Below are 72089 nucleotides of genomic sequence, written 5' to 3'. Positions count from 1 at the left end.
AACATGAGAAGTAAGGTGGAACCCAAGATTGCCTAACAACATTTATTTACCCAAAAACTGGAAATTGGTTTTGCTTTTGGTTAGAACAGATTACGCAACACTCACGTTCTATCCAAGAACAGTTTCTCTTTGTCAGAAGGTAAGTTTACTCCGGAGTGTGAGGATGTCCTAACTTTATTAAACTGCATTGCAATAAGAATTTGCATAAAAAATTATAAAATAAATCAATAACGTGTTGGAAATGTATCAATTGGTTGGGAGAATGTAAACATATGACCGTATGATGCACTCTATAACAAAATAAAAGAAAACATGGAGTTCTACTTCCTTTTATTAAAGAGTTGACATATAAATCAAATAAAAAATGGTGCAAAAACATTTTCAATGTTTGAAATTCTTGTTTCTGTTTTATCTAAAAGTTACTTTGTTCTTTTCATGCAATTAGTTTTTATTTGTATGTCTATACGCTTACATATTAATTTTTGTGGTGATCAAAGATGTATATGTGGGTCACTGCGTGTCTGGATGTTGATCTTTTATTTCACATGTACTTACACTTAAACTTCACCGGTCCAAGACCTGAAAGAATTTAACGGGGAGGACTGCAGCCATTAAATAGGTAATCGGACTAGATGGGTAACTCATAAAGTGAGGAAGAACCCGTAAGGTTGGGCTGGTGACCCCAAAAGGGTTCCGATTCTCACGGATCAGCCCATCTGGAGAGTACTAAAAAATAAAAAAAATAAAAATTTTGGTTTTCAGTGACGCATAGCCCGCATCATCAAAATAACTAACAGAACGTACCAGTATTAGTTCACAGAGTATCATATCGAATGGTCAAGTTATGGCTCTGAACGTCCAAAGCTATCACTCAAACCCCAGCCATGGCCTCCAGACGAACTTGAACTACGCACCCGTCTAGACAACAAGGAACACCGTTCATAACGTATTACCGAGACAAAAAACCCATCGACGAAGCATAACCCAGGCCAGGACTTGGCACAGCCACTGAGGCTCAAAACTTGCCCGGCCACATCTAACCCACGGTCATGCCCGTCCGTCCAACACAAGTTCCCTGACGGATAATTACTCATGCCTGTCCGCGCATATGTTGAAATAATATATTTGGAAACTTTTTTTTTCAAGTTGAAATTTTTCCCTTGTTTTCTTTCCCCAGCCATGGAAGAAAGAAGCTCCCCAAAGAGCGCATATGAACCGACAAGCAGCATTCTACATCCCTACAGTTACAGAACCTCCATAAAGAACATCAAGCGAGCTGCCAGACATGGTCGACAGCAACCCTGGCAGAGGCAGCTGGAATTCATCTAGCACCTCCATCGATGTCAGCGCAATGGCACAGCTAGACGGGAATATCCTTGATATGTTATCTTACCAAGCGTAAAGCTTAATACTCATTAAAAGCAGAAAAACCTATCAAGCCGTTAACCTTTGTTGGAGGAAAAGGGCAACAGAGATCCCAATCAAAGTTGATTAAATGCAAAAACAGAAAAAATTCCAGGCAACTAAACATCATCCTGAAGCAATCGAGTGCACATTACATGATTGCGTCTTAACTTTGACAGGTAGAGAAACAAATAAAGAGCTACTCTGGATTTCAGATGTTTAATACTACTAATATCGTTGAACTGCATCTACCATGTCCCAACAGCACCTTTTGATGGATTCTCGAATGCAGAAAAGCCCCAAAACGTCTTCAAAGCATACGGTTGGAAGATATTGAAGCCTGCTTCTGTGACTTGGGAAATCTGAAAGAAAACAACTAGTTACACCATAACCTTAAGGATAAAACATGCCTTGCATGCTACATAGGTAGAAATAGGAAAAAAAATCAGCTAACAAAGAATAACCACCTGAATCTTGTTGATAGCTGATCGATCACGGTATAGAAGAACAAGCATGCATTTCTCAAGAAGCTTAACAGCTTCCTCAAAACTCATATCCTCACGCCACTCGTCACGCAGAATAGGCCTGGCAAGATGGTTTCCAAATCCAGTTGCAACATGATTGTCCTCAAAATGTACCCCAATCATGCTAACCTGGAAAATGAAAATTGTGGGAAACCACAGAATTCATACCCAAATTGATGCATACTTTAACGATGCAACTTAAATAAAAAGAAAACCACTTTTTTTTACCATCCCAAGATATTTCTGGCCATTTTTCACCCCTCCAAGAACAAGTGAATTCCACAAGGGATTAAATTTGTTGCGTCTACTGTACATCACACGATTAAGATAGCTGTGTACTTCTTTAGGACCCAATGAATTCCCATCATCCCACATGTTATCATACAAGCTGCAGATATATTAACCATTAACGAGAGTAGAGAAAATATGCATAAACAAGTGCTAACTTTACAAGACTCACTACTTGAATGTATCTACTCCTATCAAGGACTGAGACATTCCTCAGAATGAATACATACATCAGCTCATCAAGATATCTCAAGATCTCCTGAAAATCACTTATTTCACCGCTTGCACCCAAAACCGAATGTTTACCAATTGCTTTCATTCTTTCAACACTCTTATAGCGCAAGGTAGATCCATAAGAACCTGTCAACAATTCATAGATATGAAATCATAAGAAAACCTATCCAACTGGAAGATGGTGATAGAATTCATATCCAAATTTACAATGCATCCAAAAATCTTCCATTTATCTTTTAGAGGGAAAATATCTTAGGCCCCTTGTATACCAAAAAAGTTTCTTTTCCATCTTAATTATTATACCCTGTTGGGACTAACAAAATCCAATAAATCAATGGTTTACAATTCGAGTAAACGTGGTCCCAAAGAATAAGACTCGAGTACAATACCAAACTTGTTTAAGTAACCAAAAACATAAGCAATATGGATGTCATCTTCTGATGGTTTTTGTATCAAATATGACTAAGCACAAGTAAGAAATAAACAAGTTCAGAAGTCATCATCAACCATTGAACACTAAGCATTGTCTAAAGTGCAGCTATTGTCTTCCACTGTATAAGAAGATGAAACAGCACTCAAGTCAAACTTCAGAAATTTATTTTAATGTTAACATGTTCAAAAACTGACCTCCTGTATCAGCAGCCATGAGAATTCCATCTTTGTATTTGACAGCAACAACGGATGTACCAGTGACATATGGATACCTGAAAGTCAGAATTTCAGAAAGAAATAGAGAATATTTCAGCAAGATAAGCCACTTATCTTACTAGTCAATAACATTACAAACAACGTGGAAGATGCTGCACATTATAATCCCAACAAGTACCAGATCCATTTGTAAGGTAGATGAAAAAATGTGAATCATGAAATTTATGTTTTAGCTGTAAAAACATCTTTCCTGTCTAACAAGCAATGATATCATCAAAATCATAAATTGTGGCACAAACATGATAATGACATCTGATCAGGCCTCAATCAAATTGAATAACCAAGAGACTCCTAAAACAACGAATATAATTCCAAGTCCAAGTTCTCAGTTAAGACAAAAAGTGCATAATTCACACTTATGCTAGTCTGATCTGGCAGCAATTCATCATTCCAGAGCTAAATACATTGCTCAATATGAGGTTTTGTATAGAATAATCTGGTGATGATTGAATTAAGCTTACTGTTTAAACGAAAAAAATTATTTGAGATTAGGATTGAAATGTAAGAACAGAACCTTTAAGAAGAAAATTAGGGGGAAAATAATGCATTATGTTACCATAACTCATAAGCATACTGGAAAAAAAAAAGAAAGAAAACAAGTAAATGAAAGGTGTTAACATATCATGTGTAGGGAACCGGGTCTGGATCCAGACCCGGTCCCATGGGCACGGGTACCGAGAGTGGCTCGGTACCCTAGGCGTTTTTCCCTCTTATTTAATCTCACTTATAGTGTAATTGTTGATTAAGTGATATAAGATTTTCTCTCTCCTAGGGTTGCGGTTGGGCACCTAGGTTAGAGCTTCTCCGTGGTTTTTCACCTCTCTTTGAGGTTTTCCACGTATATTGTGTGTTCCTTCTCTTTCTCTCCATCTTGGTGTGTGTTTCTACATGGTATCAGAGCCAACGCGTGAGAGATCGTTGGTGTGATAGTCGTGTTTCCGCCGTTTTTTTCCTCTGCCAGCTGCGCCGCCACCGTCCCGTGCCGCCGTCGCCCACTTCAGCGCCGCCGTCGCCCACTTCAGCGCCGCCGCCGTCCCGCGCCACTGCTGCCCACCGCCGTCGCTCTCTCCCGCACCGCCGCCGTTCAGCGCCGCTGCCTCTTGTTTGTCGTCTCTGGTGCTGGGTATTCTTTCTCCTTGGTGGTTGTGATGGCCGAGGAGATGTCCCTCAAGCTCGATGATGCCCTAGACTCGGGCAGCAATACCAAGAGCGAGATCTTGCCTGTTCAAGTCACCTCCATCCGGCTGAACAAGGATAACTATCTCTCTTGGTCGGCTGCCCTAGAAATTGGGATAACCAGTCGTGGTCGCCTGCCCTACATCACTGGGGAGAAGCCTGCACCTTCAAAAACCGATCCGCGATGGGCTACTTGGACGTTGGAAGATAGTCAGGTTAAAGTATGGATTATTAGTTCTGTTTCTGCAGATATTCAGCCTTTGATCTTGCGTAAATCGACTGCCTACGACATGTGGACTGTGCTTGCACGGATGTATGGCCGTAAGAAGAGAGTATTGCGTACGTACCAAATCAAACGTAGCATATACTCTCTTAAACAGGGTGACTTGTCTGTAGCCGCTTTCTTTGCAGCCCTAAAGACTAAGTGGGAGGAACTTGACTACCATGTGAATGATGACTGGCACTGTGGGTCTGATCATGCCTTGTACTGGGACAAAGAGTGGATGGATCGGACGTTTCTTTTCCTCGGAGGCTTACGCGATGAATTTGAATCCATTAGGAGCCAAATTCTCAATTGTGACGAGGTCCCCGGAATTGAAGAGGTGTATGCCCGTGTGGAATCTGAGGAACAGCGTCGACAGGTGATGCATATTGACACCAGTCAGGGGAGTTCTCCTTCAGCCTTTGTTAGTCGTGCTTCTGGGATTGGACAGCGTCCTGTTCGGCGGTGTAGCCATTGCAACAAATCAGGACATTCTGTTGATTTTTGTTGGGATCTTCATCCTGAGAGGCGGCTTGTCCGGGGTCGTCCTCCTTCTAGCCGCCGGAGTCCTTTTGTGCCTGAGCCTAGTCAGAGTAGTCCTTCAAATGTTGCCAAATCTAAGCTTTCCTCCGATCAAATCAAAGAACTGCAAGCGTATATCAGCCGGCTGTCTACTACTCAGGAGGATACTTCCACGTCTGAGGGGGCTAAGTTAGCCCAAGCTCTCGTGGCCACTAGTGACCAAGGTAATTCCTCACATGGTGATTGGATTGTTGACAGTGGTGCTACGCATCATATGACAGGGGACCCTAAGATGTTCCAAGAATACAAATTGTCTTCGGGGCAGCAACGTGTATCTATGGCTGATGGTTCTTCTATCTCTGTGGCTGGAAAAGGGAGTTTGTCCTTGCTAAATAAATACTGTCTTCATAATGCTCTTCATGTTCCCAATATTCCTGTGAATTTGTTATCTGTCAGCAGTATTACTAAAGAGCTCAACTGTAATCTGATCTTTTCTGCTGATCGGTGTTTTCTGCAGGACTTGGTGACGGGGCAGAAGATTGGGATTGGTTCGGCTATTGATGGACTCTACAGACTGCCTGTGCAGGTTGCGTCCGCTCTTATTTCAGCCACTAGTGGACAGTTGTCAGGCATGGGAGACAGATCTACTATTATGCGATGGCACGAGCGGCTTGGTCATCTTCCGTTTCCATTGATTAAGAAGTTGTTTCCTAGTTTGTTTCATTCTGTTTCCATGGACTCCTTCACCTGTGAAGTGTGTCAGTTAGCTAAACATGTTAGGGCCTCGTACCCTATTTCATTCAATAAAACCACTCGTCCATTTGCTTTGGTTCATTCTGATGTTTGGGGTCCTTCGGGAGTACCCACTTGTCGTGGTTTTCATTACTTTATGACCCTTATTGATGATTACTCCCGTTGTACGTTCGTGTATCTGTTGAAAGAACGTAGTGAAGTTCCTGTTATTGTCAAAAATTTTGTGGCCTTTGTTGAGACTCAGTTTCAGACGTCTGTCCAAGTTTTTCGCACCGATAATGCTCGAGAGTATGTCTCTCAATCCCTAGATGATTTCTTGAAGAGCAAGGGTATTGTCCATGAAACGTCATGTAGTTACACACCTCCCCAAAATGGCGTGGCTGAACGAAAGAATCGCCATTTGCTTGATGTTACCCGGGCTCTTCTGTTCCATCGTCAGGTTCCCAAGCGCTACTGGGGTGATGCGCTTCTCACTAGTACCCACCTTATCAACCGTATGCCTACCCGTGTGTTGCAGGGCCATTCCCCGTACTCTATGCTTTGGCCTTCTCAGAATCCCTGGCCTCTTACTCCTCGGGTGTTCGGGTGTGTCTGTTTTGTTCATGACCATAGTCCCACCCTCAAGAAACTTGATCATCGGTCTGTCAAGGCTGTCTTCCTGGGGTATTCCTCCACTCAGAAGGGATACAAATGTGTTGATCCTACCACCTCTAAAGTCTATGTTTCCCGGGACGTCACCTTCCATGAACATGAGGCATACTTTCATGTGAATCCTCTTCAGGGGGAGTATCTAGGACACAGTAGTGAAGAGTATTCCTCAAATCAGTTGATTCAGTTTACGGATTTCTTGGATTACAAGGCCAGTGAAAGTGTGGCAGACACAGTCAGAGATGATAGAGACCGTCACATGGACGAGGGTCTTGATGATAATCAGCCTACAGCCCGTGATCATTTGTTTGGCCAGGTGTACAGAAGGAAGAAGACAGATGTGATTGAAAATGTTGATGTAACCAATCCCAATCCTGTGAGCTCCCCGGATGACCCAAGTCTAATCAATGAAGAGCTTCCTATAGCCCTGCGCAAGGGCATCAGGTCTTGCACTTCTCATCCTATTCAGAGATTTGTCTCTTATGCGAAATTGAGTAAGGATTACAAATGCTTTATAACATCCTTGTCTAAGTCTGTTATTCCCAGGTGTGTGGAAGATGCTAGAGAGGATCCTAAATGGCTACAGGCCATGACAGAGGAGATGAATGCCTTGGCAAAGAATGACACTTGGGAAGTTGTGGATATTCCCAAAGGGACTCATTTAGTTGGTTCAAAGTGGGTGTTCAATGTGAAGTACAAACCAGATGGTACTGTGGAAAGGTATAAGGCTCGGCTTGTTGCAAAGGGGTTTAGCCAGAAATATGGTATTGATTATCTTGAAACCTTTGCCCCTGTTGCCAAACTGAAAACTGTGAGGGTCATATTAGCACTTGCCGTGAAAAAGGGGTGGAGCATGGATCAACTTGATGTTAAGAACGCATTCTTAAATGGCAATCTAGAAGAAGAGGTCTATATGAGTATGCCTCCTGGATATGTTCAAAGCGGAAAATGCTGTCATCTTAAGAAAGCTTTGTATGGATTAAAGCAGTCTCCTAGAGCATGGTTTGAAAGACTGAGGATAGTGATGAAGACAAATGGATACAAACAGGGAAATGGTGATCACACCCTATTCATTAAGCAGAGAGATGGCCTGGTGAGTCTTCTTCTTGTGTATGTTGATGATATGATAGTCACAGGTGACGATGAAGAAGAGAAAAAGAAGATGAAGGAGAAGTTAGCTGCTGAATTTGATCTTAAAGATTTGGGTAAACTAAGATACTTTCTGGGGATAGAGATTGCACGGTCAGAGACAGGGCTGGTTATGAGCCAAAGGAAATACACTCTGGATCTTCTAAAGGAAACAGGCAAACTTGGATGCAGACCCTTTCAAACTCCAATGGAGTCTGGTACAAAGATAAGCATCAAAACTGGCAACATCCTAGATGAAGAAGGAAAAGGGCGGTATCAGAGGCTGGTTGGTAAGCTCATCTATCTTACTCTTACTCGCCCTGATATTACTTATGCTGTGAATGTGTTGAGTCAGTTTATGCATGCTCCTACTGATTGTCACTGGAGGAGTGCAGAAAGAGTGTTGGGGTACCTAAAGAATAACCCAGGAAAAGGATTACTCTATACTCAGCAAGACCAACTTAATATTGAAGGATACTCTGACGCAGATTGGGCCGGATGTACTGATACTAGGAGGTCTACCACAGGGTACTGCATCTTTCTGGGAGGTAACCTTGTTGTATGGAGAAGTAAGAGGCAGGAAGTTTGCTCTAGATCCAGTGCTGAGGCTGAATACAGGGCTGTGGCTATGGGAGTTACAGAAATGTTATGGTTAAAGATTCTCCTAGCAGATATTGGTGTTGAAACAGAAGAGAAGATGAGGATGTACTGCGACAACAAGTCTGCAATTAATCTTGCGAATAATCCCGTTTTGCATGACAGAACTAAACATGTGGAGATTGATCGCCACTTCATACGGGAACGCATAGATTCAAAGGAGTTGATCCTACCTTATATGAAGTCTGAAGATCAAATTGCAGATGTTCTAACCAAAGCCTTATGTACATCTCAATTCGAGAAAAATGTAAGCAAGCTAGGCATGTTTGACATGTATGCCAAGCTTGAGGGGGAGTGTTAACATATCATGTGTAGGGAACCGGGTCTGGATCCAGACCCGGTCCCATGGGCACGGGTACCGAGAGTGGCTCGGTACCCTAGGCGTTTTTCCCTCTTATTTAATCTCACTTATAGTGTAATTGTTGATTAAGTGATATAAGATTTTCTCTCTCCTAGGGTTGCGGTTGGGCACCTAGGTTAGAGCTTCTTCGTGGTTTTTCACCTCTTTGAGGTTTTCCACGTATATTGTGTGTTCCTTCTCTTTCTCTCCATCTTGGTGTGTGTTTCTACAAAAGGCAAAAGTGGCTCCTCATGTTTTCGTTTAGCATTTTGGAGTCAATTGTCTGAAGAAAATTTGAAATTGTCTTCCAATAAATTTTCATAATAAATAACTGTCCAAAGAGCGCATAAAAAATTTCTTGAACCACATTATCTTCCAGGAAAAGGGTGTTAAGCAGAGAGCATGCTCGATGAAGTCTTATAGACTTTATGAATCTAAGAAAGGTGCTAGATATTTTCCTTTGGTCCTCTGATTCAAGTGATAACAAGCTGCTGGGTATCGGACAGAAGATCTGTAATCATTTCAAATAAGTGGAACATTCATTCTCTCAGTTTAAGCTCATATCAGCATTGGAATACCCCTCTACATATGGGGTTCCCAAAGATTGCACAAGCAAACAAATATCAAAAAACCAAGGCAAAATTTTTTCATTTCCCTTTCTTCATCAACATTTAGCAAAAATATGGAATTCATCAACCGTTAGATCAAACAATATCTTAAACGATATTAGAAAGAAAATGTACATCCACCCAATGAGAATGTTTCAACAAGACAGCAATATCTGTTCAAATGAAAAGCGTTAATACAATTCAGAGATTGTAAAGAGCGGAAAATCAGCAAAGCTGAGATGGATTGATAAAAAAAACTTTCTGCAAAAACTGTATCTCCTAATTCTATGATGTTTTACAAAACTAATTTGGTCAATAACTGATTGCATTATCATCCTAAATTCCTAATACATCATGTATTATAATTGCCATTCATATTATCGACTACAAAAATAAGAAACACACACAAACGAGCCACCTTTTTTCAATGTAAGCAATATAACATCTCTCGGATGTGCACCATCTGAGTCAACTATTTATGTTGGCATAATCAAACACTTTTACAAATTTTACCACCCTCACACGTTCAAACCATCTTAGACCTAAGAAGTGCATGAAAACTCTAATGTATGTTTCCTCGACGATCAAGATACAGTGTACAACCAAGTATTTGGCTTCTCTACATATCCATATTTCCTTAACCCAAGAAACAAAAACTAACGTTCTGAGAGAGAAATTGAATGGAATATAGGAAACTCAATCGAGAAAAAGGACGGTGTGCAGGTAGATGTAAAACACTGATCCAGAAGTTAGTAGAAATACTATGACAACTAAAAGTTCTCTTGAAACTGCAAAGCGTTTTATAAAGTTATGAAATACATAGTGCTACTTTTGACCTCTCTAATTTAAAAGCAAAATAAACATCGTGATGCTATTATACTAAATGCGAGTTGTCAATTATGAAAATATAAGCTATCACGTGAAATTTTACTTCTCATGCTAAAAAACCAATAATCCTAAAAATGTACTTCTGTAACTCGCGAACATATTTTTCGAAGCACTGAATATTCCACTCTCAAGCGGCTTCCTAAAATAGGTAAGACCTCGGAAAGACAATTATCTAAACAGTAGCATTTCCCTATGCCAACAACACCACAAATGTCGCATAGGATTTCCATCCTGAAAGTAAAACAATACATTCTGGCTCAACAAGGAAAATCTCAACCTTCCTTTGCAATCATAACTAGAACAAATGAACGATGAAGCGGATCTCGAATTAAGACCCCAAAGTAGAAATAGGGATTTCATGGCATCGCGGTATCATCGAAGTGTTAACATCTATATCCAAGAAGTTTCCCTAGACGAACGGAAAATAACAAGCACAAACTAGAGACACCAAAGATCATGAACGTATCAGGAATCTATTGCATCTCGATACATGACCGTTAACGCACAAAAAGAAAACGAAGGAGAGGGAACCTTACAGTGTTCTTTCAGAATCGGCGGCAGATTTCGAATCGCATTCGCCTGAAGGGTTTACGAACATGTTCTGAAACAAAACAGCAGATTTTAGACGAAAAGGGACAGAAGGCTACAAAAGGGGAGAGGGAGAGGGAGAGGGAGAGGGAGAGGGAGAGGGAGAGAGACCTCCATTTTCTTCCTCTAGCTCAGCGGTCCGAAAAGCGGAGCAAAAGAAATTAGAATTAACTCCGACTCTAACAATCGTCTTTCTTTCTGGACAAGAAAGATCCCTCTGATTTAATTTTTCGGGCCGGGCCCGAGGTCTGTCGGGTACCGGGCTTCATAATCTGGCCCCTACCTGGCCCGGCCCGATTATGAAACATTAAGAATCGGGCCGGGGGCTCGGGACCAGAGGGTGGGACTTTCCTTTTCCTCTCCCTCTCTCTTCACGCCCGACGCCCACCGCCGTTCCCCTTCCGGCAGCGGCCCGACCGGCCAACGTTCATGAGCGCCATCATGACCAGAGCTCTCTGAAACCCTCTATGCAAAGTGTTACAGACTCTCCAGTGGGGAGAGAGGGAGACAGCGACATAGGGAGAGTCCTCCGGTCCATCGCCTGTCTGGTTTCGCCGGAATAGAGCCAGATGAAGAGAGAAGGAAAAGACAACATATCAAAAAAGAAAACATTGAACCCACCTGCAACGAAAGCATCTTCGTCAAGCTCTGGTCGATGGTCGCCGCCAGCCTGTCGCCGATCTGGTTTTCTTGTCCCGTGAAGAAGAGAGAACGAACGAGAGGAGAGAGAAGAGAAAGGCGGCCCGTTTGATTGCGCGGGTAAAAGGAGAAATTCGAGAAAAATCTGTACGGGCGTCTCAGCGGGGTGAATTTTCACCCGTTTTTCCTAAAACGAGCGGGTGAAATTTCACCCGCTCGACCTTTTCCCAACCATACGCCATTTCCCCTCGTATCAAACGGGGTGAATTTTCACGAGCGGGTGAAATTTCACCCGCTCGACCTTTTCCCAACTATACGCCATTTCCCCTCGTTTCACCAGTCTCCTCCTCCCTCCGCAGTCGACGACAGTTTCTCTTCCGTCGCCGCTCCTCCGCCGGTTCGCCAACGCCACAGTCGCCTTTGCCAACATATCTGTTCATTGTACTCTCGTACATTTCTTATTTTCTCGAATAGTTTTCTCCCCAGATCTAAATAAGCTCTGTTTTCATTACGAGACCTTTTTATGGCATATGAGCATGTAACAGAAAGAAAAGAAAGAAAAAATCCTATCCAATGGCTTTGTAGCTTCTATTATAGAATCTGCATCCTCTTTCTGAAAGGATGTACCTTCAGAATATACAAACAAAGAATCTGGAAATTTTGTTCAAGTGCTTTCTAAGCAAGTACTGTCTCCAACGCCAGTGGTGCTGAGTACACGAGGAAAGAAGTTTCTCTTCAAGTTGTTCCAAGCTCTTCACTTCTGAAGCTTGATTCTCCTTTGACATCATTCATTGATATGCTAACCATGTTGTTTGAGGAAGAAAAGACGGCATATAATCAAGCAGTACCTACCATGTCTCCTTATGCAAATTGATGGAGTACTGGTTGGTCTGGTGCTTTCTTTAGTTTTGCAGCTATCTCCTAATGACTGCCTTTAGTTAAACGTGACCTTGAACTCTTGCAGTTTGAGTCCTGCTATTGTTTCACTACAGCACCAGTTGAAGGAGAATGATGTTAGGGTGAGTTTGCAATTTTGGTTGATTGTTTTCGGAGGGCATATATGTTGACTAATGCACACCATGAAACAGCTATCGTTGCTGAAGGAGGAAGCAGAGGCTTTAGAGATTGAAGCTTTAAATCGAGCTGGTAGTCCTATCCTGAGTCCTGCTGGGTCTTTGACCAGTGGTGTTCGGATGCTGCCTTCAGTTGGACAGGAGCAAAGTGCTTCACCTGAGCGTGCTGCTGATGTTAGGAGCCCTGTTGGCATGACTTCTAGTCGAAGTCCAAGGGGTTACTAGTAATCTGAAGATTTTTAAGGTTTTGTTCATGTATGTCCATGTTTTGTTACTTGTAAAGCATCTTATGCGTTTTTTTCTCTCAATGTTGTAAGATAACAGATGACTGTAATTTTGAAATGTATCAAATAGATTTTTGTTGAATCCTTGTTAATACTTTTCTGGTTAAGTATTTGAAGTACCTGTATAGAATTAGCTTTTCAGGCTTACCGGTTAGGCTTCCTTGTGAATACTTTTCTGGTTAAGTATTTGAAGTACCTGTATAGAATTAGCTTTTCAGGCTTACCGGTTAGGCTTGAGAATATATAAAGCTTTGCATCAAAGGGAAATCCATCAATACAGAAGCAATTTCCATGGCAGGGTCACTATAGAGAGATTGGGGAACCTCCGGACGAGTGCTGATCTTTGTAGTCTCGATGGTAGGGAATACCCTCAATATTTTGTTGTTTTTGGAAGATCATCTTCCATTTTCTTCTTACGTCAAATTGAGGAGGAAAACAAAAAAAGACTATTAACACTTCTGAAAAAATTCTCTCTATTTTTCTACCATCATCAAACCAGGGTTAAACTTACCACTTTAAATTTTCCATGTACATCAAACAGAGTTAAATTTATCACGTTAAATTCTTCCAGTGCATCAAACGGGTCCTGAAAGAAGAAAAACTTCTTTATGCTGTTAAAATGAAAACTTTCATTCGAACCCGCCCTTTTAATCCTTAATGGGTCGAATCGAACCGGCCCAGGTTAGTTTTCATTCGGGCCCGCCCTTTTAATCCTTAATGGACCGAATCCGGTCGGGCCAGGCTGACATGGGCCGGCTTATCGGGCCCGGGCCAGGTTTTTCCCGGCTCGGGCCCGACCGGGCCGAGTACCCGGCGGCGGCCCAGCCCCGACGCCCAGGCCTAGCCAGGCTTCATCACTCCCGTAGTAGGAAACATCCACAAAGAAAGACAAGAGGATCTGAAAGAAACCACAAAGAAAGACAAGAGGATCTGAAAGAAACCACAGAGAAAGATTCATCAAACAAATAGAATTCAGAATAGTGGTTAAATTTAGAGTTTGTATTTGATCATATGTGAACCAAATGTAGACTCAATGGGTGAAACAACACAATTAGTAACATGTTACAATAGCTAGATCAATGCCCAAATCTTTTTTATAATTATACTCCTAATCTAGTTTGATCCTATTTCATAATTCATAAATCTGTCAAGTCTCACCTACATAAGTTTGTTTGAGCTTCACCAAGAAGCTTACAGCCAAAAATTTACTATCGTCTTGCAGTAATGTGCTTTAGCGCAGTTTCTTGTGTGCTTGAACTTGACTTGACTCGCCATAAAATCGAGTCATGCTCTAACAGAAATAAAGCATGGATCCTAGTTCATTTACCAGGTTCTTTCTCATACAAGAACTTCTCCTTTGAAGGAGCCTACTTTTACCAGATAAGGATGACAGTATTCATAAGAAAATCAAATAATCAGAGTTTTCTTGGATCAATGCTTTTTCCAACGCATGCCAACAAGTGTCTTGTTGAGTTAAATGGAGGGATTAGATCTAAGATCTTCAAGCTGAAGAAGGTCTAAGAGTCCAATTTGTGCATCTTTATTAATACATGCCAGAATGGATCTGCTTGCCCCAAGTTCGCCCATTTTAGGAAAGAACATTTTCGACCTACCATAATATAGTTTTCTTAAAAGTGACATGCGAGATGCTCATGCAGGCGCAGCTCTAGGACATCCAATAAGAACAAATGGATCCAACCAGATTTGTCTACTAGAGTAAAACACTCGTATGTATCGACATAGAGAAGCAGTAGCACGGTTTTTTCATAAGCTGTTGAATGTATTCCAAATTTTGCTTCTTGATTTTTGAACCGATTAAAATGTCCCCTTCAGATGTGTTATCAGTGTAGACCTTGTCCGCTCATAGTTTCTTCCCTTTTGCATGTAGAAGCCTTTTTACAAAACTCTGTTCAATAGAAGGAATTCCCACAAATGTATCGGTTTCATCTGTCATGCTCCGATGGAGATTCATTTCATTATTGTTCAAGTTCAAGAATCAGACTGACCGTTATCCCAAATCCGATATTCCTGACTCGTCTCATTAATGAACTTCAGTTTCTCCTCTTTCAGAATCAATGACCAATCGATTACAACATGGTAAGTTCCAAGGATGTCAGATATTTGTGAAGGCAAGCTGCTCTTTCAACTGGCAACTACATAATTGACAAAAGCACCATAACTCAAATATCAAGAGGTTCTGTATCCCATTAGAAGGTTGGCATCTTAGACATCCCGAAACAGAGGAAACTAAGAGTGGGCAACAACTGTGCCCATAGGGGGACTGATCTATAAACTCTTCACTCTGAATACAACAAACACTGAACAGTTCCATCCATTATGCACATAGGCCAACAGACTCGAAAGTGGCACATACCCAGCTCATATTGCCGACAGGACCTACAGGCTGTGAGATGCATACATCCACATGCAATTAGCTATGAAGTACAAGAAGAGAAACCGACAATAGCATGCACACATTTACAGCACATGCAAACTTGACAGAAAACAAAACAATCACACCTGTGGCCATTGAAGAAACTATAATTACTTTCTTGAATCCCTAATCACATGGTAAACGACTTACAGTAGAACATAAACTGCAAAAAGTGAGACATATACATTTAAGATGTACATATTCAAGCCATCAGATTTCAACTAGAATGCTGTCGATTGTCTTAAGCTGCTCCAATTCCTTCCCAAATGCAATTCCCGGATCCACATAGCATAACTACAAAAGGGAACATTATCAACTATGAGAAGTCTAGCATGCACCAAAATAATGAAGCAATCAGTAACTAAATAACAAGAATGGAGAATAACCTGATATTGTGGCTTCTTTAGTGTATGCACTCCCCTCTTCAGCAACCTCTGCCATCCAACATTTCTTTTCAGTGAACTTTCCAAATCAACAGTTCGCTATGGACAAAAATCAGGTTGTCAATTAGCAGAGAGCATCATTGCCAGGAATAAGTTGTTCCATTTGCTAAGAAGTGCTTAATATTGGACTTCAATAAAGGAAAAACGCTAGATCCTGTATTTCCCATTTTTACTTCTTCTGCAACTAGGATGGCCATAGTGAGGTCAACTAAAATATCCTTTGATTAAGATAAGGTAGTTCTTTGGTTGAGCTTCTTAGAAGAACTCGAAGTTCTAAAGACTTCTTGGAACTTCTTAATTTTTATGCCCTTTGCCAAGTGAAGAAGCAAGAGATAGTCCTTTTAAGGAAGTTAAAGATTCAAAACCCTAGAGATGGGACACAATAGCAGAGCAACATGAGACTCGATGAAGGACTCCGTTAAAAAACTCTCTGTTTATCACAGAAGAATCTGAATATGTTCATAAGTTGACAAGAAGATTATATAACAGGCAAAAGATGGAAAACCTATATATATATATATATATATATATATATATAGTGTGTGGAAAAAGTAACTTTAAATGTGGCACTTCGTAATCTATAAATCAAGTCTGTTAGACGTTTCATAATCATTCCACATAATCCTCTTATTCAGTCCAAGGACTATATGAACCCTGTATATTTCTGAAATAATGCCATCAAGTACAGAAAGCTTTATAAGATCTTAACCGAAGAAGGGTCTAACACTAAAGAAGACCTACATACATTCATGAATTCTGAAATTAAGTACAGAGAGATAAACAAGATTTGAACCTGAGAAGGGTCTAAAACCAGCAAGCTGTATTCTCTTGACATCTTTTCCACACTTTTATGAATTTGAATCCCTATGATAGTCCTGGAGTGTCCATCGTGCTGGAAATACAAAGGCCTGCTCACAACTTCAGTGTGATAACGGTCAGAAAATATTTCCATGATTATGTCTAAATGGAACGTGTATCATGCCAGAGATCGTATAAGCAAAATACTTTTTGCTTATGTTGCAGGTGTGTGTAACCACAACTATATTGGAATGAGATAAATTTTCAGAATAACTTACGTCTTCTTACTCACAGAAACACCGCCTGAGCTGCAATAATTCTCGCTAGCAAAATAATTCCAAACCCAGTCAACAAGGGCATGATGGTCACCAGTACTATTATAGCTTTCGCAAGTGTCAGATATTGAATCTTTCTCTTGGAAACAATATGGAGGACGAATGTGAGATTCAGAATGTTCAGCACCTGCGTATTCGCTTCCATTTGTTTGAGATGTAGTCTTGTGAAATTTTGTGACAAACTTGTCCATTGGTCCATGAACCTGCTTCATAAATCTTTTCTTGCCACAACCATTGACTTTCTCACATTCAAAATCAACTATCGTTGCCCGGAGGCCAAAAGAACGAAAAAGGGCAGCACATTCAGTCGTTCCAATCCATTTGCTTGATCCATATATTCTGTTCTGGAATGACCTTGCACCAACGGTGTCAAAGCCTCTTTCCCAAGCAATTTCAAGCCATCGTTGAAGTGAAGCAATATCAGGAACAAATCCTAAGCCACCAAATAGAACTTCTCTAGCATCCTTCCTCTCAGTTATTAAGTGTGAGCTCATCATCTGAATATTGCGCCACCCACAACCCCAACCTGAATCCTCTGATTTGGTACTCTGAAAGTGGTCAACATGTCTAGAAATTATGCTGCATAGATTTTTGGTATCTGACTCCAGGCAGTTTCTTAATAAGGTCACTAAACCATCTTCAACATGGTAGAATTTACTCCTTAATTGTAAACTAACTAGATGTTTAACTTTTTCTTCACTCTGCTTACTAGTCTGCCCTTCCGACATGTTCTCAGCACATGGCAGCCATCTCCCTGAAAATCCTTCATCCAGGCTTAATTCACCCTGCTGGAGAAACAAATGAATCTGGGTTAAGAAATTAAATGACAAATAAAACAAGAAGATGGAAGAAACAAAATGTGAGAACATCCAACAATTAAGATGAGGAAGATCAGTGCAAGATAAAAAGTGTTCACAGATACTGGCAAATCCTATTTTTTAAAACAGAAGCTAGAGCAGAAGTCCGGTCTACAGGAAATCCATTACATTGAAATGAAAGGCTTCCAGCTTGATCCTTGTGAAGTTGAGAAACCCTCAACTTTAATTTCATTCATTTCTTTATTTCTAAATGAGGAGGGCGGTAAAGTCTATGAGCACATAATATAAAGCGGTTTATGAATGCTGTTATAAAAAGTGCAAATTAATCTAAATCACATGGGTACAGGCGTGGGCTCGGGTACTAGTAAGATGATGCAGGTCCAGGTAAGGAAAGTTCAGAAACATGGGTATGGCAATATGCCTATATTATATACATATATATATATATATATATATATATATATATATATATATATATATATATATATATATATATATATATATATATATATATTCAAAACTCCACTAAAATTCATGTGTTTTGTTAAAAAGAAAAAGGGTTTAATCTATGTGGTTTGGATCAGCTCTCTCTCTCTCTCTCTCTATATATATATATATATATATATAACTTCATGCTTTTGTTAAGAAGAAAAAGGGTTTAAATGCATTTTGGATCAGGTCAGACCCAGGCACATTCAAAATGTACCATGATGAGTACAGGGGCCAATCTGCCGTATCCATGCGACTTAGAAATTGATATTATTCTATGTAGCCACAAGCTCTATGAAGGCCTAGAAAGTGAACCTTCAAAAAGGAGTAGGCACTAAAGAACAATAAACAAAGAAAGAAAGAAAGGAAGAAAAAAGATTAGAATAACAAAGGAGAAAAGGAAGAACAAAGAAAGGAAGATGTAGAAGAAGAAAAAGAAAAGGAGCAAACTTTTTAAGTTAGTGACTAGGTATTATAGCCTAGTAAGAAAGGTGGCCCCATGGCCTAGGTAAGCCTAGGTGGGTGCTTAAGTGTGCTTTTAACTGCATAGGTATCATCCCATAATTGGAATCACATACTCATTAAAACAGAAAAAAAGTAGGAAAAATGGATGGAATGTGAAATGTGAATACACAAATGCTTCATCAGTTGACTGAAGTGATTTCTTACCCAACATATCCAGAAGGAAGGGAAGAGCAAGATTTATAGAGATGCAGACTCACAATATTTCTTTTATAGCAAAAGTCAATGTAAAAGTGGTCAATGGAGTAGCATCTGGCATACACCAAGAAGTAAATGGATAAATAGTAATAAATAATATGAGATAACTGAATGGCAGTTTCTTTCCTATACTCTGTTGTCCCGTAAGTTTGCAAGAAACTAAACTATGTGTCAATGTCAGATGATAAATATGCTCATCTATGTATAAATATGTAGTATGTCATGCAATAAAAGAAGCAAAGACGAAAATTTTCCAAGCATCAGGAAGTTCCATCATCTGACATATTTGTGATTGTAAACAAGTTATCATACCAGTTAAGATAACATATGCAACAGTGTCAAAGATGAAGAAATGCCAGCTCAAGCACTTACCTTTGACAAAGGACTCGATGGGGCCAATTCAATTGCCCATGCCAGCTCCGAATCCATTGAGATTTCATTGTCCTCAAAATGATCATTGACATGCCTGTAAATGTTATCAACAACCAAAGAACATTTGAAACAAAATACAAAGGCATGAGGTAATCCCGCAGTTTATTAAGGAAATAGATAAATTAAGAAGAAATTAAAAAGACTAAAGTATATAAGAAAAGCAATGTACCTTTCCAGTTCAGGCAAGGGGAAGCTTAGGTTGCAGACAGGACAGGATGCACACATTGATCTTATTATGCGCAAAAAGATGGAAGCCTCTGAGAAATGACCACCTCTATGGTAGACGAACTAAAGCACCATATACTGCTAAATCAAACAATATCTGGAGAAAAGAAAAAGGAAAATGACATATGACTAAAAGCATTATAAGATAAACCGAGAACTGCTATGCATGTTTGCTCTCCGCATATTCTACCTGTCCAATCATAGATAGTGCAGTTTGGGTCATAGGATCCAAGTAATCAGTTAATAGTAAACACAACCCAGGTCACAAGAGTATGTACTGGAACTGGATGTGCCACAACAATATGCAAATAAACTGGTGACTATACATTTAGCAGAAGTGGTTATTCTATGTAGTGGGAAAACAGACAGTTAAGTGTAGGCTAATCTATTTTATGCCATGGCATGGTTAAATCCCTCAACAAGGATGTTGATTCCATATTCACAAATATCAGAGTCCAAGAAATCTAAAAGGAAATAGCAACTATCAACTCCCCCAAGTCAACAGACATAAAAGAGTTACTTGATAAGATGGTGATGCAGATCTGGCATGCATAGAACTATGAAAAACAACAAGAGATGTTAATAAATGTGAAACAACAGGAGAAACAAAACAGGAGAACTCAAATACGAAATGGATGACCTTCAATCAGTCAAAAAGTATCATTTGTTTCCACGTACTTATCATTATCAATGTTAAGTTGGACCATTTTTCAAAAATTTGCTAAACGCAATTGGACCACATGTTGCAGATGCCAGTCCAAACAATACAGGCAGGTCATTCGATTGGCAGCCATAAAACATCCATGGAATTCCTAGAGGCTCATACAGAAATAGAATATCTAACAACACTCTTCCATCATGGATTGACTTCACAAGGAACCATTCTTTGCCATGTAAAGACATGGTGGAGTCTCTTTTATCTTTGTGCCTAACATAGCACCCGATTTCACTTGACTGATCATGCTGATTATGATAGGCAACCGAACAGGATACATCTGAGTAACTAAATGTGAAGCCTTGACTAAGGTGCCTGATACACCAACAACTTGTATAGTATCTGCACATTTGTGCAAACATGACAAGCAGATTGACATCAGCACTAGATATAATAAAGCCCTTCCATAAACGAACAAGTTCAAGTCAGACATTGTCAAGATCATGTCCATGAAGCAATATATGTTTCTTACAACCTTCTATCGTGTGAGTTGCTTTCTCTTGAAATATGCCATTGGTATGGCTTCTAGCTTACCTTTTGACATCTTAAATCCCAACTTAGATACCTTGATGAATTAGGAGTATATCGCATTCAGACACATACCAAAAATAAAGAAGAAACCCTTGACTAAGGTGCCTGATACACCAATAATTTGTCTAGTCTCTGCACATTTGTGCAAACATGACAAGAAAATTGATATCAGCACTAGATATAACAAAGCCCTTCCGTAAACGATCAAGTTCATGTCAGACATTGTCAACATCATGTCCATGAAGCAATATATGTTACTTACAAGTTACAACCTTCTATTGTAAAGAAATGTTAGTTGCTTTCCCTTGAAATATGCCATTGGTATCGCTTCTAGCTTACCTTTTGACATCTTAAATCCCAACTTAGATACCTTCATGAATTAGGAGCATTGCCACATATATCGTGTACGGGTATTATACGGTGAGGAATTTCTCGAGTATAATACCAAAAGTTGTATATCTCGGGAATAACTCGGAAAAATCTCGGCAAATTTTTAAAATTTTTTAAAACATTTAATAAATCCCGAAAATTATAAAAAAATAAAAAAACAATAAAAAATACGAATTTTTTGTGACAATGATTAGGAGTATATCACATTCAGAGACATGCCAAAAAAATAGAAGAAATTACATGTTGTTATATACATCTCAGGATTTAGGAATTAGACCCATTTTCTCTAATTTTCATAAAAATGCACTGTATACATCTTGGACTAACTTGCTTCTAATCCACTTCATACTACACTGACAAGATAAACTCTCTTAAATTGAAGTCTCCAGTATTCTCTGGCTCTACATAGAAATGATGATGACATCAAAATGCAAAAAATTGGCCTAAAATTTTAAAATCATACCTATTATAATATATGCACCAGAAAAAGCACAACAAGAACATGTAAAGTAACATGTTTCATAATCTAGAGTTACATATGACAGCAGAACAAGAGAAGACGCATTAGATGAAGAAAGAGCAGCAACGTTAATGGATGAAAAAGCAACTCCACGAATAAGACCTTGGCAGAACACCTAAATCCAAAGTAAGCACAGGTACCATATGCCATTAAAAGAAAGTGTATGAAGGCAATGATAATCTGCAAAAAAGGGACAAACGGGCACAAATTCTAAGAGCAAAAAGCCAACGGAAGAGTACGCACAGAGCGAAACGAAAAAGAATAAGAAACTGGGGACGCAAGCAAAAACACAAGAATACAAGCCTCTCGTGTCACTTTCGGCCATCATCAGGAACATGATACCAACAACGTTTATATCAAGAACAAAACACAGAGGTTTGATCTGGACTACGGTTTCGAGAATCCCATCTACAAAAGCCAACCCTTGACTCGAATCACTCTCCTGTAAAAGAATACGATTGCGATCCCCATGAACTAAACATAAAAACTCAAGAAATTTAAACTACAGCCAGAACATACCTCGACAGCAGAGAAGCTACAAAGATATCCTCTGTGAGATAGAATCACAGAAAACAAATTGCGCCAAATGGATACCCAAGCAATCGCGCCAGCCAAGCTTATTAATTTGAATTGCATCGCACGGTCTCCAACCAGGGATGGACGTCGGGCCGCGGGTCGGGTAACAACCCGACGCGCGATGAAAGAATTTAAACTGATTAAAATATATATATATATATATAAACCTGTATCGGCCTATATCGTATCGGAACGGTAGTAAGGAAACCTCCGATACGATGTGATCTGTAGCGTAACTTTATGGGCTAAACCTCCGATACGGAGTATCGACTCGACGGATGTGCCCCGGCTCGTATCAGCATAAAGTTATTTAAAATATTTTTAAATTGATTTGAAAAATAAAAAAGTATTAGACTGAGCATCATTTTGGTGCGCAAGGATCCCATATGTATGCAACAACTTCCACTTTAATTTCTAATAACGTTGGTAATCTGTTCTCCTTACTTCGTGATTGTCACGCCATGAGTAATTTTTTGAAATCATAGCATAAGCCTTCGTTTGGACGTTTTCTACTCAATCTTTTGCATCTCTTGATTTGATGGGAAAGGAACCGCAGCAATATATGCACATCTCTTTCACTCCAAACAAAAAGTTAAGGATAGAGATGCCAATAGATCGGATTTATCGGATGCATTAGATACTAAAACCCATATTATTATACCTGGATGTGAATTCGAATTGACGAGCTAAATCCAATTTCTTAACACACTTGAATTTGAATCCGACTTTGGAACTGAATATGGAATGTTCAAAATGGATGGGTACTGCATACATGATATATAGATATATATGTGTGTGTGTGATTTTTGAGAGCAGTTTTATCAAAAGTTTTATCCAAATTGGATGTATTGACCTAGTTTCGTAGTTTGTAGTTCACTCATCAATTAAATGTGGTGTATCCATCATTTGTAGTTCAAAGGAGTAGTTTGGGGATAGAAGGGAGATGAGAGATACCCAGGGCTGAAGCCCCTTTTTTTTTCTCTTTGCCGCTTCGGTCTAGGGTTGCATTGGAAACTGGGTGGAGAATAGTACACCTATCAAATAAAGTGTCGTGCATTCGTTTAAAGAAGTATCGCTTACATGAATCAAATTGATGGCTGAACTTTCACCGGTTTAAAGAAGTATTAGATCATGTACAAGATGAATGCTGGCGACATGCTTAACGCAAGCAAGTTGGACAAGCACTGGTGCCCAATGGATCCCGATTTGGATTTGATATGTGGTTTAGGTTTCTGAAATTTGAGCCCAAGTCCGAAACCCGTAAGGATTGGACAAGGTTATATTATATGTAATAGTCGTATCTTACCCACCATGAGATCCCCATTTAGTTTCATATTTAGATCAGCTTCCAGATCCGTTTAAGGTTGATCCCGTTAAATTAAAATGGTAAACAATAAATCTGTAAACACTGAAGGACGAGACTCGTTACTACCAGTGTCACAAAAATTAGCCTGAATTACTCAGCCGATTCAAATTCAGTTCAATTTAATAATACGTGGGTGGCAAGATGACATTTTTATTGCGGTTCTTATTAGATTGTATATACGTACATATATATTTCACATATTTTTCAAAAAATGTGATTCACATCGGATTGAGTCCTTATCCCCAGTGGTAGAACCAGGAATATCTGACTAAAGGGTGCTTTTAGTTTAAATTTCAAACTTTTACGAAGCATTCATATGTAAAAACAATATAAAAAAATATATCTCAATATATAAATAAACAAATTTAAAGAGCTGGTGTGGATAACTGCCCACAACAGCTGCGACATAGCTTCACTACTGCTGATTCCCTACCAATTCAATTCAAAATTTGACATCCCAGGCAAGTGTGGGCAATTGCCCACACAGACCCACAAATTTGCTATTCATATGTTAATACCACATAACTATTTTCTGATCTACAAATCGGTGCGTCACAAATGCCCTCCTAAGCCAAAATATTTTTTGGTCCGCCAGTGGACAACCCCAAAGTGGAGCCACATGTGCTTTTGTTTACAGTGATGCCTTCAATCATCATTTTACTATGCAATTGAAGTGTCTAGTACTTTTAAAATTAATATCTTCAATTAAATTTTTTTTGGCTCCGCCACTGCACAACACCCATTGCTCCGGCAAGCTGATGATGCTGGAGATGAATGTCATACCTCGTGGCTGCCAATCATACCGCGATGGACTATTGCTCCATGATCAAGGCCAACAAATATCTAGGTGGGCCTTTACCGATTAAATTTTTTCAAAATTTTAGTTTTACCATTATAAAAAGTTTGAGAAAATATGAGTGACCTTGGATCCCACAACAATCATGAACTCAACAGGAAAAGAGAAATGGGGAGGGGCTTCAGCCTCTTCAGGATAACTTCAGTTAAAAATTTTCAAAAATTTTATTTAGTGGTGGTTATAGGACTAGGGGTGAACACGAGCCAAGTCGAGCTCGAGCTCGGCTCGAGTAATGAAACCTCGAAACTCGACTCGGCTTGAGCTCGAGAATAGCTTGATGGAAGCAGCTCGAGCTCCAGCTCGACAGTTACGTATTGAGTTCGAACTCAACTTGATTATTTGAACAACTTGTTAAGCAAATGACTCGGCTCGAACTCGTTCACGAGTCGGCCGGACGACTTGTTGTTCACCCCTATGTAGGACTATTCCGCTCCCTAAAGATAAAATCCTGACTTTGCACTTAAGTGACCCAAGGGGAGACATACATGCATTCTTAGCAGATACAACGACTCTCAAAAGAGGAAACATGCATGCACTGTTAGCATGTATATCCACCATCCGATCCATTTTTCTTATCAATTTTGTAGTCTGGTGCATGTGATGGGGGGGCGGCCCTACTCTGATCATGTCAGTCGATCATGGTTATCCTTTCTGCCTTCTTATGGATTAGAAGACGATTGATTCCACCTGCTCTAACTTCATCCATGGCCGTCTCCACGCTTCACAGAAACAAGATCTCGTCAAGTTTTGTCAAAAGTTTCACATAATGGTAGAACAACGACTCCATACGACTACAAAAAACTTTAACTCGTGGTGGTTTCGCCAACTACCACCTTGGAAAAAAATCTGCCAGATGCTTCCAAAACAATGCTGATCCCCTCTCTTTCGTCTCCACTTGAATATATATATACATGTATACTCTATGTTGATGAGAACACAGCTTCCAACAGCTGTACCTTATACTCAGGTGATCGGACCGGAGCGATATAATACTTTCAGGTGAGGACCTACGACTGATTAAGTTTCATACAGTTTCCTACAAACAATGGCAAATGAGACACTCAATGAAAAATGCACCATAAGTCTATTCATGTCCCAAAGCAAGCTAGAGCTAGAACTTTGAAAGCACAATAACATGGTTTGAGGAAGTTTACAGTGAAAATGGTCTTCCTTAAGTAAACAATAAAAGAACTGAAAAATATTGTCGCTTTGTAATTTATGGCTGGCCATCGAGCTGGCCCAACCCGCTAGAAGTCTGCCCGGTTTCGACCCGAGTACTTGTCGGTCGGCCCGGTTGGGTCGGGCAAGGCCGGGTCGGCATGAACCCAGCCCGTAAGTTTCGACTCTCGGTTCAGTTTGACGGCTCGAGGGGAGTCCAACAGGCAGCATCGGTGAGCGGCAATGGCGGCGAATCTGGTGATAACAGTGACAACGAGTGGCGACGATGACGACGGGCGAGCAGGCAGAGGTAGGCCAGGCTTGACAGGTCAATATCCCGTGGGCTGACCGCACATTGTGGGACGTTACCTGCTGCCACAAAGACGGCCCTTTTCTCGGGAAAATGCATCCGTTTCCTGCGAAACAAACAGGGCCACAAGGCCGACAAGTCCCGGTAATACTCACGGCCTTCCACTAGATCCACACATGATCCCTGAAGCGCTTTTTTCATGGATTTGGACATCAAGATTTCGTAATTCTTCTTTCTTTTTTTGGGAAAATAAAACCTGGATTCCATTGGTATTGCGCTTCTTCAATGAAGTGCATTACTTCGGGTGAAGGGCGTTTTTGATTTGCACCAGGCCATCAAACAGGGCTCCGGGCTGTGAAAATGTATTTTCCCTGGCTCGTAACGCTAGGAAGAAGTCAAGTCTCATGAACAGACAAGAAGAACAAGGTACATGATAAAAATGGCTTACTTCTTCGTCTCCCTGGCCCTCGGAAATCTCACCCTCTACGCCATGATTGCTATAGGTTGCTGAATTTATCAGAAAAATAATCCGATGTATTAAAAATCAGCGGCTTAGTTTGTTCACGACATGAAATGGGACCTGTCTCTGCCCTTGAATCGGGCACTCAATTATGATTGAATGTATGGTTCTATTCTTGACATTGCAAAGACTTCAGGCTCATGAAAAAGGACGGTTACGGACAAAATGTACGTCATGCTTCATCTTATTCTAAATTTGCATTGGGAGATGGCCGTCTCTTCAGCTCTTATTCAACTCTCACAAATGGACTCCCCATGAAAAACTTATTTTACATTTTCCCCGGTGTGGTGAGTTACTGCAGTTGTTGAGAGAGGTCGATTCACCCTGCACCAACTCCCTCTTCTGTTACAATTCAATCTCATAGTTAATTTGCTTAAGGTGATATTCCAAGTTGAAGAATCATGTCTTAGTATGTTATTCTTTTCCCTAGTTGAATGATGTACTGTAAACCAACTCAGCTAAGCCGGAACTTTGGAGGTAATGCAGTTTTCTCCTAATTAAACATTAAAGTTGAAGGAGGTTAAACATATAGATATTTGAACATATTTCTAATTGCCTAACGGTTATTGATAACTTGCTAATTGATACCAAACTTGACACCATATAACACCATGCCGAGGGTTTGTGATTGCATCAAAATACAAAAATCCTCCCCACCACAGTTCTCGTTGCTAAATCCATACATTTATATTCCGGAAATACCAAAACAAAAAAATTTCCAAGTCGATCTACCCAATATAATCTGTTTTCAGGATCCCAAATATATCTTTTCTCTTTCTCTCTCTCTCTCTCTCTCTCTCTATATATATATATATATATATATATATATATATATATATATATAGAGAGAGAGAGAGAGAGAGAGAGAGAGATGGATCTCCGGGCAGTTATCGCATTCGCATGTGCCCTCTGATGCAATGTGGGGGCACATGTGTAAGGGCATCTAATGATGTGGTTAAATTATAACTGTGTGGAAGCCTAGGGATTAAGTAGGGCTGCGGGCAGGATATAAGCCAGGCTTGACTTCTCCAAACTTGAGCAGACCTTGATAGTGCCTAGGTAAGGTTGCACTCGAGTCGAGTTGAGTTGAGCATGAGCTTAGCCAGCTCTATTTGACTCGACTCAAAAAACTAGAGCTCGAGCTCTTTATAGCAAACTCAAGTTCGACTACACAAAATCAAGATTGAACTCGACTCGTTTAACCCATTTAACTGGTTTAGGCGTTAACTTGTTTAGTGTTAACTCGTGTGTTTAACCCATTTAACTGGTTTAGGGGTTAACTTGTTTAGTGTTAACTCGTGTAAGCATTAACTCATGTAACTTGTGAAAATAATATATATCGAGGCAAAAATGTCATTAAAAATAATGATAACATTGATATCAATAAGCAGGGTCATCAACTTGCCATTACAAAAACAAAAACGAAAAATATTAAAGTTTCTTGCAAAGGGACAAAGTGTATCAATTCTCACTTTATCAATCCTTAAGGTCGATGGTAGCCTTGTGTGGCAAAAAGTCATGTTAAACCTCTTACTTATGTCATTTGTTATGTTTTCTAGCATGACATCGAATTAAGATGATCCCTACATGGTGCATGCAAAATGAATTAATCTTAATCTTAAAGTGATTATGAAGTTACGATGAAAAATGCAAGGATGGATAAAGATAAACATTTGATGAAGAAGATTTAGGGTTCAATGATGGCCTCTAAATGGGGGCTTGTTCAACAATGTAATAGCTCGATCAATCTTCCCAAACTTTTCCAGGACAACTTGGACTTTCAAATACAGCCTCTAGTTTGAGGGAGGATGAACATACAAGGCATTATGCAAAGTAATTAAAGTTACAAAACAAGATTTTTTCACTACAAAAGGGAGGTTGTTATTATTAAAAATAACATTGTGTTCTATAAGGGAATGACATCTGTGTAGGTAAACAAGTCAAGAAAAATCATAATGGCATTGTTATCAACAAGGAGGGTCATCAATTTGACACTGCAAAAAAAAAAAAAAAAAGATTAGTTGAAAGTATCTCTTGGACTTTTCAAATGTCTTTAAGTTTGTGTATGCGAAATATCTAACATTATCAAATAGGACCTTCCCAATAAAAGGAAAGTCATTATTGTTAGCCATCATATTATGAACCATAAGGAAATTACATCCATGGAGATAAATACACCAAACAAAATAATAATAGTGTTGTTATCAACAAGGGGAGGCGTTGACTTGGGAGTTGCAAAAAAAAAAATGAAATCTCTAGAGATTATGAAAAACAAAGAGTATAAATATCAAATCTCATCCCATCTATCCTTAAGGCCGATGGTGGCCTTCCATGGTGAAAAACTACATTAAATCTCATATTTTTGTTGTTTTTTAAACAACATTCATGTGTGCAGTAGTTGGGATTTTTTTTTAAAATGTTTTTGAAGTAGAAAAAGAGAACATAAGTCACTAACGAAGGTGATATGCCAAGAAAACCGTGCGGATGACTTCTTTCTTAGATTACAGGTGACCAACTAACATTGAGTGAATATATGCAAAGTGCAGAAATGTAAGAGCCATGGTTTCATGGTGGTTGTTTTGGGGTTTACACTAGCCCTTTTTTTTTTTTCTTTTATGGGTGTATATGAGAAAAGATCTAATGGAGGCTGATAGGATTGAAGTTTCCTTTATTATTTTCAATTAAATAAATGTCATACATTAATCAGTATTGTCTAATTTTCACGTAAAAAAATGTCAAATACTGACTTAAAGTAAAATTTTTGTTAGCAAACAAAAAATTGACAGGAACATAATTTAGTGGTAGAAGTAATCTTAAAAAAAAAAAAATTGCAGCGTGAGCTTTTCGTCTTCAAGCCTTTGTAAGACAGTTTTCGTGAAAATTAAGTGAGGTCATTCTTTAAAGAATTATAAACAATATTTAAAAAAAAAATGTACTTTTACCATCTTAGCTGTCACCAATGTGACTTTATAATCAGGAACATTTTCTTGAACCGGAATTGAGTGATGTTCTTCCTTGAAGGAGAAGCTGCTTTACACGCTCCTGCTTTCTAAAAAATGACTGCTTTACACGCTGTTGGGCAGTTCAAGAAGCAAAGCAAAACCATTTTAGTCATTTGTTGGGCAGTTAAAGAAAACCTGCCTCTTGTCGGGGCCCACAAGTCCACCTCATCATTCCGTCCAATATCCCCACACGTCCGTCGGACTCCGACGCCGGGAAAAGGCGGAGTCCAGCTGTTTCGGCAGGACTGAAGAGAATGAATGGAGGGAGAAATGAGTAAAATGGTTTTGCTTCTTCTTGAACTGCCCAAAAAATGACTAAAATGGTTTTGCTTTGCTTCTTGAGCTGCCCAGCAGCATGTAAAGCAGTCATTTTTTAGAATGCAGCGTGTAAAGCAGCTTCTCCCTCGAGGAAGAACATCAACAATTTAATGGGTTCAAAAGCTACGGCGATAATTCCACAGGGAAAACTACAGGAATGGATGCAAACAGTGGAAATGCGTGGAAAGAAGCTTCTCCTTCGAAGAAGAACATCACTCATTTGCTCGCTCGCTTGCAGCCTCGCCATCCATGCGGCCGCCCGCTGGTGGAGGCCGCTCACGACCCGTCGGAGTCAACCAAGCCCGCCGCTTCTGCCACTGTCGCCATTCCAGCTTCACCGGCGCTGGTGTACTCGTCCGGAGTGGAGCTCGCGGGCGCGACCCCGGAGTGCGCCATCTGCCTCACTGAGTTTTGATATCTTAAATTCCAACTTAGATATCTTTATCAATTAATATATCGTGTATTTCTTAGGTATAATACCAACAGTTGTATATCTCGAGAATAACTTAAGAAAACCTCGGCAAATTTTTAAAAAATTTCAGGACATTTAATAAATCATGAAAATTATAAAAAAAATTAATAAAAAATACAAAAAATCGAAAAACAAGTATAATACCCTTTTTCAGGTTTTTTATTTTTTGGCATTTTTTTAACAAAGACGCATCTAATTGCCGCTTTATACACGACTGACTTGTTTAACACGTATTTAACGTGTTTTTTTATTAGGAGTATATCACATTGAGAGACATACCAAAAAAATAGAAGAAATTACATGTTGCTATATACATCTCATGATTTAAGAATTAGACCCATTTTCTCTAATTTTCATAAAAATGCACTGTATACATCTTGGACTAACTTGCTTCTAATCCACTTCATACTACACTGACAAGATAAACTCTCTTAAATTGAAGTCTCCAGTATTCTCTGGCTCTACATAGAAATGATGATGACATCAAAATGCAAAAAATTGGCCTAAAATTTTAAAATCATACCTATTATAACATATGCACCAGAAAAAGCACAACAAGAACATGTAAAGTAACATGTTTCATAATCTAGAGTTACATATGACAGCGAACAAGAGAAGAGAAGACGCATTAGATGAAGAAAGAGCAGCAACGTTCATGGATGAGAAAGCAACTCCACGAATAAGAACTTGGCAGAAGATACCTCGACAGCAGAGAAGCTACAAAGACATCCTCTGTGAGATAGAATCACAGAAAACAAATTGCGCCAAATGATTATTAGAACAAATTTCTAATAACGTTGATAATCTGTTCTCCTTTCTTCGTGATTGTCACGCCATGAGTAATTTTTTGAAATCATAGCATAAGCCTTCGTTTGGACGTTTTCTACTCAATCTTTTGCATCTCTTGATCGGAAAGGAACTGCAGCAATATATGCACATCTCTTTCACTCCAAACAAAAAATTAAGGATAGAGATGCCAATAGTTCGGATGCATTAGATACTAAAACCCATATTATTATACCTGGATGTGAATTCGAATTCACGAACTAAATCCAATTTCTTAACACACCTGAATTTGAATCCGACTTTGGAACTGAATATGGACTGCACCTACGGAATGTTAATAACTGACTTTCAAAATGGATGGATATTGAATACATGATATTTATTTAAAACTAAATTTGAATCAGCCAGATCTTTTGGATATTTATTCAAATCTGAATTTGAATTTATGTCATTTCTTAAATCTAAATTGGATTTAATTTCTTAATGGAATGTTTATATATATATGAATGATTTCTAAGATCCGTTTTATCAAAAATTTTATCCAAGTCGGATTTATTGACATCTCTAAATTTAGGAAGCCCAATTCTTTTTAAAGTTGGTTTAGAAATTGGATGGAGAATAGTACGCCCATCAAATAAAATGTCATGCATTTGTTCAAATAAGTATTGTATTGCCTACAAGAATCAAATTGATGACCAAACTTTCACCCGTCCACAAGTCTCATAAACAGCTATGCTATGCCCTTCAATGCTAGTGACATGCTTAACACAAGCAAGGTGGACAAGCATTGGTGCCCAGTGGATCCCTGTGCAGATTTGGATTTTGGTTTAGGTTTTAGAAATTTGAGCCCAAGTCCGAGACCCCTAAGGATTGGACAAGGTTATATTATATGTAATAGTTGTATCTTACCCACCATGGGATCCCCATTTGGTTTCATATTTAGATCAGCCTCCAGATCCGTTTAAGATTGATCCCATTAAATTAAGATGGTAAACAATATATCTGTAAACACTGCAAAACGAGACTAGTTACTACCAGTGTCATAAAAATTAGCCTGAATTAATCAGCCGATTCAAATTCAGTTCAATTTAATAATACATGGGTGCCAAGTAGACATTTTTATTGAGGTTCTTCTTTTACAATTAAATTATATATATATATACTTACATATATATTTTACATGTTTTTCAATAAATGGATAGAACAATATTGATTGCTGATTCACTGTCATGCGTTTAACCATTTCTTATTGGATGTTGGTGCCTTCAATCAATTGAAGTGTCTAATACTTTTTAAATTAATATCTTCAATTAAAATTTTTGGTTCCGCCAACGGCAAGTTGATGTTGGAGATGAATGTCAATACCTAGACACTGGGGCCGCCAATCATATCTGGATGGACTATTGATCCATGATCAAGGCCAACAAATGTCTAGGTGGGCCTTTACCGATTAATTTTTTTCAAAATTTTAGTTTTACCATTATAAAAAGTTTGTGAAAATATGGGTGACCTTGGATCCCACAGCAATCATGAACTCAACAGGAAAAGAGAAATGGGGAGGGGCTTGAGCCTCTTCGGGATAACTTCGGTTAAAAATTTTCAAAAATTTTATTTAGTGCTGATTGTAGGACTAGGGGCGAACACGAGTTAAGTCGAGCTCGAGTTCAGTCAGCTCGAGCTCGGCTCGAGAAATGAAACCTCGAAACTCGGCTCGAGCTCGAGAATAGCTTGATGGAAGCAGCTCGAGCTCCAGCTCGACAGTTACGTGTTGAGATCGAACTCAACTTGATTATTTAAACAACTCGTTAACTAAATGACTCGGCTCGAACTTGTTCACGAGCCGAGCTTTAACGAGTCGGTTTGTTCACCCCTATATAGGACTATTCCTCTCCCTAAAGATAAAATCCTGACTCCGCACTTAAGTGAGCCTATCGAAGGAGAGACATACATGCATTCTTAGCAGATAGAGCGACTCTCAAAAGAGAAAACATGCATGCAATGTATATCTACTATCCGATCCATATTTCTTATTAATTTTGTAGTGTGGTGGTCGTCGTTTCATGTGATTGGGGTGGGCCTACTCTGATCGTACCGACTGCCGGAACCAATTTCTTATGAATTCTACAGTGTGATGGTGATCGTTTCATGTGATGGGGGGGCGGCCCTACTCTGATCATGTCAGTCGATCATGGTTATCCTTTCTGCCTTCTTACGGATTAGAAGACGATTGATTCCACCTGCTCTAACTTCATCCATGGCCGTCTCCACGCTTCACAGAAACAAGATCTCGACAAGTTTTGTCAAAAGTTTCACATAATGGTAGAACAACGACTCCATACGACTACAAAAAACTTTAACTCGTGGTGGTTTCGCCAACTACCACCTTGGAAAAAAATCTGCCAGATGCTTCCAAAACAATGCTGATCCCTCTCTTTCATTGCCACTGTATTAAATCGATTATATATATATATATATATATATATATATATATATATATATATATATATTTTGAAGGGGGCTACAGATTATATGTCCAAAAGAGCACTCATATATATAACAAACCAAATATTTGAAAATTACATTGAAAATAAAGAAATTTTGAGGAGTTGGTGTGGGCAACTGCTCACACCGGGTGCATATGTGGCTCCGCCTCTGTTGTCACGTTTCATTGTGTTATTTTTTTAGACTACAAATAGTGGTTTAATTGAATGATAATTAATAGAATTCCAATCAAATATGACTAAATCTAACTGTTAAAACGGTTTATAAGTTATAACCCCACTGGTTGAAAAAAAGGTAAAGGACGAATTCGAGAATGTAAGAAAAATAAAGTGGGAATATGAAAAATGTCTAATAAAGTGCGTACTATTTTGAAGAAAAAGCTAAATAAAGCAATAAACCTCTGGCAGTCGGTCCCTTCTTCACCTCTCCGTGTCTTTTTATGCGGGAAAAGGGTTCCCACCAAAACGAAACCATGAAAACAAGGGGCGCCCCTCGGGAAATATTCTCCACTACCTGCTCCCGTGGGCTGACCGCTCATCGTGGGACCCGTTTACGTTACGTGACGGCCCTTTTCTCAGGAAAATGCATCTGTTTCCTGCGAAACAAACAGGGTCACAGGGCCCACAAGTCCAGCAGATCCAGAAATCCATGTCCCGGTAATAATGCTTTCGGCCTTCCACTTGCCTTAGTAGATCCACACATGATCCCTGAAGCGCTTTTTCATGGATTTGGATATCCAGATTTCGTATTGGGTGTTGGATTCTTTCTCTTTTTGGGAAAATAAAACCTGGATTGCATTGGTATTGCGCTTCTTCGGTTTTGATTTGCACCAGGTCATCAAACAGGGCTGCGGGGAAAATGTCTTTTCCTTGGCTCGTAAAGCGAGGAGGAAGTATCATGAACAGATAAGAAGAAGAAGGTACGTGATAAAAATGGCTTACTTCGTCGTCTCCCTGGCCCTCGGAAATCTCTCCCTCTCCGCCTTGATTGGTATACGTGGCTGAATTTATCTGCCAAAAAAAAAGGATCCGATGTATTGAAATCGGACTTGCGTACCTGTCTCTGCCCTTGAATCGGGCCCTCAATTATGATTGAACGTATGGTCCTGTTCTTCACATTGCTAAGATTTCAAGCTCATGAAAAAGGGCGGTTATGGACAAAATGTACGTCATGTTTCATCTTATTCTAAATTTGTATTAGGAGATGGCCATCTTTTCATGTCCCTTCAAAAACAAAATAAATTAATGGAATTGGCACTGTATAATTGTTGCAGAGCTCTTATGCAACTCCCATAAACGGACTTCCCATCACTTGTTGAGAGAGGTCGATTCACCCTGCACCAACTCCCTCTTCTGTTACAATTCAATCTCAGAGTTAATGTGCTTAAGGTGATTTTCGAAGTTAGAAGGAAGTTAAATCAATGGGTGTAGCGCAACTGAGTAGCAAAACAATTCACATTCAAGGGTTCGAATCTCGTGGTCACAGTCATGATTTAGTGTGTTACTTTTTGAAATGCAAAAAGTTTTTAGTTGAATGATGTACAAGGGTAACTCAGTTTTCTCCTAAGTAAACATTAAAGTTAAAGGAGGTTAAACATACAGATATTTGAACATATTTCTAAGTGCCGGATGAGTAAGTGAGACCAAACTTGACACCATATAACACCATGCTGAGGGTTTGTGATTGCATCAAAATACCAAATCCTCCCCACCACAGATCTCGTTGCTAAATCCTTACATTTATATTCCGAACATACTAAAACAAAAGAATATATATATATATATATATATGGATCTCGAGGCAGTTATTGCATTCCCATGTGCCTTCTGATGCAATGTGGGGGCACATGTGTAAGGGCATCTAATGATGGTATGGTTAAATTTTAGCTGTGTGGGGATCTAGGCAGAGGGGAACCAATATTCTTTGGGGGACCCTAGGGTTTAGGTAGGGCTGCGGTATGATATAGGCCAGGTTTGGCTTCTTCAAATTTGAGCAGACCATGATAGGGTCTTGGTATGGCTACACATGAGCCGAGTTGAGCCCAAGCTTAGCCAGCACTTGACTCAAAAACTCAAACTAGAGCTCGGTTCGAACTTGACTCAAGTTTCTTATAACAAGCTCAAGCTCGACTACACAAAATCGAAATTCAACTCGACTCATTTAACCCATTTAACTCGCTTAGGTGTTAACTCGTTTAGTGTCAACTCGTGTAAGCATTAACTCGTTTAACTACTATGTAAACATTAACTCATGTAATTTATAAAAATAATATATATGTAGGCACAAATGTCATTAAAAATAATGATAACATTGATATCAATAAGTAGGGTAAAAAAAAAAGGAAAATATCTAAAGTTTCTTGCAAAGGGACAAAGTGTATCAATTCTCACGTTATCGATCCTTAAGGTCGAAGGTAGCCTTCTGTGGCAAAAAGTCATGTTAAACCTCATACTTATGTTATTGTTAAGTTTTTTAGCATGGTACCGAAGCAAGATGATCCCTGCATGGTGCATGCAGAATGAATTAATCCTAATCTTAAAGTGATTATGAAGTTAGGATGAAAAATGCAAGGATGGATAATGATAAACATTTGCTGAAGAAGATTTAGGGTTCAATGATGGCCTCTAAATGGGGGCTTGTTCAACAATGTAATAGCTTGATCAATCTTCCCAAATTTTTCCAGGACAACTAGGACTTTCAAATACGTTGTCTAGTTTGACGCAGGATGAAAATATAAAAGTTACAAAACAAGATTTTCACTACAAAAGGGAGGTTGTTATTATTAAAAATAACATTGTGGTCTATAAGGGAATGACATCTATGTAGGTAAAGAAGTCAAGAAAAATAATAATGACATTGTTATCAACAAGAATGCATTGCAAAAAAAAAAAGTCAATTGAAATATCTCTTGAAATCTTTAAGTTTGCGTATGCCAAATATCTAACATGATCAAATAGGACCTTCCCAACAAAAGGAAAGTCACTATTGTTAACAATCATATTATGAACCATAAGGAAATTACATCCTTGGAGGTAAAGACACTAAACAAAATAATAATAGCGTTGTTATCAACAAAGAGGACCGCTAAAAAAAGTGAAATCTCTAAAGATTATGACAAACAAAGAGTATAAATATCAAATCTCATCCCATCGATCCTCAAGGCAGATGGTGGCCTTCCATGGTGAAAAAAGATCCTTGGATTGAAGTTTTCTTTATTGTTTTTAATTAAATAAATACATTATTTAGGATATCATGTTTAGTTTTATAATAGTTTGCTTGATTACATTAAATTGTCATCAAAGCGATTTTTTTAATGTTAAAAAATTCAAATTTCCAAAATAATTGTGAAAAGGATTTCTTCTCCTTCTTATCCGCCTTTAACAGGTCGTAACAATTTTACTAACTAATAATCAGTGATCACATTCAATTGCATATTTTATGAATTATAATGCATCTTTTATGACTATTTTTTATTTTATTTTATAGCACTAACGACTACGTCCTTTCATACTTTTTGGTTGGTAAACAATTTTCTACTTTGTACTTCATTTGAGATTATGGGCGTGCATCGACCAAATCATTTGATTTTTTATTCTCTATTCTCAGCATTTAACTCAAATTATAGCAATTTGGGGTAAACAGTCCGAAGTCATTTAAGAAGATCATACTTCCATTAATAAATGTTTTTCTTTTTTTTTTTTCTGGGAGGGGTTTATATTCACAAGTTCATTTGAAACTTGCAGTAAATTTGATAAAGCGAAACACCAATTAAAATAAACTTGAAATAAAGGGAAACATCAATCGCGACGAAGTGATGAACCCACCAACTCTCATACTTCTCCTTGGAGAAAGAAATTAATATATTTCCATCATCTTTCCTTGGAAGGAGAGAAAAGGGTCCTGCTTCCCCTTATGAGCCACGAACATATTCATCCCTACACGTTAAACACTGTTGACAAAGTCGTCTCATAACTTTGGGCAAATTCGTTTCTACTTGCAGTTAGATCTGTCAAAAGTCAGGAGCAGTTTAGTTTTCACGAAAATGGAATCTGTTCCCTTAAACAGATATTAAAAACCTGAGAAAATGTAGTGGAATTAAAGGCCTTTTGTACTGAAATAAATCCATCGGCGGAATTCCAACTATGCTAGAACTAGAGTTTGAATTAAAGATGTTTTCCACTGAAATAAATCCATTTGCTGAATTCCAACAATGGTAGAACCAGAGCTTGAATTAAAGGTCTTTTCTACTGAAATAAATCCATCTGCTGAATTCCAACTATGCCATAACTAGAGGTTGAATTAAAATAGCTGAATTCCAACAATGGTAGAACTAGAACTAGAGTTTGCTCCGGTAAAACATAATCTCCCACTGAGTTATCAACAAAAATGAAACCCTACGTCGGAAAACACAGAAACTTGAAGACCCGTTGTTTGATTGTAAGAAGATTGGCGCTTCACCGAAAATTTCCTCCTTTTTAAAGAAAAAGGAAGATGAACCATCATTGCATCGCCCACCCACGGTTAAAAAGTTGTATATTTTAAGAAAAAAGAAGGGGAAGGAAAGCTGCAAAAGTACAACAAAAACCTAATCTTTTCACTGTACTGAAGATAAACACAAAAATGGCAGAAAAAAGAAAAACCTCTAAAAACAGAAGAAATGCAAGATTTTCTACCAATTTCTAAAAACCAATCAACATGACAAGAAAACCTTGCTTTCAGCTGTCTCTTCTTCAGATGGTACACGGGCAATTTCGTCTTTCTCCGGGCTCCCCTTCCGGCCGCATCTCAGACGGCGGCAGCAGGGAGTGGCGGGGCCTTGTCGGGGGACTTCTCGGCCAAGCAGAGGCCGCGGCAAGTCGGGCAAGAGTCGTGTGCGGCGAGCCACGCCTCCACACACGTCACGTGGAAGCCGTGCCGGCACCTCGGCAGCACCCGGACGCGCTCCCCGTCGGCGAACTCCGTGAGGCAGATGGCGCACTCCGCGGTCGCCCCCGCGAGCTCCATTCCGGACGAGTACACCAGCGCCGGTGAAGCGGGAATGGCGGCAGTGGCAGAAGCGGCGGGCTTGGTGGACTCCGAGGGGTCGTGAGCGGCCTTCCACCAGCGGACGACGAAGCGGGCGGCCGCATGGATGGCGAGGCCGCAAGCGAGCGAGCAAATGAGGGCCACCAGCACCATGGACAGACTGGAGCCGAAGTCGCCCGAGCTGGAGTACGGCCACCACCTGTCGGAGGACGCTGCCGGCGACGTCTGTTCGTCGGTCGGCAAGGGTGGTTCACGCAGAATCCTCGCCATCGTTGAGAGAGAGAGAGAGAGAGAGAGGAAGGGAGGGAGGGGTTTGGTTCTGTGACGTGGGTGCGAAGGACTGAAGACGTGAGGAGGGAAGGCCTTGTAGAGAAAGGGCAGGGTCAGGGATGGATGCTGCTCTTCTTTTCATGTCGCCATGATGCTGACGAGTGTAAGTTTTTCCTGTACAACTTTTCATTCAGGTGTCTCTCATGATCTCAAAAAAATGTTTTACATCTTTGAATTTCCTCATACATACTTGATCCTACGGACATATGCCAAGCAAGTAAGGATTTATTTTTTTATTATTTATGTTGTGTTTGTTTCATAAGGAATCTTAGATACGAAATGATAAATTTCAGATCGACGGATTTCAGGACGTACATTCTCTCTGACTTTAAATCTGTAGTTTTTCTTTTTTTACATACAATGCGGGTTTAACATATCTTTGAAAGGACACCTTTTAATGCAGCTCAAATCTAAGCTTTGAGACTATCAAACGCAATCCTAATGCAACATCCCTTCTTAGTTGTCGCCGGGACTGGTTATTTATGTAAAACGTTTGAACTCTATTTGTCCTTGAAATGAAATTCCTAAATACGAAATACCCTTACATGACGGCTGGAAAAGTACCACTTATATGAAAACATGGAACTATGGAGTCTGTTTCTAGAAAAGGACTTATAGGAAAGATTTTCCCGATTTGTTTGTATTCTGGCGCTACCTTCTTTCGGTGTTTGGTGTCTACTGGGAACGAACGTTGCGCGGTTGTTCGTGCTCTGTGTAACTGCCAAAAATAAATCTGGGTTTTGACCGTGGTTGAATCTCATCCCAGGAACACATGTAAGTAATTGGTAGCTTGGCCATGGATTTGTTTGAAAAACTAATCAGAAGATATTAATTATTAACTTAAAAAACTATAGATTCTTAGAAAAAACTGAAAAAAAGGGTTGCTGCTGAATCAAATCAATTTGCCACATTCAGTTTGGTTGATTATTTCTTGATGAAGCCTTCTTTTGGTGTTTTATGTAAAATATATGAAACATTAATCCAAAATATGTGTATGGTATCTGTCGTTGTTTCGGGCTACTAACTAGAGCTTATTTTTCTGATAAAACGGCAACTAAACATGTTAGTAAAGTTAGAACATTGTCAAAATACAATGCAGTAAAAATGCCATTGGCATAATCAACGTATCAACTCATTTGCGAGAACCATGTGCACCTCTGGCGGAGCCTTTATTGCATTTCCAGTTGCTGGTTCGTATACCTAACATCCGACGAGTATAAAGGACATGAATACAAGCGCAAAGGAGAGTCCTCTCATCTTCATCATTTTACTGTACAAATTTTTCCATAGCAGTTTCCTTGTAGTATGTGATGATTGCAGGTTTCTTTCTTAAACAGGAATTGAAATGAATACGCAGCCTTCTACTGCACTAAACCCTCAAGAGTTTTGGTGCCCATTCATCCATCTTGGGCTTTTCTTTGAACTTAGAGCCTCAACTTTTGCTTGGACTCATAGTTACCCTTACATGGAATAACCCAAAGACATCTATTTGTGGCTTTGTGCAAATGGGTTGAGCCTTGGATCTGGACTCTGTTTAGCGTGATTGAATTGTAGTGCACCTTTGAGATAAATTTGGAGCAGATTTGAGTGCGAATGGGGTTAATTTATCCAAACTCATCCAGTTGCCATTCTAAAGGATCAAGATATGGATACATTTCATTGGATCAATATCAGACAAGTAAACACTCGTGCAAAGTTCCACGCTGGTGGCACACATACAAACCATTTGAGTTCCTTGCTATCTTCAAAAATTGCAATATCTCTGTCATATCCAAGTGATATAAGCATATCTCTAATGCATTAAACCTTGTCTAATTTGCTTATTCTTAGCTTTGTTCTTTTGTTCAAGATCAAAAAATCATTTCCTATGCATTTGAGCACCTTGCTATCTTCAAAAATTTTATACGTATAAAATGTTTTTTATTCTAATCGGCTCGGGCCTCAGGCCTGCACAGTTCTGGGCTCGGAGCTGCTAGGAAATAAGTTTTTATTCTACATTATTCACTTGATCAGTGATGTGCTGCTAATATTCCTCACACTTGTTAATGTGCATACTCCACTAAGTCCAAATTTGTAAATTGTAAGTAGAGACCAAGACTTGCAAAAGAGCAATCATCCAAACCAAAATAGCAAAAAATATCTAAATTCGGTTAAGCTGATATCTTCAAAACTCCTTTTAGGCACGATGATTTGCACTGAAAAATTTATGGGCCTCTTTTCCAAAAATGGTATGTCTCCATTACCATCACTAACAATCTTTCACAAGGATTAAGTGCGCTAGGCACTATGATTTGTATTGAAAATTTATGGGCTTCTTTTCCAAAAATGGTATGCCTCCATTACCATCATCAACAATCTTTCACAAGGATTCACTTGTTCAGGTTCATCTCCACTTGGGTGGCTGATCTTTTTAAGTCTGTTTTTCCTTTAGTGGAGGACCTTGTCTTTGAAGGCCTATATTGAGAAGAAGATTTCTAGAGGCCAAAATTTTCACATTAGTTGCTGAAGCGACCTCATAGTTGTGTCAACTGCCAAACAAGAACCCAACTTTAAACTGTGGTTAAAATCTCAATGAAATTGAAGTAAACAGTATCTGTGTCTTTCCTTTGTATTAGATTAGATTGGTCCTTAGCAGCATCCTTCTCTCAAGAGAAATGAACAATAAAAGAGAAAGCAGTCAAACGCACACGCTTTTTCAAAGATGCAAACAGAATGTAAGCAGACAATTAATTTTGTACCATGAATTTAAGGACTTGGCATTAGAGTTCAGAGTTGTGTCTGCCCTAGAGTGAGTGAGAGACCAACCTGCACCTGCATGGGAAAATTGAAGCACCTTTTGGCTTTGCTTTGGTGTGCCCTTGCCCTCCCCCATTGGCATACAGGCAGTTGTAAAGATTATGCAAAAGCTAAAAATCATCCAAATTCTTATCCTACTATAATTGACAATGAAATTTCCTAAAATCATAAGAACAACGTTCTTTCAGGGAATTCCTTCTTTTCTAAAATCCCTAGTTGCCAAAGGAGACAAATTATATACTAGAAAGACTATGTTTTATGAGTTGCAAATTACCAACATACTCCTATTAGTTCAATAAATAGAAGATATTTCTTTATAAAAGTAAATGTAAACTTTAGAAAATTTTTATTCTATAAAATTGTTAAAATATCCTATTCAATCCAGCTCATGCTTATCAAACACAAACACTGGAAGTTCACTTCAGGAAAACTTTTGCTTAAAAAGTAAAGGGAATGGGCAACAAAATTCCCATTCCACTCACTTGTGTAAATATCTTTCCAAAACTTATTTCGTTTTCACTATTTCCAGTATATCAAAAAACCTACCAAGAAACGAAAAGGAAATCAACAAGAGTCCCCACTTTCTGCCGGACGTCGAGGGTTTCCTTCTTCGTTTCGCTCCGCCGTATTTCTTTCTGTGGGTCTTCTTCTTCGTGGTGATCAGAGGAAATGGAGGAGGAGGGGACCGGGAGGGTGATGGCGAAGGACGAGGTGAAGACCGTGATGCTCAAGAGCTGGAAGAAGAAGACGAAAATAACAAGAAGAACCTAAAAACGAAGGAAAACGTTCTAAAGGTTTATGAAAACTTCTTTTCAACTTCATATTTCTAATACATGAAAGGGGTTCTAAATAAATGTTAGAAAAGTGGTAGGGCGCAATATCCAAATTGAATGTGCACTGTAGGACCCTAAAGGTATAGAAAATTGGGAGGCCTTCTAGCCTCGCTTCCGGCGGTAGGGAATGAAGGAAGAGAGAAAGGCAAGGGAGAAGATGCAGATCGTCTCCATATTTCCAACTCCATATTTTGTTTTCATTTCTTCAATTCTTGAAAACATCTTTCCAACTCCATATTTCCAATACATCAAACCGGTTTTAAATAAATGTTAAAAATGTGGTTGGGTGTGACGTCAAGTTTTAGCTTCTTCTTGTTATTTCCATCTTCTTCTTCGAGCTCTTGAGCGTCACAGTCTTCACCTCGTCCTTGGCCATCACCTTCCTGGTCCCCTCCTCCTCCCCTTCCTCTGATCACCAGAAGAAGAAGACCCACAGAAAGAAATACGACAGAGCGAAACGAAGAAGGAAACCCTTGACGTCCAGCAGAAAGTGGGGACTCTTGCTGATTTCTTTTTCGTTTCTTGGTAGGTTTTTTGATATACTGGGATATTTACAGAAGCGAGTGGAATGAGAATTTTATTGCCCATTCCCTTCGCTTTTTAAGAAAAAGTTTTCCTGAAATGAACTTCGAGTGTTTGTGTGTTTGATGAGCATGAGCTGGACTGAATAGGATATTTTAACAATTTTATAGGATAAAAATTTTCTAAAGTTTACATTTACTTTTATAAAGAAATATCTTCCATTTATTGAACTAATAGGAGTATGTTGGTAATTTGCAACTCATAAAACATAGTCTTCCTTAAGAGCCATAGTGTATAATTTGTCTTCTTTTCTAACACTCAAAAGTTTAGTTTGTATCGAAGATTGTGAGAGATCTTCAATGGCTTATAAAGGGAGCACATTAATGAGATGATTGTCTTGGTTCATAGCCATTTTAGGATTGAAACAGAAATTGAGTCTTGGTTTGAGTCCTGGTTTCTAGTCTTTTTAGGATTGGAACCGAAGTTGTTAGGGGGCGGGTTAGGATCTGTCGAACCAGGAGCCCGTGCCCAGGTTATACCTTTGGCAACTGGGGATTTTAGAAAAGACGAAATTCCCCGAAAGAAAGAACGTTGTTCTTATCATATTTGGGATAACCCGTGATTTTAGGAAATTTCATTGTCAATTGTAGTAGGATAAGAATTTGGATGATTTTTAGCTTTTGCATAATCTTTACAACTGCCTCTATGTCAATGGGGGAGGCAATGGCACACCAAAGGCAAAGGTGCTTCAATTTTCCCATGCAGGTGCAGGTTGGTCTCCCACTCACTTTAGGGCAGACAGAACTCTTGAACTCTAATGCCAAGTCCTTAAATTCATGGTAAAAAAATTAATTGTCTCCTTACAGGCCAACCTATTGCTGCTAGATCCAGTAAAGCACTCATAATTTTTTGAAGTTACTAAAAAAATGCCATCTACATTCTGTTTGCATCTTTGAAAAAGTGTGTGCGTTTGACTGCTTTCTCTTTTATGGTTCTTTTCTCTTGAGAGAAGGATGCTGCTAAGGACCAATCTAATCTAATACAAAGGAAAGACACAGATACTGTTTACTTCAATTTCATTGAGATTTTAACCACAGTTTAAAGTTGGGTTTGGCAGTTGACACAACTATGAGGTCGCTTCAGCTACTAATGTGAAAATTTTGGCCTCTAGAAATCTTCTTCTCAATATAGGCCTTCAAAGACAAGGTCCTCCACTAAAGGAAAAACAGACTTAAAAAGATCAGCCACCCAAGTGGAGATGAACCTGAACAAGTGAATCCTTGTGAAAGATTGTTGATGATGGTAATGGAGGCATACCATTTTTGGAAAAGAAGCCCATAAATTTTCAATACAAATCATAGTGCCTAGCGCACTTAATCCTTGTGAAAGATTGTTAGTGATGGTAATGGAGACATACCATTTTTGGAAAAGAGGCCCATAAATTTTTCAGTGCAAATCATCGTGCCTAAAAGGAGTTTTGAAGATATCAGCTTAACAGAATTTAGATATTTTTTGCTATTTTGGTTTGGATGATTGCTCTTTTGCAAGTCTTGGTCTCTACTTACAATTTACAAATTTGGACTTAGTGGAGTATGCACATTAACAAGTGTGAGGAATATAAGCAGCACATCACTGATCATATAAGGCTGCGTATTCATTTCAATTCCTGTTTAAGAAAGAAACCAGCAATCATCACATACTACAAGGAAACTGCTATGGGAAAATTTGTACAGTAAAATGATGAAGATGAGAGGACTCTCCTTTGCGCTTGTACTCATGTCCTTTATGCTCGTCGGATGTTAGGTATACGAACCAGCAACTGGAACCAGCGCTTCATTTGCAATAAAGGCTTCGCCAGAGGCGCACATGGTTAATAATTAATATCTTCTGATTAGTTTTTCAAACAAATCCATGGCCAAGCTACCAATCACTTACATGTGTTCCTGGAGTGAGATTCAATTCAACCACGGTCGAAACCCAGATTTATTTTTGGCAGTTACACAGAGCACGAACAACCGCGCAACGTTCGTTCCCAGTAGACACCAAACACCGAAAGAAGGTAGCGCCAGAATACAAACAAATGGGGAAAATCTTTCCTATAAGTCCTTTTCTAGAAACAGACTCCATAGTTCCATGTTTTCATATAAGTGGTACTTTTCCGGCCGTCATGTAAGTGTAGTTTCGTATTTTGCAATGTAAATTCAAGGAAAAACAGAGTTCAGACGATTTACCTAGATAGCCAGACCGGGCGACAACGAAGAAGGGATGTTTCATTAGGATTGAGTTTGACAGTCTCAAAGCTTACATTTGAGCTGCATTAAAAGGTGTCCTTTGAAAGAAAGATATTTTAAATCTGCATTGTATGTAAAAAAAACTATAGATTTAAAGTCGGATAAATGTTTGTCCTGAAACCCGTCGATCTGAGATTTATCATTTCGTATCTAAGATTCCTTATGGAACAAACACACCATAAAAAAAATAAATCCTTACTTGCTTGGCATATGCCCGTAGGATCAAGCATGTATGAGGAAATTCAAAGATATAAAACATTTTTTTGAGATCATGAGGGACACCTAAATGAAAAGTTGTACAGGAAAAGCTTACACTCGTCAGCATCATGGCGACATGAAAAGAAGAGCAGCATCCATCCCTGACCCTGCCCTTTCTCTACAAGGCCTTCCCTCCTCCCCCTTTTCTCTCCTCACGTCTTCAGTCCTTCGCACCCACGTCACAGAACCAAACCCCTCCCTCCCTTCCTCTCTCTCTCTCTCTCTCAACGATGTCGAGGAGTGAACCACCCTTGCCGACCGACGAACAGACCTCGCCGGCAGCGTCCTCCGACAGGTGGTGGCCGTACTCCAGCTCGGGTAACTTCGGCTCCAGTCTGTCCATGGTGTTGGTGGCCCTCATTTGCTCGCTCGCTTGCGGCCTCGCCATCCATGCGGTCGCCCGCTTGGTCGTCCGCTGGTGGAAGGCCGCTCACGACCCGTCGGAGTCCACCAAGCCCGCCGCTTCTGCCACTGCCGCCATTCCCGCTTCACCGGCGCTGGTGTACTCGTCGGGAATGGAGCTCGCGGGGGCGACCGCGGAGTGCGCCATCTGCCTCACGGAGTTCGCCGACGGGGAACGCGTCAGGGTGCTGCCGAGGTGCCGGCACGGCTTCCACGTGGCGTGTGTGGAGGCGTGGCTCGCCTCACATGACTCTTGCCCGACGTGCCGCGGCCTCTGCTTGGCCGAGAAGTCCCCCGACAAGGCCCCGCCACTCCCTGCTGCCGCCGTCTGAGATGCGGCCGGAAGGGGAGGCCGGAGAAAGACGAAATTGCCCGTGTACCATCTGAAAAAGAGAGCTGAAATCAAGGTTTTCTTGTCATGTTGGTAGGTTTCTAGAAATTGGTAGAAAATCTTGCATTTCTTCTGTTTTTGGAGGTTCTTTTTTCTGCCATTTTTTGTGTTTATCTTCAGTACAGTGAAAAGATTAGGTTTTTGTTTTACTTTTGCAGCTTTCCTTCCCCTTCTTTTTTCTTAAAATATACAACTTTTTAACCGTGGGTGGGCGACGCAATGATGGTTCATCTTCCTTTTTCTTTAAAAAGGAGGAAATTTTCGGTGAAACGCCAATCTTCTTACAATCAAACAACGGGTCTTCAAGTTTCTGCGTTTTCCGACGTAGGGTTTCATTTTTGTTGATAACTCAGTGGGAGATTACCGGAGCAAACTCTAGTTCTAGTTCTACCATTGTTGGAATTCAGCTACTTTAATTCAACCTCTAGTTATGGCATAGTTGGAATTCAGCAGATGGATTTATTTCAGTAGAAAAGACCTTTAATTCAAGCTCTGGTTCTACCATTGTTGGAATTCAGCAAATGGATTTATTTCAGTGGAAAACATCTTTAATTCAAACTCTAGTTCTAGCATAGTTGGAATTCCGCCGATGGATTTATTTCAGTACAAAAGGCCTTTAATTCCACTACATTTTCTCAGGTTTTTAATATCTGTTTAAGGGAACAGATTCCATTTTCGTGAAAACTAAACTGTTCCTGACTTTTGACAGATCTAACTGCAAGTAGAAACGAATTTGCCCAAAGTTATGAGACGAGTTTGTCAACAGTGTTTAACGTGTAGGGATGAATATGTTCATGGCTCATAAGGGGAAGCAGGTCCCTTTTCTCTCCTTTCAAGGAAAGATGAAGGAAATATATTAATTTCTTTCTCCAAGGAGAGGAATCAGCGTGGGTGGGTTCATCACTTCATCGCAATTGATGTTTCCCTTTACTTCAAGTTTATTTCAATTGATGTTCCACTTTACCAAATTTACTTCTAGTTTCAAATGATCTTGTGAATATAAACCCCTCCCAGAAAAAAAAAGAAGAATAACGTCAGACTCTATACACCAAATTGCTATAATTTGAGTTAAATGCTGACAATAGAAAATAAAAAAAATCAAATGATTTGGTCGATGCACGCCCATAATCTCAAATGAAGTAGAAAGTAGAAAATTGTGTACCAAAAAAAAAAAAGTATGAAAGGACGTAGACGTTAGTGCTATAAAACAAAAAAATGTCATAAAAGATGTATTATAATTCATAAAATATTCAATTGATGTGATCATTAAAATTGTTACGAGGGCTTCTTAAAGGCGGATAAGAAGAGAAGAAGTCCTTTTCACAATTATTTTGGAAATTTGAATTTTTTAATATTAAAAAATCACTTTCATGACAGATAATTTAATCCTTATTTTCTTTAACAGGTTAAACAAGTTCAGCTGTGCCATCGGTGCACATACGTAAAAACTTATAAAACTTATCAGCTTCTAGACGATCCAAACACTAGTTCGAGAAACTGAAAAGCAGGCTTCGTACCTTAAAAAAGTGTCGAATGCCGAACTAAAAGTAGGCTTGTACCTTAAAAGAAGAACGGGGCCATAAACTTTTACAATCGAATTAAATACTCTTCTTCTTCACAAAAAAAAAAAACCCCTTAAACACCCATCTTTCAATTATTGTTTCATGTTTTACTTTCACAAAAGTCTTAGCATTAAGTCATTTTGGATGTAAACATGTACCGAATCCAATTAGTGGGAGTGCCCAACCGGTTGAAAAATGGTCAAAGTAAAAAATATAATAAGGAAACGAAAATTCTTAAAATTATAATATTTGAAAGAAAAATTGATGACAGAAAAGTTGACATTTTTGAATCAGCCACCGGTTTGCCAATGATTAGATTCAAATCTTGTTTTACATGCCATTTTTGATAACACTGTATTAAAAACTTCTGTTTTGAGTTATAATATATGTTAAAAGTTTACGTACGCTCAACGTATACAAATCATTCGGCTCCACTTTTTATCTGTTAGGAAAAAAAAAAAAAGGAGTTCGTTTATGGATGGTGATGCAACCAGCCGCCTACATTGTTTGTTGTGCCAACCAAAGAATGTTATCTTCCAACGCATGATGGCAAGAAATCAATATCTAGTTTCTCATCCTAACTTTCTGTATAAAAATAATTCATCAACTCCTAGCAATCTAACTAAGTTATAAGAGATGAATCGAAACCCCAATATTTCACAAAAATGAGCCTCGTTTTACCAATACGTTTAAAAAAAGGAAGCAGATAAATGAACTTTTTTTTTTCCATAATTTGATAGGAGGATGGTTGACAAGAGAAATTTCTCCATCGCAGCTGAAAATTCACTGAGCTGGTTATATGCAGTTTCCCCTGTTATGAGCCAGAAATCACCAAAATACTCATATACATGAAATGAAATATTGCTCCCTTGTAAAGGTAAAAGTGAAATCTAAAAATTACCCTATAAAGTTACCAAAACACCTTTTCATGGTAAAAGAAAGGACATATCTTCCCACCACCACTTAGTGAATAGTAGGTGGCTTCTCCTTTCCCATACGACCAGAGTTGTTGAAACTTCTCATAGGAAAAGTTTCAGCTTCGTATCAAGCAGCCCCTGAAACAAAAGGGCCTGACAACCACAGGCCATTTCAGTTCCGTTCTCTTGATCTCATCTTCTTGTTTGTTCTTTCTATAAACAGAAAATGGAAGAAGTTTTTATTCTCGGAGTTTAATTCTTTACAGGGTTGGAGAACTTCTCCAATCAGGCCCAGGAACGAGATATGGATCCAGTTATATGGACCAACCACACCACACCCGAATCACTATTTCAAGGCCAATTAAAAATTTGTTAACTAATGTATCACGGAAAAAAAATTGTAGCTCCGCATCAGGCACCAATATATTTTCAGCATCTAAGTAGATCGAGTATCCGTTCAAATTAAGAAGGGAACCAAAACTAGTTGATTTTTGTTTTTTCTTACAAATGGAGCCATGTGGCTCTATCTATCTATCCACTTGATCAATATCTACCTATTCACTTGATCAAATTGCAATGAATTTTGAACAGGTGTAGCTACCAATCAAAAGGGCATTTTTTACTTGGTTAGATAAGAATGAAGTATTGTCAGAGTTATCCATTGATAGGACATGCAGTATTTTTCATTCATGGCCTTACCAACTCTGCCACGAATCCATTTCGTCCAAATGACTAAAAGATCACAGAGACACTCAAAGGCCAAAAAACTTTACAGCTAGCCACCTTACATGATGATTAGGAAAAATAAATTGGTACCGAGAACCTTTCATACAAGGCTTTTGGCATGAATAAACCCTCGAAGAACAAAAAATATGAAGAATTGAGATAAATAGGTGATTGGGTTTTTGTCGCTACTTGTAAGACAATTTTTTGAAAGAAAAAGGAAAACTTTTGACGTGTTTACGTGTTGTGAATAGATGATTTAATGGTAGTTTCTACATCACAATCAAGTGGTCGAATTCCAAAAATGAGAAAGTTCCAAATTGTCCGGTCTCATACTGTCAGGTTCTTATTTAGTTCATATGTTTTACGATTTTGGATAATTTTCTATAAGAACTCTAATTGCTTTGATAATTATTCACAAAGGCAAAGATTAATTTAAGTATACTACAAATTCAGGACTACAATTTCCAATTTAATTTCTTTGATTGCTGTTTATACATTACCTTTGTGTTTTACTTGAATAACCATGGCAACCATTACATCTAAAACTTAGTGTTTCTAAGATGGCAGTCCTTAAGATGACGGCAGTCCTAAGATGGGGTGCTTTCTCTTTTCTTTTCTTACTTGAAGTTAATATATGAAATTTGGAAATGATAAAACATTTATAACTTTGGAATTAGTTTATACTTGTTCAACAGTCAAGTATATGATCCTTGAAGACATTCCACCGCCTTTGCAGCCAAAAAAATCATTATATCAATATGCTATCAAGTGTTCTCCGCATCTCCAACATTTATCAAAATCGATCTTCCCTTTTCTTCAAAACTTGGTGGGCCTTCAAACCAGAAACAATAGAAGAAATTGTATAATACATAAATCAAGCAGCCTAATGTTTTAGTAGTTAGCATTTAATAGTTAGTACCAGATAAAGCATCTTGTTGTCTCTAAGATCAGATAAAGTTCAAAGGTTTTGTCTTGATGGACATATGATTTATGCATCTCCAAGCAACTTGTGTAAGCAATAAAATAGTATTTTTCACGTTTAATCACTTTTTACCATATCCAATAGTTCTTTTATGAAATCCATCTGCATTATTTCTGCATAATCTTTTCTCAATGGCTTTAGTTAACAAGGAAAAGTGTTTCTGCATATTCCCCATATGCGAGAGTTTCTCGCTTGGACAGATCAAACGTGGTTGGACTAATGGCCAGTTTTTTTTTATCTTACTGAATAGGAGGCCAATCTTTGCAATGGATTTTTTTTTTTGTCCATGGATTTTAATCCAATTCAACCACACGGTGGACAATATTTCAGGGATTTTAATCCTTGCCCATCATACGCTGGACAAAATGTTAATTGTTAGGCCATGAACAATTGTCTCCTGGTGATTAATACATGGATTAAAATCCATATATCTTTATCCATGAACTTTTGTCTTTGGCCATCAAACAGGCCCTAGGGATTCAATTATTCTTGAGCAAATGCGAGATAGTAACTGATTTGACATGGTAGGGCATAAGAGGAGGAGCCATAAAATTTTGGTGCAGGGGCCAACTATAGTTTCAAAATTTTAACAAGGGTCGAAATATATATATATATATATATATATATATATTAAACTAAAATTTTTTAGATTTACATATAAATTTTTAAAGTTTTTAAAATCTGAGAAGGGACCAAGGCCCCTCATAAGCCCCCATCCCTCCGCCCATAGACTTAGCAGACTAACAAAGAAAAATTATGTGAAACGAAAATGAAAAAAGTTGACTAATAATTGTCTTATTCCAAAATAAAAAAGTTAAAACAATGGATCCTTTTATTTAAAAAGTTCTATAGAGTGCAGATGAGGTTTTTTTTTAATAGGAAATCAATCTCATGCTTCCAAATAATTTTGTGGAACAATGTGACGTAACATGATATAGGGATGAGCAATGCAAATTGAAGACACGAATGCTACACACATCTTTGGGGTACGCGTCATTTGGATAAACAACTAACAAGCAAGAAATAATGTGAACTAATATGTTCGGGCGTTATAGTCAAACTCAAACATCAAAACGTAACCTCAAGATGTGATCCAATAATTATTTAACGATGGCCAATCATGGTGACAGCTATATGCTAATTAGGTTGGTTTAGTGACTTTGTTAAAATTTTGGTTTGATTTACTTTAATTAAAACTGTAGATTTATACACATGCGTTCTGAGTAAAGAGGAGTGGTGGTCTCCTCACAAACTCAATCATAGGCACGATTTTCTTTAACTTTATGTTTATATAGAATTACTTGTCTTCTGAATCAAGCTAAAAAAAACATTCATGTTTTGAGGTGGAAAGAGAGAGTGTGTGTTTCTATAGTTGTATAAGCTTAAATAGCTTAAAAAAGAGCTTATGCACAGGCATAATTTCTTTGTGCCTAGAGATATACCTTGTATGGAATTTGCTGATGAGACGTCCATTCATTCGCCAGCTTCCGCGAATCATCTTGAGTTGGTGACCTCTCGACTGTATAAATAAATATATACCTGATTATCGTGAATTCATATTTTCCTCACATCAGTGCTTCATGTTCTTATCAAAATAAACTATTTATCAAACACTTTTCCAGTTTTTTGTTTGATTGATAAATCATTTTCGAGTTACTTCGGTACTGACCATGCTAATTTAACTTTAGTACCAACATTACCTCCCTAACAATTTCAGTCATATTTGTTCAATTCTTACAAATATGTTTGTTAGTATTTTGAGCAGTACAAATGTCAATTTCATTTCAAAATCATCCATTTGGAATTTGTATTCTTTCTTCCAGGGACACGTCCATCACTGCATCTCAAAGGTAATATGTTGTTTGTTTTTTAATATATCTCAAGAAATTAGGATAGATTCATAAAATACTGTTGTTATACAATGTTATATGAATCTGCCTCAATTTTTAAGATAGGTTCCTCAAACAATGACGATCTGTCGGTGTATTCAAGCACTTCCTTGACAAACAAGTAGCAAATATAAATGACCAATTGAAGTTTAGAATTTTTGCTACTCTTATTCACACCCAATCTCACAAAAGTAGACCCTGATCTAGAACCAAAGCCAGAGAGGCATGTGTGTGCGTATGTGCCTATATATATGTAGTCTACTCTTTTTCATCTATTAACGAATTGTGAAATAACCGTACTTTATTTATTTTCACAGCCTTGAAAATAATCTTTACTTTTTATTTATACCTAAGTCATTCTTGCAACAACGTTAAAATTGTCCTCTTACTGAACTCTCTTGCCTTCGGTCTTATACATCATAACCGATTAGTATTCTTGGCTCTCTCAAGTATACCCAAAGGAAACAGATTGACAAATTTTAAATATGGACAAATGGATCGAAAACAGGCAATGCTATTATGGAAAAACAGCCCAAAAGAAAAAGGCTTGATCCACTTTGATGAAGCAGGTAACCTCTCACATTTCGAGTTATTTATTTCTTATTTTGTTTAATCACATAAAATTTTTACTAATAATGCAACCCTACCCAAGAAGAGAGTGTGCGTGTGGATGCACATATAGCTTCCAGCAAGTCTATGATGACTGAGCCTATTTTTTATTCTATTAAACATTTAACGAACATTCGAAGAAAGAAATACACAATAAGTGCCATGTTTAGGGTAAGTTAGAACAAAGTTTCCCACATGTACAATTTCACTTTATTAAATATGCATTCCATGAGAATAGAGATAGCATAGTATTCTTACTAATTATATGTATACATAATCTCCATTTCCAAGACTAGCTTTAACCAATTTACAGATGTCAGTCTTAAGTTCTTAGGTTTTTCAAGTAATTCACAAGAAAAAACACTTGAGGATTGAGCTTAACCAGAGTACACCCTGGTTAAATCATGTCAAATGGTCCTATTCACAGTTTTACCATCTGTTTTCTTTCTTCCCCCCTTAGGGATATGCCTTTTTTCTATCTCAGACGTGCAATATGATCTCATCACTGGCATCAACTCACAATAGCTACATAAGCGTCTGTCGTCGTCCCATATCCTACAGCTAAACGAAGGTCCCTAAGCCACATAGTCTATTGAAGTTTAAGATTTAGGGGGTCGACTCCATCTTCGCGACAAATTGTTAAGTTCAAGTGTCCCTACTCCTAAAGATAGGATTTGAGTACAGAGAAAAGCCATTGCATCATGATCCAACAATTATGTAAACCACAAGAGATATGAAAGGAAAGGTCTTCAATGTATGTAGCAAGGAGATGCCAGGGAAGGCCTTCAATATGAAAAGCTAACTGTAACCTATACAGGAAAATTATTTTCCTCCCCATCTCACTGTAGCTTTTCCACTCGCTCTAAACCCCATTCACCACTATAGCAAGAAGATTACCTTGCAAACTTTTAGAGAAACTGCCAGCCTGAGAGACTGTTTGCTGCTCATGGAGAAATATTTACCCTGAGAAAGCAAGATTTCCAATTTTAGAAGAGCTAAAGCTTTGGCATATTTTCTAGAGAAAAAGTCCACGATTGTAATGAAATCTCTCTCTCTCTTTTGTTTCTTATAGTATTCCAGTAGAACGTCTAGCTTTTGGCCTAAGAAAACTTTATAATCCTAAGCGCGGCAGCTAGCAAGGGGAGTCATGAGCTGTAACAAATGGTGAAAAGGGACCAAAATAATTTGTTCAACCAGGAAAAAGAGCAACTCAAGAAATTACGACCCGAAAGACTTAAGACTGTACTTGTAAGATTTACCTTGAGAAAATTCCTGTCTGTTTACAAACTTTGATGCCCTTTTTGCTTCCTTACTGTAATCCAGATCAGAATATAGCTTGTTACTGCGACAAGTTAAACCTGCTAAATATAAAAGTTGGTTTGACTTTCCTAAGCCTGTGGTCCCTGACCGAGGGAAGCTTTTTAGCCGCAAGATATCTCTTCCAAGAATGGACTGAGTTAACGTCGATGATACATCCAGCATTTTATTGCAACAATGGAGGCATCCGGAGAGCCAGCAGAAATGCCTGAAGAGAGAGAGAGACTCCTTCCTCTCCTGGCCAGGATGTGTCTACGTGTGTTAGTTTGATTCCTGAGCATTAGAAGAAGGAACTGAAACTGTTTGTAAACTTGATGGCAGGATCGAAGCAATTCATGCACACAGTCTCAGCCTGATATCCTGTTTTATTTACCTTCGGACTTACTGTGGACGTCTTTTTTTCCTTTTGTGGGAGGAGATCCCTATTGAGACATTTAGATCGGGCAAAGGGAAGGAGCATTAGATAATTGATTAGATCTTCTAAGTAGTGAACTATGATATCTATTTTTTATTTCATCTATGTTTTTATTTCTGGCAGCATCAGGGTACATTCTGTCAGATTAATTTTTCCTGCATATGAGAAAAACAGGCTTGCACCATTGCTCCTGGACAAGAGAAGGTATTGATCCAGGGGATAGAAAAAAAAAAAAAAAAAAGACTTTTAGCAGAGTATCTTCTTATGATGTGTCACAGGGTATGCCAAGATCAAATTTTAGAATTCCTTCGACTTCATAGGAATGACGGTTCGAGTTGATAAATGGTAGAGGGCAGCCCATAGAATTTATAAACAGGATGTGCTCGTTCAGGTTGTGCATTTTCAATTCGATCTTGTTTTCTTTCGCCTTCTTCTATATTTTTCCTCTTTTTATCTCTTCTAATGCCAATAATATGTGAAAAGTTGAACATATCCAATTATAATAATATATTCTGGCTTGTCAGATATAGCCTACCCATTCATACTATGAGTTTAAATGTGAACAAGAAAGCACATCTTGAATACAACCAAGATCCGACAGAGTGATGTAACTTAGTTCCAAGTGGGAAGTCTCAAAAACATAAAATATTTTATTAAAGAAAAATGAAACGGTGTTTCTTTTTAGTTGCAATTTGCAGGTGATAATTAAGCCCGGTAACCAAGTGGTGCATCCGTGTAACATCACAAACTAGATAAGCCAAGAAAAATCACTCGTATAAAGGGGTATGACGGAAGCTTACCGGCCGATGAAATTGAAAATTCAACTTAGACATGGACACTTTTTTTCTTCTCCAGCTGAAAGCACCAATTAGAGTCACTGAATAGTCAACGAAATAGCAGTGTGCGCGCATGAAAAACTGATGTTCCAATTAGTAGTTTCTAATGTGTTAGTGAAAAACTGATGCTAGTTTTAATTAACTAGTAGCTCGAATCTTAACATTTGTCGGATGAAGTTAAGGAGTTGACATAGACCGTATCTGCACGAGGCAATCAGTTCCGACTTCTAAGCCAAAGAGTGGACTCATTCTGCAATCCCCAAATTTGTTCCACAACGGAGTTCAATAACCATAGTGGAACGAGTTCAGTGCTGACATTAACAGAAGAGATAAACCCGTAAACCTTCATATTGAGTTGTCTATTTCTTCTAACAGCAATTGAATTTTCAGAGACATGATTGGGTTGTGGAAGGCATTGGACGTGCGTGGAACCCGAGTACTCTTTTTCTTGCTCACCAAGAAAGCCTATCTGCAGTTTTTTTTTTATTTTAAAAGAGCGATGTTCCTATAACTAGTTTCATGACAAAACTTTTTTAATTTTAGAGGTTTAAAGTCAACCTACTTTATAAGTTGCCTTCTTTTCCCTTTTTGCAGTTTACACTTAAAATGGCCCATACGCCGATACGCGACCTTTTTCTTTCCTTGAACAAAGATTATTTCTTAAAGTTTTGCTAACTTGTCTATCTTTTGTTAAATAAATAAAGCTTTGCCATCTGGGACTGGAAGTCTATAGCGCTTTTCGTTTTTCACCTGAAGTAATGCACTTCATTGAAGAAGCGAAAGAAATATATTGATAGAATTCTCATGGCTGCCATGCTTGTTACCTTCGGAGTGCTGAAGCTCATTGGCTTGGTGTTTAAAATGGATACAGGCGGTGCTCACTAGCTTAACTGTAAGGCGCATCGTTCGGGAAAATCAAAGGTTTAGCTCTCTAATTTCGTATCCTCATGTATTAAAAAAGGCTATGTTCTATTTTGTATTTAAGAATTTTGCCAAGTTGGGGAGCGGGAGAACAACTTGTTCCCTTTTTTAGATGTACTACTGCTCAAAAATTGAAGTTAAGAGGAAGATATCAAATGCACAATCTTTTATGTCTCCAATTGTAACCTGCTTAATTGGAAGCTATCGCTGGACAGTTCGCTTCATCAATGAAGTGCATTACTTCGTGTGAAAAACGAAAAGCGCTATAGACTTTCAGTCCCAGATGGCAAAGCTTTATTTATTTAACAAAAGATAGATAAGTTAGCAAAACTCAAGAAATAATCTTTGTTATAGGAAAGAAGAAGGTCGCGTACGGACCATTTTAAGTGTAAACTGCAAAAGGGAAAAGAAGGCAACTTATAAAGTAGGTTGACTTTAAAACTCTAAAGTTAAAAAAGTTTTGTCATGAAACTAGTTATAGGAACATCGCTCTTTTAAAATAAAAAGAAAAAACACAGATAGGCTTTCTTGGTGAGCAAGAAAAAGAGTCCTCGTGTTCCATGCACGTCCAGAAGAAGAGCGGAGGCATAGCAAGCATGCATTACTTGAGTTGCTAACCACTTTTGAATTCAACGGAGACGGAGACGAGGCCGTCGTTGGCGCCAAGGACGGCGGCTCGGAGTAGTCGAAGGGCGTCTTCTCCTTGCCCTTGGACAGCTCCGCCGCTGGTAATGGTGGTGGAATCGTCACCACCGTGTCCGGCGATCTCAGTCCATGAACTGTTGCGTTCCTCTGTGCAGCAGCAGCAGCCGGAGGGCCTTGTGACGACATCTTCCTCAAAAGGGGAGAGAAAGAAAGAGAGAGGGTGGATGATGGTGAGAGTGTGGACGGCACACGCCAAGATTTATAGACGGAAGAAAGTGCAAAAAAAAAGTGGAGGTGAGGGAGCCGACGAGCAAGTGGGCCTTTTCCACGCACACCCTGGTGCCAGTATCTGACTCCGTTGAAAGAGTATCTCTTTAAGCCTATTTTTCCCGGATCGCATTTTTCCAAATTATTTTTTTGTTTTCTTAATTCATGCCCTTTTCCCATCTTAATTCATATGAATTTTTTGGTACAACATACATCCAGGATGACCTTACTAAAATGCGTACATTTATCGTTTCGGAGTTGTGTAAAGAAATATATTTATATTTACAGAAAACTGCAACTGAAAAGACAAGTGCAATCTAAAAACTTACATTAGTGGTTTAGTTTGGATGAATCTAAGTCCATGAGACCTGCTTTATGACCAATTAAAATTTTGTTTACTATATATTTATGTTTATTGTTTCATAAAATAAAATTTCCAACTTCACTCCTACCGTTGTTTATAGTTTACTTTCATGTATGTGGTTTGAACTATTGGTAAGTAAACCCTTTTCATAGAAACGCGGGTGACCTAAACCAAGTACTATGCATTAATGAAGTATTCCGAAACAAATTACGTCAAAAGATAAAAAGGAAGCAAAATATTAAATGAACTTGCCAATAGATTGTTCTAAGTGCCCGTTTGGATTTGAAAGGGCTCCAATGGAACGGTTCCTTTCCTGTTGATGGATTGCGACTGAGTTTGATGGCCATACGAGTGCGAATACGTATACGGAAAGGTGCGCCTCACCGCGCTCTCCCGCTAAGAGCATAACCCCTAAAGCTCCTCCGCCCATCGACATCTTTGTACAATGGTTGGCCGGCCGACGTCCTTTAAGTATTTTCCCAAGGTTCTCTCTTCCACAGTTTTCAACGTCTCGTTTTTTAATGTTCGCCGTTTATGAGAACGGATTGTATTTGGATTTAAGAAACAACATCTGGTTGGGTTCTAATGGGATTTAGTTTTAAATAAATATCATATATTCAATGCTTTTCTATTTTCTATAATCTTCTCTTTCAAGTTCCACAGTAACAACAACCATGCGCCTTACAGTTAAGCTAGTGAGCACCGCTTATATCCATTTTAAACACCAAGCCAAAGAGCTTCAGCACTCCGAAGGTAACAAGCATGGCAGCCCTCCCTCCGACCACAACCCTAACCGTTGACTTGTAAATGGGCGAGCCTCCCAGGAATGCACCAGCCCAACCAAACAGAGCTGGAGACAGTGCCGATCCTAACCCAGTGCTGATTGATAAATGCGCCGGCCAGAAGCGGCAACACTGCTCCGATGCCGAAGGCCACCGCCGACGCCCCCGCCGCCTGCAATGGGCTCGGCATCTTCTCCTTTTCCTTCTCCTCATTCTCCGGCGATGACTCGACGTCGGCGTACCTCTTTTCCCTTTCCATCTGAGCGAGCTCGATGTCGACTTGGGAGTAGAGGGACACGTACTCGCCTATGGCCATGCTAAAGGCCCCGCCAAGAGGCAGGTTTTCTTTTGCTTCCCAACAAAACGACGAAAATGGTTTTGCTTCTTCTTCTTGAACTGCCCAACTGCGTGTAAAACAGTCATTTTTTGGAAAGCAGCGTGTAAAGCAGCTTCTCCCTCGAGGAAGAACATCAACAGTTTAATGGGTTCAAATGCTACTGCGATAATTCCACAGGGAAAACTACAAGAATGGAGCTCCAGTTCTCTTACTGTAAAAGAGATGCAAACAGTAGAAATGCGTGTAAAGCAGCTTCTCCTTCGAGGAAGAACATCTAAAAGTGCACTTAATTCCTCTTCAAGGAAATGTTTCTGATTATAAAGTCACATTGGTGACAGCAAAGATGGTAAAAGTATAATTTTTTTGTTTTAAAAAAATATTGTCTGTAATTCTTTAAAGAATGACCTCACTTAATTTTCACGAAAACTGTCTTACCAAGGCTTGAAGACGAAAAGCGGTCACGCTGCAATTTTTTTTTTTTTTAAGATTACTTCTACCACTACATTATGTTCCTGTCAATTTTTTTGTTTGCTAACAAAAATTTTACTTTAAGTCAGTACTTGACATTTTTTTACGTGAAAATTAGACAGTACTGATTAATGTATGACATTTATTTAATTGAAAATAATAAAGAAAACTTCAATCCTATCAACCTCCATTAGATCTTTTCTCATATACACCCATAAAAGAAAAGAAAAAAAAAAGGCTAGTGTAAACCCCAAAACAACCACCATGAAACCATGGCCGGTCAAACCTAGATGGCCTGGACAGTTGCAACTCTTACTGGATGGTGGATCCCTGGCTCTTACATTTCTGTACTTTGCATATATTCACTCAATGTAATATAAGAGCAGAAGTCATCCGCACAGTTTTGTTGGCATTTCACCTTCGTTAGTGACTTATGTTCCCTTTTCTACTTCAAAAACATTGAAAAAAAAAAATCCCAACTACTGTACACATGAATGTTGTTTAAAGAATAACAAAAGCAGGAGATTTAATGTAGTTTTTCACCATGGAAGGCCACCATCGGCCTTAAGGATCGATGGGGTGAGATTTGATATTTATACTTTTTGTTTTTCATAATCTCTAGAGATTTCACTTTTTTTTTGCAAACTCCCAAGTCAATGCCCCCCTTGTTGATAACAATACTATTATTATTTTATTTGGTGTCTTTACCTTCATGGATATAATTTCCTTATGGATCATAATATGAACGTTAACAATAATGACTTTCCTTTTGTTGGGAAGGTCCTATTTGATAATGTTAGATATTTCGCATACTCAAACTTAAAGTCATTTGAAAAGTCTAAGAGATACTTTCAACTAATCTTTTTTCTTTTTGCAGTGTCAAATTGATGACCCTCCTTGTTGATAACAATGCCATTATTATTTTTCTTGACTTCTTTACCTACATAGATGTCATTCCCTTATAGACCACAATGTTATTTTCAATAATAATAACCTCCCTTTTGTAGTGAAAATCTTGTTTTGTAACTTTAATTACTTTGCATAATGCCTTATATTCTCATCCTCCTCAAACTAGACAACGTATTTGAAAGTCCTAGTTGTCCTGGAAAAGTTTGGGAAGATTGATCAAGCTATTACATTGTTGAACAAGCCATCTGTTGCACATTTAGAGGCCATCATTGAACCCTAAATCTTCTTCAGCAAATGTTTATCATTATCCATCCTTGCATTGTTCATCCTAACTTCATAATCACTTTAAGATTAAGATTAATTCATCTTGCACGCACCATGTAGGGATCATCTTAATTCGGTGCCATGCTAGAAAACATAACAAATGACATAAGTAAGAGGTTTAACATGACTTTTTGCCACAAACGGCTACCATCGACCTTAAGGATCGATAAAGTGAGAATTGATACACTTTGTCCGTTTGCAATAAACTTAAATATTTTCCATTTTTGTTTTTGTAATGGCAAGCTGATGACCCTACTTATTGATATCAATGTTATCATTATTTTTAATGACATTTTTTGCCTCGATATATATCATTTTCACAAGTTACATGAGTTAATGCTTACACGAGCTAACACTAAACAAGTTAACGCCTAAACGAGTTAAATGGGTTAAACGAGTCGAGTTCAACTTCAATCTTGATTTTGTGTAGTCGAGCTTGAGTTTGCTATAAGGAGCTCAAGACAAGTTTGAGCCGAGCTCGAGCTCTAGTTTTTTTAGTTGAGTCGAATACGAGCTGGCTAAGCTCATGCTCAGCTCGGCTCGTGTGCAGCCTTACCTAGACACTATCAAGGTTCTTTTCAAGTTTGGAGAAGTCAAGCATGGCTTATATCCTACCCCTACCTAAACCCTAGGCTTCCACACAGTTATAATTTAACCACATCATTAGATGCCCTTACACATGTGCCCCCACATTGCATCAGAGAGCACATGCGAATGAGATAACTGTGCGGAGATCCAACTCTATATATATATATATATATATATATATATATATATATATATATATATAGAGAGAGAGAGAGAGAGAGAGAGAAAGAGAGAGGAGAGATATTTGGGATCCTAAAACAGATTACATTGGGTAGATCGACTTGGAAAATTTCTTGTTTTGATATTTCCGGAATATAAATGTATGGATTTATAAACGAGATCTGTGGTGGGGAGGATTTTGTATTTTGATGCAATCACAAACCCTCGGCATGGTGTTATATGGTGTCAAGTTTGATCTCAATTATTCATCCGGCACTTAGAAATATGTTCAAATATCTATATGTTTAACCTCCTTCACTATAATGTTTACTTAGGAGAAAACTGCATTACCTCTAAAGTTTCTGCTTACTTCAACGGCTGAGTAGGTTTACAGTACATCATTCAACTAGGGAAAGGAATAACATACTCAGACATGATCCTTTGATAAAATTAAAAGAGACGTTGAGAGATCTTTTGCTCCATTCATTGATTGATTAAATAAGGAAGGAGCCTTATTAATTCTTGTGAACGTTGAATAAACGTTTCCTTTAATTTTGGCAACTCCTTCTCTCTTAACGTCTTTAGCCTCTACTTTATATAGTAGAGCATGATTGTAATTCAATTAATGAAGAAGAAAGATTGATCTCTCTCCGTGGACGTAGGCTACAATAGCCGAACCACGTAAATTGTCTTCTCTTCTCTTCCCTTTGCTCTATTCAAATTCTGTTTTATTTCAATTCTTCATGGTATCAGAGCAGTAAACCTTCATCCTGAGGCAGACTTCATCTTGAGGCAGAAAAATATCTCCAAACAAGAAGGAACCTATGGAGCAGGAAGGGGGAGCAAGAAATGATAATGAACAACACACTATTTTACAAGGTTGCGATGGATTTTTGCATAGGCTTGTCGTGCACGAGCAAGGTAATCCCAATCTCAAGATTACTAATACCTTGCTTGATGGTCTCAATTATTTACTTTGGTCTAAGGCAGTCACTCGATTCCTTAGTGGAAAATCTAAACTCGGATACATTGATGGTACCACAAAGAGACCACCACTCAATGATTCGAAATATAGTGAGTGGCGATCAATCAACGACATTGTTGCGTCTTGGCTCATCAATTCGATGGAGCCCAAGATAGCAGCATGTTTTAATTTTCTAGACACCGCAGAGGAGGTGTGGCAAGCCACCAAAGATCTTTGTGGCGAACAATATAATATTGCTCGTATGTACCAACTATCTCAAACAAAAGGAAGTCTGAAAAAGGGGACTGCCCCTATTAATGAATATATTGGCACCTTCAAAGGAATTTGGGATGAGATAGATGTTCATGCTCCTTTGACTACCGATCTTTCTACAGCCAAGAAGCAACGTGAACAAGAGCGCATATTTGAAATTCTTGCTGGACTTCCAAATGACTACGAGAATCTTCGTAGTCAAATTCTCATGGCGCATGAGCTACCTTCGCTAAGTTCAGTTTGTGCCCTTCTTATACGAGAAGAGTGAAAAAGAAAAGCTATGGGCACTTTGAACTACAATAATCAAGATGTGTTGATTGATGAAAAGGCTGCATTTGCTGTGAACTTTCATGGTACAAATAGCAGAAATTTCAGGGGTAAACGTGATGAAGGCAGAAATCTTAAATGCTCACATTGTAAAAAAATTGGCCATTCACGTGATACATGCTGGTTCATTCATGGAAAACCTCATAGAGTATAAGTCATACCTCCAAGTCCACCTCAAATGGGACGTTTAAGAAGGACAACAATGTTAGTGGGAACATAGAGAAGGAATATAATCAGACCAGCCTTATGACTTCTTCGTCAGACAAGTCCATCACATTGGAGACTCTTGCTGAAATGATAAAGGAACTCCAAGTTGAAAAAACTGCAGGTATCTCCATCAGCACCTCTGATCACGCTAAAGGTATGGCCTTCATCTCTTGTTTTGATTCCAGCTCTCATTGGATAGTCGACTCAGGAGCCACTGATCACATGGCTAACCAGTCCACTCATCTCTATTCCCCTTACTCTATTGATGGCATTGGGCCTGTTGCTGCAGCCAACGGAGCGCCCATTGCTGTCAAAGGAAAAGGAGGAATAGACTTTTTTAACAAAAATTATACTAGTGAGATTCTTGTTATGCCAGAACTTAAGTTTAATCTATTGTCGGTAGCAAAAATTACCAAAGAATTAGACTGCAATGTGGTTTTTTCTGCTACTAACGTTGTATTTCAGGATCGGAAGACTCAGACGATGACTGGTGAGGGACGCCTAGTGAATGGACTCTACCAAATTAAAGCTCCTGATCAAGTTCTGAATGTGACGTCTTTGAATGAGGGAGAGATTTGGCATCAACGGATGGGTCATCCATCTTCTCGAACGTTAAATTATCTTTTTCCCAAGTATTGTTTTGATAATCATACATGTGATATTTGCAAGTTTGCTAGAATGACCAGACCTAAGTTCTCTTTATCTGATTCTATTAGTGAAAAACCATTTGATCTTATTCACTCTGATGTTTGGGGCCCTGCGCCTGTAGATTCTTTGGATGGATTTAGATATTATATTATGTTTATTGACGATTTTTTCAGATCTACTTGGGTTTATTTTATGAAAAACAAATCTGAAGCTCTCTCTCATTTTCAAATTTTTTATAAGATGATTGAAGTTCAGTACAATTGTAAAATAAAATGCTTGAGGTCTGATAACGGTACTGAGTTCAAAAACTCAAGTTTTAAAACCTTCTTAGACGGCCATGGCATACAACATAAAACATCATGTGTTGACACACCTCGACAAAATGGCGTGTTTGAAAGAAAGAATAGACATCTATTAGAAGTTGCTAGGAGCATGTTATTCCAAATGAATATGCCTAAAAATTATTGGAAATATGCTATCTCTTCTGCTTGCTACGTGATCAATAGAACTCCCAGTAAGCATCTTAATTATGCTAGTCCTATTGGTAAACTTACAGGGCATGAACCAAAACTGGATCATTTGCGTGTGTTTGGTTGTGTGGTTTATGTGTGGCTGCATTATGCAAAAAGAGACAAACTTAGTCATCGTTCAACCAAATGCATTTTTGTCGGCTACAACTCACAAAGTAAGGGGTATGTATGTTTTGATCATATTTCCAAGAAAACTCATATATCTCGTGATGTTCATTTCAATGAGAAACAATCCTACTTTGGAGTCAATAATTGTGATATAGGACAGGGGGAGTCTAAATCTCCTAACTTGCATGATTTTGATGATTTATTTTTCACCATAAGTGATGAGCAGGTCACTAGAGAAACTCTTCAAGAAATTGGGAGTCACACAGAAAATCAAGAACCTGTTATTACAACCGATGGTGACGAATCCTCAAACCGGGAACTTAGAAGATCTGAGAGAACTCGTAGATCGCCCTCTCATCTAGACGAATATGAGACTTATTCCAGCAGTCACTATCCCATCAGCAATTTTATCTCTTACGATAAGATTTCTGCCCAACATGTCAACTTCATAAAGCGTCTTGATAAAATTCGTGAGCCTCAAACTTTTCAAGAAGCTGAGAAGGACTCAAATTGGAGAAAGGCAATGGATGAAGAATTAGAGGCCCTAAAACGCAACAAGACTTGGGAGATAGTTGCAAAACCAAAGAACACAAGCGTTGTTGGCTGCAAATGGCACTATAGAGTCAAATACAAGAGTGACGGTTCACTAGAAAGATATAAAGCACGTCTAGTAGCCAAGGGATTTACTCAAACAAAGGGACTTGACTATGACGAAACCTTTGCTCATGTGGCGAAAATGAATGCTTTGAGGATTCTCTTATCTTTGGCCTCTAACTTGAATTGGGGACTTCATCAACTAGATGTGAAGAATGCCTTCTTGCAAGGTGAACTTAGTGAAGAAATTTACATGGCACTTCCTCCAGGACATCCAAATGAAGGGAAAAATTATGTATGCAAACTCAACAAAGCTATCTATGGTCTGAAACAATCTCCTAGAGCGTGGTACCTAAAATTAAGCTTGGCCTTGAAAAATTTTGGATATCGTAGATGTCACTCTGACAACACGCTCTTCATAAAGAAACACAAGGAACTCACCACTGTCGTGTTGATTTACGTGGATGATATAGTAGTGACAGGTGATGATGTTGAAGGCATACACAATCTCAAACACTACTTGAGAACCACATTTGACAAAAGATTTGGGAAAACTCAAGTACTTTCTCGGAATTGAAATAGCCCAATCACACAAAGGCATCTTTCTCTGTCAAAGAAAATATGCACTTGACATATTAAAAGAGACTAGGAAGATGAATGCTCGTCCCGCCGACACTCCGTTTGAAACAAATCTCAAACTGGGGCCATGTGAGGATGAACCAGAGGTCAACAGGGAAGTATTTCAACGTCTAGTTGGTAAGCTCATTTATTTATCTGTCACTAGACCTGACATTTCATTTGCTGTGAATGTGATTAGCAGGTACATGCAAAGCCCAAGAGAATCACACATGAAAGCTGCTGATCGCATTCTTCGATACATCAAAGGCTCTCCAGGACAGGGACTCTTGTACAAAAAGGAACCGAAACTTAGACATAGTAGCATTCACAGATGCAGACTGGGCAGGAGATATCAACGACAGAAAATCAACTACAGGATATTGTGTTTTTGTTGGTGGTAATCTAGTAGCATGGAAATGCAAGAAGCAGAAAATAGTAGCTAGATCCAGTGCCGAAGCAGAATATCGAGCGATGGCCGCAGGAACAAGTGAACTTGTATGGACTAAGAACGTGATTGAAGAACTGGGTCTTGAAGTTTCAAAGCCTATGCACATGTTCTGTGACAATCAAGCTGCTATCTATATTTCGACCAATCCAGTCTTTCATGAAAGGATGAAGAACATAGAGATTGACTATCACTATGTTAGAGAAAAGATTGAATCTGGAGATATCAGAACTCTTCACATAAGTGGAGTTGAACAGGTTGCAGATGCCCTAACTAAAGGAGTCACAAAAGCAAAACTCCAACTAGCAATCGACAAGTGCGGATGTCATAACATCCACTCCCCACTTGAGGGGAGTGATAAAATTAAAAGAGACATTGAGAGATCTTTTGCTCTATTCATTGATTGATTGAATAAGGAAGGAGCCTTATTAATTCTTGTGAACGTTGAATAAACGTTTCCTTTAATTTTGTCAACTCTTTCTCTCTTAACGTCTTTAGCCTCTACTTTATATAGTAGAGCATGATTGTAATTCAATTAATGAAGAAGAAAGATTGATCTCTCTCCGTGGACGTAGGCTACAATAGCCGAACCACGTAAATTGTCTTCTCTTCTCTTCCCTTAGCTCTATTCAAATTCTGTTTTATTTCAATTCTTCATCCTTCAACTTGGAATATCACCTTAAGCAAATAAACTCTGAGCTTGAATTGTAACAGCAGAAAGAGTTAGTGCATGGTGAATCGACCTCTCTCAACAAGTGCAGTAACTCACCACACCGGGGGCGACCGCGGAGTGCGCCATCTGCCTCACGGAGTTCACTGACGGCCGTCTGAAAAAAAATATTGATGACAGAAAAGTTGACATTTTTGAATCAGCCACTGGATTAAATCGGTTTGCCAATTATTAGATTCAAATCGGCCAACTTTGATAACACTTGTAACACTGTACAAAACACTTTTGTTTTGAGTTATAATATATGTTAAAAGTTTACGTACGTTCAATGTGTACAAATCATCCGGCTCATCTGTTAGGGAAAACAAAATGAGTTCCTTTGTGAACGTTATCTTCCAATACATGATGGCAAGAAATCAATATCTACTTTCTCATGCTATCTTTCTGTATAAAATAATTCAACAACTCGTAACCAGTCTAATTAAGTTATAAGAAATGAATCAAAACCCCAATATTTCACAAAAAGTAGCCTCCTTTTACTAATACGATTTAAAAAAAAGAAAACTGATAAATAAACTTTTCTTTCCCATAAATTTGATAAGAGGATGTTGACAAGAGAAATTTCTCCATCGCAGCTGAAAATTCACTGAGCTGGTTATATGCAGTTTCCCCTGTTATGAGCTAGAAATCACCAAAATACTCATATACATAAAATGCAATATTGCTCCCTTGTAAAGGTAAAAGTGAAATCTAAAAATTACCCTATAAAGTTACCAAAACACCTTTTCATGGTAAAAAGAAAGGACATATCTTCCCACCACTTAGTGAATAGTAGGTGGCTTCTCCTTTCCCATACGACCAGAGTTGTTGAAACTTCTCATAGGAAAAGTTTCAGCTTCGTATCAAAAAGCCCCTGAAACAAAAGGGCCTGACAACCACAGGCCATTTCAGTTCCGTTCTCTTGATCTCATCTTCTTGTTTCTTCTTTCTATAAACAGAAAATGTAAGAAGTTTTTATTGTGGGAGTTTAATTCTTTACAGGGTTGGAGAACTTCACCAATCAGGCCCAGGAACGAGATATGGATCCAGTTATATGGACCAACCACACCACACCCGAATCACTATTTCAAGGCCAATTAAAAATTTGTTAACTAATGTATCACGGAAAAAAATTTGTAGCTCCGCATCAGGCACCAATATATTTTCAGCATCTAAGTAGATCGAGTATCCGTTCAAATTAAGAAGGGAACCAAAACTAGTTGATTTTTGTTTTTTCTTACAAATGGAGCCATGTGGCTCTATCTATCTATCCACTTGATCAATATCTACCTATTCACTTGATCAAATTGCAATGAATTTTGAACAGGTGTAGCTACCAATCAAAAGGGCATTTTTTACTTGGTTAGATAAGAATGAAGTATTGTCAGAGTTATCCATTGATAGGACATGCAGTATTTTTGATTCATGGCCTTACCAACTCTGCCACGAATCCATTTCGTCCAAATGACTAAAAGATCACAGAGACACTCAAAGGCCAAAAAACTTTACAGCTAGCCACCTTACATGATGATTAGGAAAAATAAATTGGTACCGAGAACCTTTCATACAAGGCTTTTGGCATGAATAAAGCCTCGAAGAACAAAAAATATGAAGAATTGAGATAAATAGGTGATTGGGTTTTTGTCGCTACTTGTAAGACAATTTTTTGAAAGAAAAAGGAAAACTTTTGACGTGTTTACGTGTTGTGAATAGATGATTTAATGGTAGTTTCTACATCACAATCAAGTGGTCGAATTCCAAAAATGAGAAAGTTCCAAATTGTCCGGTCTCATACTGTCAGGTTCTTATTTAGTTCATATGTTTTACGATTTTGGATAATTTTCTATAAGAACTCTAATTGCTTTGATAATTATTCACAAAGGCAAAGATTAATTTAAGTATACTACAAATTCAGGACTACAATTTCCAATTTAATTTCTTTGATTGCTGTTTATGCATTACCTTTGTGTTTTACTTGAATAACCATGGCAACCATTACATCTAAAACTTAGTGTTTCTAAGATGGCAGTCCTTAAGATGACGGCAGTCCTAAGATGGGGTGCTTTCTCTTTTCTTTTCTTACTTGAAGTTAATATATGAAATTTGGAAATGATAAAACATTTATAACTTTGGAATTAGTTTATACTTGTTCAACAGTCAAGTATATGATCCTTGAAGACATTTCACCGCCTTTGCAGCCAAAAAAATCATTATATCAATATGCTATCAAGTGTTCTCCGCATCTCCAACATTTATCAAAATCGATCTTTCCTTTTCTTCTAAACTTGGTGGACCATTAAACCAGAAACAGTAGAAGAAATTGTATAATACATAAATCAAGCAGCCTCCTGCTTTAGTAGTTAGCATTTAATAGTTAGTACCAGTAAAAGCATTCTGTTGTCCCTAGGAACATATGTAGCATTCAGTTTCAAAAGTTTTGTCTCCATGGACCTGCGATTTATGCATCTCCAAGCAACTTGTGTAAGCAATAGAATAGTTTTTTCATGTTTAATCACTTTTCACCATATCCATTGGCTCTTTTATGAAATCCATCTGCATTATTTCTGCATAATCTTCTCTCAATGGCTTTAGCTAACAAGCAAACGTGTTTCTGCGTATTCCCCATGTGCGAGAGTCTCTCGCTTGGAGAGATCAAACGTGGGTGGACTAATGGCCAGGTTTACTATGTGTGGGGCCAATTTTTTATTTTTTGCTTACTGAATAGGAAGCCAATCTTTGCAATGGATTTTTTTTTGCCCATGGATTTTAATCCAATTCAACCACACGGTGGACAATATTTCAGGGATTTTAATCCTTGCCCATCATACCCTGGACAAAATGTTAATTGTTAGGCCATGAACAATTGTCTCTTGGTAATTAATGCATGGATTAAAATCCTTATATTTTTATCCATGAACTTTTGTCTTTGGCCATCAAACAGGCCCTAGGGATCCAATTATTCTTGAGCGATAGTAACTGATTTGACATGGTAGGGCATAAGAGGAGGAGCCATGAAATTTTTGTTGCAGGGGCCATATATAGTTTCAAAATTTTAACAAGGGTCGAAATAGAAATTTTTTAAATTATATATATATATATATATATATATATATATATTAAACTAAATTTTTTTAGATTTACATATAAAATTTTAAAATTTTTAAAATCTGAAAAGAGGCCAAGGCCCCTGCTAGCTCCCATCCCTCCGCTCATAGACTTAGTAGACTAACTTGTTATAGGAAAAAGAAATTATGTGAAACGAAAATGAAAAAAGTTGACTAATAATTGTCTTATTCCAAAATAAAAAAAGTTAAAACAATGGATCCTTTTATTTAAAAAGTTCTATACCGTGCAGATGAGGTTTTTTTTTTTTAATAGAAAATCTATCTCATGCTTCCAAATAATTTTGTGGAACAAAGTGACGTAACATGATATAGGGATGAGCAATGCAAATTTAAGACACGAAAGCTACACACATCTTTGGGTTACGCGTCATTTGGATAAACAACTAACAGGCAATAAATAATATGAACCAATATGTTCGGGCGTTATAGTCAAACCCAAATCAAACTCAAACATCAAAATGTAACCTCTAGATGTGATCCAAGAATTGTATAACTCTGGCCAATCATGGTGAAAGCTATATGCTAATTAGGTTGGTTTAGTGACTTTGTTAAAAGTTTGGTTCAATTTACTTTAATTATAACTGTAGATTTATACATATGCGTTTTGAGTAAAAGAGGGGAGGTGGTCTCCTCACAAACTCAATCATAGGCACGATTTTCTATAACTTTATGTTTATATAAAATTACTTGTCTTCTGAATCAAACTAGAATAAACATACATGTTTTGAGGTGGAGAGTGTGTCTGTGATTGCATACTCCAAAACAAAATATGGGCATCAAGCATAAATCTTAGGTATGATTAGAGATATTTAGTTTGTTGAATCATAGATTTGGGTAAGAATCACTAGTGATATAAGCAAAACCATGTCACATCATGACCGATTAGTATTCTTGGCTCTCTCAAGTATACCCAAAGGAAACAGATTGACAAATTTTAATTGTCAAATTTTAATTGTGCACAAATGGATTGAAAACAGGCAATGCTATTATGGAAAAACAGCCCAAAGGAAAAGGCTTGATCCACTTTGATGAAGCAGGTGACCTGTCACATTTCGAATTATTTATTCCTTACTTCGTTTAATCATATAAAATTTTCACTAGTAATACAACCCTAGCCAAGAAGAGTGTGTGTGTGCGCGCTAGCAAGGAAGAGTGTTATACATACGTACATACATTATTTATTCCTTATTTCGTTTAATCATATAAAATGACTGAGTCCATTTTTTATTCTATTAAACACTTAACGAACATTCGAAGAAATAAATGCACAATCAGTGCCATCTTTAGGGTAAGTTAGAACATACTTTAACCATATATACACTATTTCACTCTATTAAATATGCATTCCATGAGAATAGAGATACCATAGTATTCTTACTAATTATATGTATACATAATCTCCACTTCCAACTCTACCTTTAACCAATTTACAGATGTCAGTCTTAATTTCTTAGATAATTCACAAGAAAAACACTTGAGGATTGAGCTTAACCATCCTGGTTAAATCATGTCAAATGGTCCTATTCACAGTTTTACCATCAGTTTTCTTTCTTCCCCCCTTAGGGATATGCTTATTTTCTATCTCAGACGTGCAATATGATCTCATCACTGGAATCAACTCACAATAGCTACATAAGCGTCTGTCGTCGTCCCATATCCTACAGCTAAACGAAGGTCCCTAAGCCACATAGTCTATTGAAGTTTAAGATTTAGGGGGTCGACTCCATCTTCACGACAAATTGTTAAGTTCAAGTGTCCCTACTCCTAAAGATAGGATTTGAGTACAGAGAAAAGCCATTGCATCATGATCCACCAATTATGTATACCACAAGAGATATGAAAGGAAAGTTCTTCAATTTACGTAGCAAGGAGATGCCAGGGAAGGCCTTCAATATGAAAAGCTAACTGTAACCTATACAGGAAAATTATTTTCCTCCCCATCTCACTGTAGCTTTTCCACTCGCTCTAAACCCCATTCACCACTGTAGCAAGAAGATTACCCTGCAAACTTTTGGAGAAACTGCAAGCCTGAAATACTGTTTGCTGCTCAAGGGAGAAATATTTTCCCAGAGAAAGCAAGATTTTCAATTTTGGAAGAGCTAAAGCTTTGCAATATTTTCTAGAGAAAATTCCACGACTGTAATGAAATATTTCTCTCTCTTTTGTTTCTTATAGTACCCCAGTAGAACATCTAGCTTTTGACCTAAGAAAACTTATAATCCTAAGCGCTGCAGCT

The 72089-nt window shown here is 38.4% G+C and overlaps 4 protein-coding genes and 1 pseudogene across 11 annotated transcripts; 1 reads left to right on the top strand and 4 right to left on the bottom strand.

Moving 5' to 3' along the window:
- Nucleotides 1–1382: 1382 nt before the first annotated feature.
- On the bottom strand, nucleotides 1383–11471 carry LOC116263068 (proteasome subunit beta type-4). 2 transcript variants are annotated; one of them, XM_031642650.2, is made up of 7 exons: nucleotides 11350–11471; nucleotides 10677–10741; nucleotides 3078–3154; nucleotides 2447–2576; nucleotides 2157–2316; nucleotides 1872–2057; nucleotides 1383–1766 (listed from the first exon to the last, which is right to left on the bottom strand). In XM_031642650.2, the coding sequence occupies exons 1-7, from the start codon at nucleotides 11362–11364 to the stop codon at nucleotides 1653–1655; spliced, it is 747 nt and encodes a 248-aa protein (XP_031498510.1). In that variant the 5' UTR covers nucleotides 11365–11471; the 3' UTR covers nucleotides 1383–1652. The 2 variants fall into 2 exon arrangements, with proteins under 2 accessions (XP_031498510.1, XP_031498511.1); XM_031642651.2 differs by lacking the exon at nucleotides 11350–11471 and adding an exon at nucleotides 10840–10962.
- A 3538-nt stretch (nucleotides 11472–15009) lies between these two features.
- Nucleotides 15010–30877, bottom strand: LOC116261955 (uncharacterized). 7 transcript variants are annotated; one of them, XM_050079875.1, is made up of 8 exons: nucleotides 22094–22248; nucleotides 21818–22016; nucleotides 19363–19515; nucleotides 19134–19227; nucleotides 16678–17522; nucleotides 16395–16509; nucleotides 15545–15640; nucleotides 15012–15452 (listed from the first exon to the last, which is right to left on the bottom strand). In XM_050079875.1, the coding sequence occupies exons 3-8, from the start codon at nucleotides 19416–19418 to the stop codon at nucleotides 15369–15371; spliced, it is 1290 nt and encodes a 429-aa protein (XP_049935832.1). In that variant the 5' UTR covers nucleotides 19419–19515; nucleotides 21818–22016; nucleotides 22094–22248; the 3' UTR covers nucleotides 15012–15368. The 7 variants fall into 7 exon arrangements, 5 of the variants coding, with proteins under 5 accessions (XP_031496776.1, XP_031496773.1, XP_049935832.1 ...); XM_031640916.2 differs by lacking the exon at nucleotides 21818–22016 and having other exon boundaries at nucleotides 15010–15452; nucleotides 15545–15592; XM_031640913.2 differs by lacking the exon at nucleotides 21818–22016 and having other exon boundaries at nucleotides 15010–15452; nucleotides 16678–17519.
- Nucleotides 30878–38013: 7136 nt separating this feature from the next.
- LOC116262929 (RING-H2 finger protein ATL79-like) lies at nucleotides 38014–38897 on the bottom strand. The gene has a single exon (XM_031642466.2). It carries the CDS (start codon nucleotides 38733–38735, stop codon nucleotides 38226–38228), a length of 510 nt encoding a protein of 169 aa, XP_031498326.1. The 5' UTR covers nucleotides 38736–38897; the 3' UTR covers nucleotides 38014–38225.
- Nucleotides 38898–45550: 6653 nt separating this feature from the next.
- LOC116262861 (RING-H2 finger protein ATL79-like) lies at nucleotides 45551–46437 on the top strand. The gene has a single exon (XM_031642387.2). The coding sequence runs from the start codon at nucleotides 45726–45728 to the stop codon at nucleotides 46227–46229; it is 504 nt and encodes a 167-aa protein (XP_031498247.1). The 5' UTR covers nucleotides 45551–45725; the 3' UTR covers nucleotides 46230–46437.
- An 11993-nt stretch (nucleotides 46438–58430) lies between these two features.
- Nucleotides 58431–62404, bottom strand: LOC116262638 (vacuolar iron transporter homolog 1-like; annotated as a pseudogene).
- Nucleotides 62405–72089: the final 9685 nt, after the last annotated feature.

The sequence above is a fragment of the Nymphaea colorata genome, chromosome 10 (assembly GCF_008831285.2).
Source record: "Nymphaea colorata isolate Beijing-Zhang1983 chromosome 10, ASM883128v2, whole genome shotgun sequence".
NCBI classification, from domain to species: Eukaryota; Viridiplantae; Streptophyta; class Magnoliopsida; order Nymphaeales; family Nymphaeaceae; genus Nymphaea; species Nymphaea colorata.
The sequence above is the reverse complement of the archived record's forward strand: the minus strand, read 5'-3'. Positions and strand labels throughout refer to the sequence as shown.

Bases quoted from the DNA above. Each gene is read 5' to 3' on its own strand.
- LOC116263068 (XM_031642650.2), bottom strand. The intron at 3,155-10,676 runs GTAAGGTTCCCT...TCTGACTTTCAG, and splicing joins GCCGATTCTGAAAGAACACT to GTATCCATATGTCACTGGTA. The intron at 2,058-2,156 runs GTAAAAAAAAGT...TTCATTTTCCAG, and splicing joins GCCAGAAATATCTTGGGATG to GTTAGCATGATTGGGGTACA.
- LOC116261955 (XM_050079876.1), bottom strand. From the start codon at position 19,418: ATGTGTGCATCCTGTCCTGTCTGCAACCTAAGCTTCCCCTTGCCTGAA. The intron at 17,523-19,133 runs GTAAGTGCTTGA...TTGTTTCTCCAG, and splicing joins CATCGAGTCCTTTGTCAAAG to CAGGGTGAATTAAGCCTGGA. The intron at 16,510-16,677 runs GTAAGTTATTCT...AGTTGTGAGCAG, and splicing joins GTTTCTGTGAGTAAGAAGAC to GCCTTTGTATTTCCAGCACG.
- LOC116262929 (XM_031642466.2), bottom strand. From the start codon at position 38,735: ATGGCGAGGATTCTGCGTGAACCACCCTTGCCGACCGACGAACAGACG.
- LOC116262861 (XM_031642387.2), top strand. From the start codon at position 45,726: ATGTCGAGGAGTGAACCACCCTTGCCGACCGACGAACAGACCTCGCCG.